A 71,154-nucleotide genomic window follows, 5' to 3' on the forward strand; every position below is an offset into this window, starting at 1 on the left:
AGTGCCTCACATGTGCAAGGCAAGTGTTCTGCCACTGAGCTCCACTCAGCCTGGAAATATATTTTTTAAGCAGGGGAAAGAGGTGAATTGGAGATTCCTTTGCTCTGAAAAGTACACCCTGTTTCTCAAAATGTAAACATGATTGAATTAAAATATCTGAAATACTTGTTTAATTGCCGGTTCCCGAACCAACCCCAGATCTACTGAAAGGGAATTTTTAAGAGTGGGTTCTGGATTGCCACATTTTAAACCAGCTCCCTGGTGATTATTAACTAAATTTTAAGAACAATTAATGTACAGCATCCTAACATACCAGCTCTCAGGATTTGCACTTCTAATTATTATCAAGGATTTGGGCAGTGGTTGGACTGAGAAGGGCAAACGTTTCTACTTTCTCAGAGGGATCACAGAATTCTTACTCCCATTCCTTTACATTCTTCCAGAGAAAGCTCTCTTTGCATCTTGTACCATTCTTCCTAGTCAGTTTCCACACTGGCTCTGTGGATTCCCTCCTAAACAAGTTTCTGTCTTTGCACCTGCATATTCTGACCAACGACAGCTCTACTTTTAAAAAAGTTAGCATTTTTAAAACTGAGGTTATGTAATGTGTTAGCTTGTAGGTAAAAGTTCTATTTTGACATTTTCAAAGAAGATGCTGAAACTGTCATTCAAATTTTAATAGCTTTTAAAACATTAAACATCAAAAGGTTTTTCCCATTTATGTCTCCCTTTGACCCTCACTGTTTTCCCTGCATATCAGACAGGTAATGTGCCAAACTAAGCAATAAGGTCTGAAGGAAGCACATGTCACACCATGATGTGAAAACCTAATCATCATACTATGAACCACAGAAGGATCTGACTCTTATTTTATTCCTCCCGGCAGCTAGTCTACACCCAAGAATAAAAACAAACAAACAAAACAAAACAACAAAAACTCAGCATAGAAGTCTTTACTTGAGACTCAGATTTTCAAAATTCAGAAATGTGTTAGCTTCTCAGTAGATGAGTAAAGTGAAAATAAATTTAATCAATTAATTATTTTTTAGTTATAGATGGACACAATACCTTTATTTAATTCATTTATTTCTATGTGGTGCTGAAGATTGAACCCAGTTCCTCATACATGCTAGGCAAGTGCTCTACCCCAGAGCAACAACCCTGGCCCTGAAAATGAATTTTCTCAGCAGCAGAAATTTCATTCTAGTTTGCATGATGTGACATCGTTTGGGGGACAGTGTTCACAGGCCTAGCCAATCCTGTGGCCCATATCCTACTGTGGGTTGTCTCTTTTCCAACTGCTTACCCACTTCATATTCCTCTGACACAGCCTCAAAAAGGACAGAGCGAAAAGAGTATTTTCAACAGATGCTGAGTCTATATGATGACATACATAGTGATATTCAACACCCAGGGATTCACACACACCTGCCAATCCAAAGCCAATTTTTCTTCATAATGGCAAACTTTTCAGATATCCAAAGGTTTCATAGTGATTATCAGACAATTCAACACAAAAGCTGCTCCTGTCCTTTGCTGCATCCCTATTGGGCTTTCCATTCATCCAGAATGACAAGGCCATCATAGTGCTTTACAACCAATTTTAAGATTTCTCTTGAACATAAAAGTCACAGTTGGAATCAGGTGACATTGCAAAACCTGTTTTGAAAGTCATTACTCCCATCCCACCCCACCCTGTCAGAATGACAGGGGTTACATTCAGAATACAGACCAACAGAGTAAGTGGGAAGTTGAACTTGTAGGATTTGATTTGGTCACATGATAATTTCAACAAATCTTGACTTTGGGAATGAGAGACAGCCATATGCAATTTGATAGACTGCCAATCTCAGACACATTATGCATTATACCATATGTCACTGACTTCAAGGATGATTTTTGAACCAGTTCATTTTGAATGCCACTTATGAAAGATCACATCTTTGGCATTTGATATGACTGATGATTAGTCTCTGAGCTATAAAGGATTCCATTCCAGAGAAAGAAGTGTATAGTGAAATAAAAATGTTTCCCCTGAAGAACTCTGCTTGGTTCTATTTTTCCTTTTCCATCTTTTCATGATATTTTTAGTGTCCCAGATATGCTTATTCTGACACAGTCTTGATTGACATAGACTTTCACCCGAGGTTCTATCTAATCTGCAAATAAATTCTCCAGAATCAAAGGACATATTTCTATCTACAGTGAAAAGTAAAGCAAACCCAATTTTCCAGACCTGTCTGTACAAACCGTGTAGTTACTCACTTCCAGGGATGAGAATACAGGGATATCTCTGCTGGGAGAAAATTATGTATTAGTATCTGGCAAGCAGGACATATATTTTGATGGGCCCCGTTTTATTTGCAATTCAAAACTGGCAAATGTTATTTCGAATATTAGCTCTGATGACTTGAAAAAAAAGACGTCGGAATTTTTTAAAAAGATACCAGAAGCTGTGGGCCCTCCCTCCCCTAGTTTGAGTGTCAATCAGAAAAGAACTTTCTCCCAAAATATAAATTGCTCTAAGTTACTGTGCTGTTTTAATTACAAATGATTATAAACCATCATTATAATATTTTGTATTTTCTAGGGAGAGACAAATTGATTAAATTTTCTTTGGCATAGCCATACCTGTGTGATTAATTTTCATGAAGAAATAGGGAAAGAGACGTGTGGTCTATCATTGCCTATTTTAATGTGGTGGACCTTTGAACTTATGGAAAATGTGGAATCATTTCAAATGAGTGCTTTACATGGACAGCACCCAGTGACAGTATTTATACCAGGCCACCTGGTGTAGGCATAAATTGCAACAGAGAGGTAGAAGAAATAACACTGTAATATTTGGGGGTTAATTTCAAACACAGGAAATAATTGTTTCCTTGTCACAAGAACTCCAATAATGTTTCTGGGATATTTTTGCTAGAGGGATATCAAAGATATTTAATTCAACAGTGAAATTTTATTGAGAGGAGACAGGCTGAGAGAAGTTATACAACTACTTATGATTTATTGATGGCAATGCTGGAGTGAGAAGCCAGATTCCTAGGGTTAGGCCAACATTTTCCCAACTGGCAGCTCTGAATAATTGGATTCCTCTACTGGAATCTGGCTTCACAGCTCTTAGGCGGGAAGAAAGGGAAAAATATGGTTCCCTTAGGTTGTGTCCCAAAGATTGTATCCCATTCCATACATATGGTCAGAGGTGTGTGATTATGTAGTTACTCAAGACCATGTTTCTCTTGCAGCGGGCTGGAAGATGGGTTGACATTTCACCTGACTGGCTGGATATGCAGGCATCTGTACTGAAGATTCAGCTTTCTAATAGTTTGGTTACTTGGAAAAGGTGTGCGCAGGGTGCTGGAATCAGAATCAAAGGACATCCTCTCATGAATTTCTCAGAACCCTTTCTTATGGCTATTTAAGAAGGGACATTTTAGCTGTCATTAGGATGAAAAGTGGAAAAGAAATTTAGCAAGGTTGAAATTTGCTGTGGGAAGAAATAAACAGCTCCCATGGCCTCTGAGAGTCCCATAGTTGGAGGGTTTTCTTGAGAACTTTATTTACAACTCTCAGATGTTAAAACCAGCTGCTTACAAATATCTTTCATATCTTTCTCTACTCTCAAGGAACATGATCTAAATATGAATCATCACAGGCACCGAGATCTTGGCTAGAAAAGTCTTCCTAGTGACACAGTATCCTATTCCTTGAGAAGTGCCAGAGGAATTCTTTCCATTGCTTCTTCCTCAGAAGAGAGGCAATGGGGTGGAGTGGAAAAAGCACAGGTTTTGGCGATAATTAGACTTGAGTTTTAATTTTGACTCAGCTGCTTAGTGATTGACCTGACAAAAGTAAATTAAACTCTCTGAGTCACAGTTTTCTCATCTAAAAATGGAGATAATGTTACCTACTTCAGAAGGTAGTGGCAAAAGCAGAAAACGTGTTTATAAAAATATATGTGAAGGGTTGAGGTTGTGGCTCAGTGGTAGAGTGCCTAGCACCTGTAAGGCACTGGGTTCGATCTTCAGTACCACATAAAAAATAAATAAATAAAATAAAGGTATTGTATCCATCCACAACTAAAATAAAAAATAAAAATATGTGTGAAGTACCCAAACAGTAGATTCTGAATAAAGCATAACTTGCAACTATGATTTTTTTTTTTTAAGGTTAGGCGTGGCTAACTAGAGCAGAGCACTGACTTCCTGTATCACAAAAGCTTTTGAGAGTTTATTGCCCTATGAATTCCTAACACTTGCCAGTGTTGGTATGTGTTGGGGGTGGAGGGCTGGATGAGAGCAGACAAAGCAAGACACTGGTTCTTATCTTTTTTACTAAAATTTTAGTACTTTGTAAAACCTTTTTTCTTTCTCATTCCTTTGTTTCTCATTTGCCTTTTAATAGTATTTACTTTTCAAATAAAAATAATACATTAATACATTCTTGTTAGGAAATGTGAACAGAAGCACCCCTGTCATTCCTTTTTTCTGACTAGGGGTGAATCAAAATAGCTGCTGCTATAGAGATGAAATGCTAGCAAGTAAACAGTCAAGGCTGGCTCTTCCTGTGAGAAGTCAAAATTGTCTTAAGTATTCTTGTGGGTTCATTTTTCCATATGAAGGTTAGAAGCAGTTTTTCAAGTTTTGTCAAAAGTCCTTTGGGATTTTGATTTGAGTTACATCGAATTATAAGTTGATTTTAAGAGAATTAGCACCATTAAAATGTTGAATATTTTCCATTATAAGCAGAGTTTTTCTCCAAATTTTCTAGTTTGTTTTTATTAAAAAAGGTCTTCAGTAATTTTTGGGGGTTTAATTTAAAAATTAAAATTAAATGTGAATATACATAAAGACCATGAGATTTTTTCCTATGTACTTTGTAATTCTTTTACTATTAGAAGTGGAATCATTATCTATTAATTTATAAATAAGATATTTTAAAAACAGCAAAATTAATTTTGATATTAACAGCATATTTTTATAATAGTATGTTTACTTTTTAATCCAGCCACAATACTAAATTCTTTGTTAGTTCCAATAGTTTTACGGTTGTTGCTTAGGAATTTCTAGGTGGGCAAACACATTGGGCAAATGGGGCAGATTATTTCTTCCATTCAAAATTGTATACCTTGTGTCTTCTTTTGTTGTGGTTCCTGTTGCATTGGCCAGATTTTCCAGTAGTAGGTTGATGAACAGTGATATAGATCCTTCTTACTTTATTATTCTTTTTTTAAGAGAGAGAGAGAGAGAGAGAATTTTTAATATTTATTTTTCAGTGGACACAACATCTTTAGTTTATTTTTATGTGGTGCTGAGGATTGAACCCAGCGCCCTGGGCATGCCAGGCGAGCACGCTACCGCTTGAGCCACATCCCCAGCCCAATTATTATTCTTAGTTTATTATTCAGTAATTCTTCCTTATTTTAGTGAGAATGCTTTTGTTTTTTCCCCCGATAGGTATGATTTCGACATAAATTTCTAGTAGATAATTTTTATGTGATAAGAAAAGTTTTCTTCTGTTCTGAATTTGTGAATTTAAAAAAATCAGAATGTGCTTTTACCTTTATTAAATGTTCTCCCAGCATCTATTGAGATCGCCAAGAATTGTCCTCATTTGACCTGGTAACCATCCTACTTACATTCATGGGATATATCCCACTTGATTACACTATATTCTGTGTACTATCAGAGTCAACTAATATCTTATTTTGTTCCCATCCCCAAGATATCTATTATATATTTGTGAATATTCCAAAATCTGAAAAATCCCAAATCTAAAACTTTGGGATATAATTCACCTTCTACTTAGGGCTATTTGACAACTCAAATGAGAAATAAAGGGAGGCCCCTTTATCCTCCTTTCTTTACATTTGCATTGTTGTATGTATTTTTCATCTATATAATTAACACCACCACAGGCAAGGTAATGGTTTTTCTTTCCATAGTCACACATGTTTTCAGCAACGTAAGAGAAAAAAATAGTCTACTTACCTAGATATTTATGTTCTTTATTCATCCACACATTCCCTTGGTGTGTGTCATTTTCCTTCCACCTGAAGAATTTCATTTAGTATTATTTAAAGATAGGTAGGCTACCAACAACTTCCCTTGGTTTGCTGTCTCAAAATGTCTTTATTTGCCTTCATCCTCAAAAGGTGTTTTCATGAAATATGGAATTCTGGGTAGTCTATCGTTTTCTCCCAGCACTTTATTCATCTGTCTTGTACCCTATATCTAAAGTGTTATCTGTCTCTGGCTGATCGCAAGCTGTATTTATCGAGCTTGCTCCTTTTCATGATTTCCCTGACATTCTCTGACTCTCAGGGGCCCCCTTTTTGTGGTCTTTTGATAGAAAGCTGGTGTGTTAGCCTCTCTATGTTGTTACATATTTCTCATAACTGGGTCTGCCTCAGCAGAAGAGGGTAGAGAGAAAAGGGAAAGAAAACAAGTAAGAGAGATTCCCCAATACTCTCCAGAGCACAGGGACTCCCTTTCAATTCCTCTGGTAATGAAGGAGTTTCTCGGAGTGCAGGGGCCTGCAAACTCACCACTGCTGCTGCTGTTGAAGTTTCATGACTTGCCATCAGGTAAGGCCAGGGGCTTAATGAAAGAAAGAGAAAAGGTACATTTAAGATCCTGCAGGGCTCCCCACCTGGTCCTTTGGCTAGAAGAAGATAGCCTGTCTGGAGCTTTTCTGTTCCCTCCTGCTGTGCAGTTCCAGGATTTGGGCTGCCCTAGAGTCTAGGTTAGGAGTTACATGTAGAAAAATAAGAAACAGGAAACTCACTCTTGTACTGACTGTTCTATGAGTTTTGAGGAAGAGATAGAATGGAAGAATTTTACTCATTTTAGTCAAAGCCAGAATTCTGTGAGATCAAAATTTGAATAATCTAAGTCCCTGATTACATATGGTGATAAAAGATTGCTAGTGCCACCGAAGCTTGCCAAAGCATATGAAAACTCTTGGAGAAAGGTAACAGAAGTCTAGGCTCAACTTACTAAATTTTTCATTTATAATATCTGGTACTGAATAAAATATAATCAGACATAGTTCCAGAATCCACAGAGCACTGTCTATTGTCTGTAAATTTTATTCTTTGAATTTAGTAGACAAGGTTGGAAAGAAGTTGGCGGGGAGCTGCTGGGGTCTCTGCAACACTGGAGGGCATAGCCTGCCCTGAAGAGCTGCCACACACCACTCGATAGTAATGGAGAAGAATCTGGCTTTGCCAGCTGTGACTTTTAAAAGTTGAGGCTGGCAGGCCTCCCCAGCTTGATTAACTGCTAACGCCAAAACAGTCTTTCTTAGCTTGAGAGGCCTGAAGCTTACGTATTCCCCGCTTGCCAGAAGAAGTGTAGAAACTGATTTCAGCATCTGCTAATATAGAAAATTTCGTACCTTTTCAGGCAAGTATATTATTTTAAATAATTTGGTAAAAGATTAATTTTTTAATATTTTTGCAATATTTTCTGTCTGCTGTTTAAGTATTTTCTTTTTAGTAAAATGAATAATCACATCATATAATCTGATTTATAAAAAATGTAACTACTATAATCTGTAAATTTCTTTACTCCCTAAATTGAGAGACATCTATATTTAGATTCCTGTAGATAAAACTTCAAGTGATGGACATGTGCCATGTATGTAGTTGCTTCCTCCTCAAGGGGACTTGTGCTTCATCTACTTTACCATCTCTATTTCTTACTACTTTATTACTTATAGAGGGCTTATTTATTATCTAAACAAGAGAAAAGCCTGAGACAAAATATTTTATTTATTCAATAAACAACACAGGTAGTTGCCGCTATAAAGTAAACCTGCCACAATTATAGCACTAGAGAGGGGTACAGTACTCTTCAGTTAAGGTTATGGATCGTTTGCGTGGAATGAACCCTTCTGTGAACTTTTTTTAGAGCTCCCTTAGGAGTTGCTCTTCATACACAAATGTGTGATCAGACACACACACAGTAGAGGGCGCCGCAGCATAACACAAGAGCCCTGGGGCCTCCAAATAGCTCCGTGATTATTGGGCCTTTGCTCAATTCTTACCCTTATGGTTTTCTTTCTTTCTTTTGTACCAGGGATTGAACTCAGGGGCACTTGACCACTGAGCCATATCCCCAGCTCTATTTTTTGTATTTTATTTAGAGACACTGAGTTGCTTAGCACCTCGATGTTGCCGATGCTGGCTTTGAACTCGAAATCCTCCTGTCTCAGCCTCCTGAGCCTCTGGGATTACAGGTGTGCACCACTGAACCTGGCACACTTATGATTTCTTGACAAGCATCTGGAGAATGTTTATAATGCACAAAGCATATTGAGATGCAAAGATGAATTTGACTCAGTTCCTGCTTGAAAGAAGCTTATCTGCAGTCAAGTAGAGGAGATGAATGTGTACGTTAACTAACTAAAATAACAACAGCTTACTTTCCACAATGTTTTGGGCACCATGCTTAGGGCTTGGCCTTTATTATCTCAACTCTTCAAACTAAGAGTGCTTCTAATTAGGTATTATTGATAAGTCTAGCATCATATCGAGACATGCAATAGTAGAAGAATGAGAATGCTTGGGAAGAAATAAGAATCTACCTAAGGAAGTTAATAGAAAGGAAGAGGGAGGTGGCATTAACTATTTACCTGTCTGCTTTTTCCTCATCTGTGAGCTAGTGGGGTGCACATACTATCTTGTTCAGTTTCAAACCTCAGTGCCCAGCCTCAATAAATACCTGATAGATAGATAAACAATGTTTGATCTGGATCTTCAATGGTGAGTAGATTTTCATGAGACAGAAAACAAAACAAAACAAGACAAACAGACAAAAATATCACCCCCTCCCTCAGGCCTACTAAGCAGAGGGTGCATCATAACAAAGCCATTGAGATAGGATGTGAGAGTCAGAGAATATCAAGTAGTTTGAATTAAATAGATTGAATGAAGTGGGGGAAGAAGCTGGTTGGTTTCTCAGCAATCGCATAACAAATATCCTAAATGGAGTGGCTTAAACAACAAGCACTTAAAATTGCTTATGAGTGGGCTGTGGATGTGGCTCAAGCGGTAGCGCGCTTGCCTGGCATGCGTGCGGCCCGGGTTCGATTCTCAGCACCACATACAAACAAAGATGTTGTGTCCGCCGATAACTGAATAAAATATTAAAATTCTCTCTCTCTCACTCTCTCACTCTCTCTTTAAAAAAAAAATTGCTTATGAGTGTACAGGATAGCTGGGGGTGAGGGTTCTACTGATCTGGGGCAGACCTGATTTTAGCTGGACTTGGTCATAGATATGCAGTGATGTGGTGGGAAGTGTGGGGTTGGTTTGCTTAGGATGTGTGGTGGTTGACTGATGTTGGCTGGGTGGATAGAAGCAATTGGGCCGTGTGTCTTTCATCATTGAATATGACAGCCCTGGCTTGTTCATGTGGCAGTGCAAGGGTTCCACAGAGGTGGGTAGATATGGGCAAGGCCTCTTGAGATGTGGCTTGGACATGGTACTTTCTCTTTCTGCCACATTCTACTAGCCAAGGAAAGTCACAACCTGGCTTAAATTCAAGGTTGGGGGGATGGACTACATCCCTTGATATGAGGAGCTACAAAGTCAAATTGTAAACATGGAGTGCAGGGCGGGGAGCAGGCTTGGAGACATGTTTGGTTTCAAGCTATTTTAGTTGAGGTCGCATACGGTTATGGTTTGGATCTGAAATATCCCTCAAAGTCTTATGTATTGAAGGCTTGGTCCCCGATGCAACAATATTCAGAGGTGGGGCTTTTAGGAAATGATCATATCATGAGGGCTTTGACCAGTGATCAATCAATTCAATGGATTAATAATTTGAATGGACTAGTAGGAGGTTATAGAAACTATAGGCAGGTGGTGTATAGGTCAGAGGGTTGTGGATGTAGATATAGATCAGTGGTAGAATGCTTGCCCTTGGGGACTGTATCTTATTCTTGGTCTCTTCCTCCTGGCTGCCAGGAGTTAAGAAGCTTTCCTCCACTAGATCCTTCCACCATGATGTTTCTGCTTCAGAGACAGTTGACCATTGACTGACCCTCTGAAACCATAAGCCAAGATAAATCTTTCCTCCTCTAAGTTATTTTTGTCAGGCATTTTGATCACAGCAACAGAAAGTTGACTAACACGGATGCCAGAGGGTTATCACCATCTGAATGCCAAGTATGCACTTTATTTTGTAGGAATTAGAAGCTCTCAAAGGCCTGACATAGGTTTGCATTTTCAAAAGATCTCTCTGGCAGTGGCATGATAAAAAGTTCAGAGGGAGAAAGCTCGAAGGCAAAGTTCCTTTGAGGAACCTAATGCAACTGTACAAGATAATATGGGTTTGAACAGCATTCATGACGTTAATTTATTCCATCTAGTCTGTTGAGTTAGATCAAGATCATCTCCTCTATTCTCTGCCTCCACTAATTCATTTCACACAGAGATTTACAGAAGTGAGTTTAAACATGTGGGTCTAGAAATTAATTTAGATGGTCTCTAAGTTTTTTCCCTATGTTATATTTTCATCATTCTGAGAATCAGAAACTTGTCTATGGTTGTTTCAAATGCTTTCAGCATGAAAACTCTCTTAAAGTCATTATTTTACATGAAAGAATAGTTTGTGGAGAATCAAGAAAGTTTTTTGAGCTAGAGAAAAATGTGATCAGAGCTGCTACCTTTGGTAAGTTAAATTTCACACTGGAATAGGATGTATTAATTGGGGAAGTTGTATTGGGGGACCTATTTTGAGACTGCTTTGGTTTGGATCTGGAATGTCTTTCAAGGGCCTGTGTGTTAAAGGCTTGGCTCCCGGTCTGTGGTGCTGTTGGGAGGTGGTGAAATTTTGGGGGAGGCTGGGCCTAGTGGAAGGAAGTTGGGTCACTGCGGGCATGCCGCTGAAGGGGATATTGGGACTCTAGCCTCTACCCCTCCAGCCCCTTTGCTTCCTGGCCACCATGAGCTATGAAATCTTACCTGCCACTTACTCATACTATGACATATTGTGCTACCACAGACCCAAAACAACATGGCCTGAAACATCTGAAACTGTGAGCCAAAGAAACTCTTCTTCCTTCTAAATTGACTATCTCAAGTATGTTGTCATAATGATGGAAAGATGGTGAATACAGAGACCAAAAGAATAGTTCATATATAAATTCATAAGGACCTGAATAAGACAGGGAGTGGTCAGTGGAGGGTGAGCGGTAAGAGTGGGAAAGGAGGAATGGTCTGCATAGTAGATCTAGTAAGATTGAATACTAGGGTAAACTGTGGTTGACAACAATTATTTGCATGTTTCAAAATAGTAAAGATGATTTTCAATGTTCCCAACACAAACAAATAATAAAGGTTTGAGGTGATGGATATGTCAAATAGCCTGATCTGATTATTATACATTGTATCCATGTATTAAAATATCATTCCACACTCCATAAATATGTGCAGTTGTTCCGTGTTTTATTCAGATTATACTCCAAGCACTGATTCTCAGCAGGTGAATTACACGGTTAAAAGTTCAAACATTCTTTTGGGCTTCGTGGCCTTGTGATCTGACTTTCTTGTTTGGCTGTCCATATAAATTAAGCAAATAATCGTGAGTCTCCACTGGGTGATCTGAACCTAGGAGACTCAAGCCTGGCTCTAGGCCAAGCAGAGGTGATAACATTCACTTTCAACGTTCTTTTCATCCCTTTCTCTTTCTTCATTCCTTGATGAATCTGCAGAGAATGTGCTATGCAGGCACTGTTCTGGCACTACCTGAACAAAGAAAGCCAGATTCCTGGCCTGGAGGAGCTTCAAGTCTGGGGAACAATTACAATTTGGTGACACTGTTTGTAAAGGACAGGCGCTGAGCTGAGCCCAGGGAATAACAGAGAGCTTCCTCAACCAAGACTTGGAGGTTCAAGGATTTTCAGAGGAGCTAAAATTTGAGTTAAGGCAAGCAGAGGAATTAGACACTGGCATGAAATTGGCTTCGCCATTGCTATGTGCTAGATGTAAGACCTAAAGCAAGTTTTGAGCTTCACTGAACCACAGTTCTCTCATACATAAAATAGGGATGATTACACCTACTCCACAAATTGTTGTGGAGGGCACAGAGAATGCTTGTCAAGTATTTGGTACATAATGATAATAGTAAACAATTGTGTAGTATTTACCTGTACCAACCATTATTCTTATTCAACAGTTATTTGAATTTCTCAGGTAGTTATTCTCAGGCAAGTAAGATCATCAAATCCTTATAAAAACCCTCGGATGTGGATGCTTCTTTTCTTCTCATTTTATAAATGAAGACACTGGAGCCAAAGGTGTTAAATAAGCAGCTATCTTTTTCACCACTCATAAGTGGTTAGACTAGAATTTTTAACCTATGCTTTTAATTGCTATCCTATAGAGTCTCCATAAAAAGTGCAAAAATAAGGGGTTATTAGTAAGAAGAAAAAACACACAAAGCAGAGGAAACAGTATGTTCTAGCACAGGAAGTAAAATATAACACTGTGGCTTATCAATAAGACTGGTTCTGGTGGGATATTACTGGACTCAGTTAGGATTTTCATTAGCCAGATAAGGAAACCAACTCAAAACAGCTTAAGATAAAAGAGAATTTGTTAATAATGTCAGGGGCTCACCTGATGGATAGGAGATTGAAGAAGCAGGCTTTAGAAATATTTAGGATCCACGGAAGCCTATGGATACCAATAGGCATTGTGGGAAGGGAAGAGTTTAATGAGCAGCACCTAGAAAGAACAACACCCACCCTAGCCCAGCTGGCTCAAGTTCAAAGCCCTTGGAAAATGCCCTAATGGTGGAGCTTATTAATGTGTTCTAAGGATGGGGGAAGGAAGATCTGAGCTTCTCATCTTCTACTAAGGGAAATGGTTTCCAAGAATTATCCTCTCTCCAAAACACGCAGTGAAGAGTTATCTCCCACCAGAAAACTGGGTGGTATTGGCATGGACTATTAGGTTGGGATGGATATCAAAAGCTCGGTAATGACCTGGAGAAGTACGTGTATTCAGATTAGTGATAGTTGATAGAAGTGTCATTCCTGATGTCATCGAATAAGTATTTATTTGAACTCTGAGGCTTTGAGTTCCCAGAAGAGACATTTGATCATTTTTTCTCACAGTCATAAAAGTCGACATGGCCTCATTACTCTTAGGGGATTTGAAACATTTCTGGAAAAAAGATAATACCCAAAAGATTATTCTTTTTATCATATTTGAAGCCTAATATGTATAGCTCCCTCATCCTCAGCTTTGAAATGACAGTTTTTTGGCTTTTTCTCTCTTCTTACAGCTCCCTGGTAAAGAGCCGATTCTTTAACTAAAATTAAGGTAGATGAAATATCCCAGAAATTACATGTTCTGTTTTATGGCTGTGTTCTTTAATACAGAGTGAGAGAATTTTTAGAAGTGGAGGAAATGTTAGAAATTGCCTAATCTCTTCATTTTCTGGATGAGGAAACTAAGCTCCAAAGTCTTTTGTGGCCAGCCCAAGGTCAAACAGAAACAAAACTCAGGTTGTTGATTTTAACTCCCTACTTTTTCCATTCTGATTCAGATTCTTCACTAAACTGCCTGAGCTTCAAATTTTTCAGGGATTATATTTTCTCTGGGGATTATAAAACGGCTTCTCTCCATTTTTCTTGCATCCCAACATTGTCTCTTTTTAGTTTCTACCTCATTTAGCTCTTGCGTCTGGCCAGTGAGTATTTGATCATATCGGAAGGATCATTATGTTCTCTACACTCTGAGTATTAGTTTCTTCTCCTCTGCTCCTTTATTTTTTGCCCAGATACCCTGTGCCACATAACACTATTTCAATACATGTGTGAATGGAAATTTGTAGATTGACTAGTTTGATTTCCCAATCACTCCCCACCTCCCCCCGAAATTTCTGTACTTCAAGCCTCAGGCTGCCCGCATGCCTTCTATGGCAACCTACTTAGGCTACAGCCATGTGTTCATCTCTTTCCTACTCTGTTTCTAACCAACAAAATGAACCCACTATCTTGGGCTTAGTTACCCTTATTAACTTTGATAACCTCATTATTAGGCATAAATGGAGAATGTCAGTTTTAGATACCTACAGCTGCATCATAAACCGCCATGGAAATTAGTGGCTGATAAACCCAATCATTTATTATTTCTCATGAGTCTATGTTTGGATGCTTCTGCTGCTGTGGTAGAGCCTGGTTAATCTTGGCTTGTTCAAGCATCTGCCGTTGACAGACCAACCGGGGACGGGTTGATCTAGGATCACTTTGATAAAAACAGCGTGGCTTTTGCCACCTGGTCTTTGGCCTTCTGGAAGGCTAACCTAAACTTGTTTTCATGGTAGTGGCCAAGCTCAAATAGAGAAGCAGTGGAAAATTCAAAGGTTCATTTTCAAGCCTCTGCCTGTGTCATGTTGATACTATTGGTGAAAGGAATGCACAAGACAAGCCAGTAGTCAGTGGGGGAGAGTAGACAGATTAAATCCAGCAAATTGTGAAAATCGGGATGGTCTAGTACAACATCCAAATTGAATTAAACATCAAATTTTGTGTGTGTGTGTGTGTGTGTGTGTGTGTGTGCGCGCTCGCGCCCGTGCTCTGTTTTAGTGCAAGATAATAATAGTAATCAGTGGAGCGTACTTTAGTTGTTGCTTTGGCCCTCTGATCATTTCTACTATTTCATTTCTACTATTTCTTGCAAAAGTAGCTGTTTTCCTCAGTGACTCCTCCTCTTCGTGGTGTATGTAGTTTGGGAGAGCGACACATGACCACATTTCATCAATCAGAATACCACCTCCCCCTAGCCACAGTGTTGTTCAGGGATGGGCTAGTAAGGATCTGTATTCAAGATCTTTATTTGAAGCAGCCTTTCCCGACAAACTCCTTGTCAGGGCACAAAGCTAAAAGTATCAAGCTTTGTTGCTTTAGTTACTGATGCTGTGAAGCCAAGAGATGGAGACAAACTCAATTCAGTGGTGTTTTTTGAACCACTAGATGTATCTGTATCTGAAGCTAGATGTATGACTTATTTTTTCAGTCACAAATGTAACCGAAAAAATGCCAACCCTAACCTCATTTTTCAATCATGTGAATTAACAAGTCTTTCCTTTTTATCTAGATGAGTTCAAAGGTTAAAAACACATAAGTAATTAGATCATTTATTGCAATAATAAGTACTTGATATGTGTTATTGCTTGTTTATACCAATTTGAGTTGGGTTTTCTGTTGTTTGCAGCACAAAGAATCCTAACTGATGCAACTAATGAGAAAGTAAGATGTCAAAAGGATCCATTTACAAAAGCAACAGGAAAAAAACTTAAAAACCAAAGCTATAGGGATTAATCTACTGAGAAATAAGAGAGACAAAGGTGAAGGCAATGACAACACTTTATTTAGGGACCAGAATAAGACTTAAGTATTTGGCCTGGGAATGTGGCTCAGTATTAGAGTGCTTACCTGGTATACATATGGCTCTGGGTTTGATTCCCAGCATCACAATAAATAAATAAATAAATCTGAATATTTGAAAAGAAGCAACCAGAGCCTGAATAGGAAATTCCTCATTTTAAATAGATCAAATTTCCATAAAATAATCTACAAAAAATTTTCTTTATTGGCCCCTTCTTCCTTTCCTATACCCTGATCCACCTACCCCAACTCTTTAAACAGAAACTCTTCTCCTTCTGTAATCATGGACTAATTCCTTCTGATTTACTCTTTCAAACATTTTCTGAGTCTGTTTCTTCTTTTGCATGCCTGCCCCAAACTTCCAGTTTGGGTCCCTATAAACTGTCACCCATAGTGCAATATTAACTTCCCAACAATCTTGCAGACACTTATTTTTCTGGTTCTTTTAGTTGTACATAATGTTAGGATTCTTTTTGACATAATTATAAAAGCATGGAATATAATTTGCTCTAATTCAGTCACCGGTACTTCCCTTTCTCCTCCCCGCCCCTCTCCCTGTTCCCTTCTCTCTACTCTACAGATCTTTCTTGCAGACTTATTTTTGATGCTTCAAATTCACCCTCTAGTCCCAGTTCTTTAACAAAGCATTGAAGACCGTCATCATCATCATCGTTGTCATTCTTACCCCATACTCCCTGTTGTCTGACAGCACTCAGTGGCTTGCAATGCTCTGCCTAGACTCTGCTCTTCCTTCCCTTCATCCCTCAGTTCATGTTGTCCCTGAGAGTGGCTTCTCCCACGGCACCCAATGTTCAGCAACAGACATTCCAGTTGCCTCCCTAAAGGGCAATGACCTGTTTGTGTTTACCTCCCAGCTTAGCTTGCAGGTAAAGAGTGTCTATCATTCATTTTGGTATCCTGGTGCCTAGTACAAGACCTGGTATGTAGCACGCCTTCCATAAAGACTTGCTAATGAGTAGATGAAAGAATGTATCTACTCACTGGCTATCCAGCTCTCTGATTGCACAAGAGCAGGAGAAGTGACTATTTCTTTGATGGATTTTCCAACTATATAATAGGACCATAAGGAAGCCTCCTTCAGGCTGTGAGTGGGAGGAAACAAAGAATATTCAGGGTTGAGCAGTGAGTTGGAAAATGAATGTGGTCACTTGTGCTGAAACTGTCATTCCGTGCAGGAGCAGCAATAACAAAACATAAATATTCATGTTCATTATACACAGAGTTATGAAGTGTTGGCAGGGGACGTGCTGTCTGGAATTTTTGCTTCAGTATCTGAAGTTATTACTGATTAAAAACAAAAACAAAACAAAACCTAAACCTAAACCCAGTGGCTTCTGAGAGCCAGCAAGGTGATGAGAAACTCTCCCAGTAATGGCTGAGCAAAAGGAGGTTCCTGGTGAGCACCAGCCCAGAGGGCTCCTGCCTGCCAAGACTTTTATTGAGAATATCATTAGGGTCAGCCTCAACTCCTGGTGGAAACCCGAGCCTGATTGTTTAAGACAGTTACTTCTTGTCTACCAAAGAACATGCATACATGTTGGCTCCTAAAGCTTTCTTTCTTTCTTTCTCAGAGAGTATTATTTTATTATTTAAATGAAAATTTTTTTTAAATATTATAGGCACTATATATACTCATGGAAGAAAATGTGGAAAAAATAAGATGTATAAGATAAAAGTAACCACTAATCCTTCTACTCAAAAGATTACTATTTTAGCATATTTTCTTTCCGTTATTTTTCTAAAAAATACAGAATTTAACTGCTGAACTGGTGGGATCTGGTTGTATCCGGAGAGGGTTAAAAAAGCTGGTTTTGCAACATATTCTTGCCAGTTGCTGGCTGAAAAACTGTGATTGGGGCTGTTCCCATTATCATTATTTTTGATAACTTAAGTCATCTAGTGTCAGAAGTCATCCCATACTCCTCCCTATATTGCATCACTACAACCAAGAGTTAGCAAATTCTATTGTCTCACATAGTTTGTACTACTCAGATAAATTTCCTCCTCTTTGAGGGACACAATCTTATTCCCTCAATCTCTTTGGTGCAGGCCCTTGAACCAAACCTTGACCTAATACTTGACCTCATAATCAATGCAAAAATTAGCTCAGAATGTATCACATATTTAAATGTAGAGTATGAAACTATAAAACTTTTAAAAAATAAATGAAAAATATTCAGGTCTCAGGGCTAAATAAAGAATTCTTAGGCTTAGCCAGGCAGAAAATGCACACCTATAATTCCAGCTTCTCAAGAGGCTGAGGATTGAAATTTTGAGGCTAGCCTGGGCAACTTAGCAAGACCTTGCCGAAAGAAAGAAAGAAAGAAAGAGGGAAAGAAAGAAAGAAAAGAAAAGAGGTATATAGCTCAGTGACAGAGTTCTTGCCTAGCTAGCTTATGCTAGGACCCTGTGTGTGATCTTTAATAACACACACACACACACAAAAAAAAAAAAAAAAAACAACAACAACAACAACAACAAAAAACCTTACACTTGACACCAAAACCATGATTCATTAGAGGTACATTGATATATTGGGCCTCACCAAATTTAAAATATTCTGTTTTGAGAAAGACTTCCTTAAGAGGATGAAAAGAAACTACAGACTGGGACAAAGTATTTGCAAACTGAATACCTACCTGACAAAGAATTAGTATCTCATATATACATAAAGAAATCTTAAAATTAACCAAACAATCCACTTAGAAAATGGGCAAAATCATGAACAGACATTTTACTACAGAGGATATAAAATGGCAAATAAACACATGAAAAAAGATTTAAAATCCTTTGTCATTAGGTAAGTGCAAATCAAAACCACAATGACACATCCCTGTACCCCTATCAAGGGATTGGAGATTGAACCCAAGAGTGTTCTACCACTGAACTACACCCCCATCTCCCCTTAAATTTTTTTTTTTTTTTTGTAACAGGGTCTTTTTTAGTGGTCTCAAATTTGTGATTCTCCTGTTTCAGTCTCCTGTCTCAATTTTCTGAGTTACTGGGATTACAGGAATGTGCCACCTACCCAACTTCCTTCTATAACATTCTTGAATTGATCAAACAATAACAATGGAGTGGTTTCCAGGGCTTAGAAACAGGGATTGAAAAGGAAAATACATACAGCTATAAAAGGGCAGTGCAAAGCATTCATATGGTATTGGGACCATTCTAAATATTGACTGTGATGGTGATTGTACGATTTTTTTTCCTACAAACATGAAAAAATACACAAACACAAACACACACTTCCAAATTAGTACATGTAAATCTGGTAAAATCTGAACAAGACAAATGGTTTGCTATTGATGTCAATTTTCTGGTTGTTATATTGTAATACAACTATGCAAGACATCATTGGGGAAAACAGAACAAAGAGTAGATGAGATCACTTTATATTATTACTTATAATTGAATATTGTATGAAATACAATTCTTAAGAAGTTTAATAAAACATGCTTTCAAAAGTCGGAAAACACCTACTTAATGTGATTAAAAATGTTAATCCATAAAAACAAATAAACCCACAGAAAATCAGTGGCATTTTAGATAGATCCTGTTTAGATGGTCCATGTATACATACTTTTGTGTAAATGGAGGTCATTTTTAAAGAGAGGACCCTTCACATTTATGTAGTTTATTCATTCATGTTAATTCAGTTTATATTTTAAAAGGGTCAGGATTTAAATGGGTAAGAATGAGCAGGGAAAAGACATCAAGCCAAGAAATTAGCTATGTGGCTTATAATAAGGATACATATAACCTCAAATCTACAGCTTCATAAGGATGTTTAAGTAGCTTTCTTGTAATTGACATGTGTTTAATATTGTTTTAAGTTCATCATCTTTATTCTAGATCATGAAAAAATGTTCAGATTATTGTTATTCTGTGTGATACTCTTTGGTTTATTTAAGAATGGACTCTACCTTCTTCTGCAAATGTTTTGTTCCTCTCTTAAAATAAGGTCGGAACAGTTGAACCCTCAGAATTGCATTATTTGGGTTGTATTGTTGCTTTTAAAATTCCTGGGTTCATTCAAGGAAGCACAAGGCTTTTGAAATAACTTCCACGAATAGTCACTTTTATTGACTGAGTTAAGCCCCAATATCCAATAAAGATGTATTAAAAATAGTTATTTAGAGCAAATTAAGAAAAAATGAAGTCATAAAGGTGAGGCCCTAATCTAATAGGATTGGTGACCTCATAAGAAAAGATCTCTTTCTCTCTCCTCCTGTCTCCATATGCATGCAGCAAAGAAAGGCCATGTGAGCACATGGTGAGAGGTTGGCCATCTGCAAGCCAGGAAAAAGGCCTTCACCAGGACTTGACCATGCTGGTACCCTAATCTCAGACTTTCAGCTTCCAGAATTGTTAGAATGTTGTTTGAGCCACCCAATGTATGGTATGTTGTTGTGGTACCCTGGGCAGACTAATACAGTTGTCATGGTACACCTAGGTAGTTCTGTTCACCGAGAGGAAAACTTTGACTAACAAGAGTTTGTTTTCTCCAGCATCTAGGAGGCTGGCCATCCTGACAGACATCTTGAGAGAAGGAAACTCTTTGAGAAAGGCCATCAGTGGGAATCTGTACCTGGGGAAGCAGCAGGTTTGGCTATTATAGAAAGGTTCCTAAGAAACATTTGAGGTGGGGAGGCAGCCCATCCTCCAAGGCTGGTGTCCAGGGTGATGGCCATCCTCCTCCATGCTAACTTGTTTGCACCTCCAGAGATGAAAATAGAATGCACAGTGCTTCTTTGTTAGAGGTAGGCACAGGGTCAAGTCACACTAACAGTAACATTAGGGAAAACAAACGGTATGTTTCATTCATTTCTAAGTCATTAACAGCTAAGGCCAAACCTTGTCAGGTTTCAGTGGAGAGCAACCAGATCAATATTCTCTAAAGCAGTGCTTCTCAATTTAATGTGCACATAAATCACCTGGTGAGGATGTTAAAATGAAGATTCTCAATTCAGTTGGTTTGAGGAGGGGCATGAGGTTATTAATTTCTAACAATGCTCATACTGAGGGGACAAAGACTAGATTTTGAGAAGACCCTAGACTATGAGGTCCCTGAGAACAAGGCCAATATCTTGTTTCTAATTTGATCCCCAGACTGGGCACGATGCCTGGCGTGAAAATAAATTTTTGATAAATATTTGCTGAATTGAATTAGTGGGGACACTGGCTATAAGGACAAATTTTACAGATTAATTTTCTGTTAGAATAAGCTCCTAGCTAAAAATCAAATGGACAAAAACCAAACCATAATTAAACATATATTTATTACTTTGGAGTTTCCCAAGCACTTTAATTAATAATACCTTATTTTATTTTTGCTGTTACCACAATCCTTTGAAGAGCAGCAGTCATTATTATTTTATTATGGATGGTGAAGCAAAGCCAGAGAGGTTAAGTCAGTGACTTAAGGAAGGCCAGAGCACATACACTGACCAGCACATGTTTTTTTGCTGTTGTACTCTGCAGAAAAGATAAAACTTGACCAAACATGACCCAAAAAAGATACTCTTGGTATCCTACAGTTTGAGTCCACATCTGTATTTTTCTATATGCTATACACTTGGCGCAGAAGAGCTAACATGTCAAAAATGTAGTATGGTGTGAGGAGATTTGTCAAAAACAGCCAATGTGCTCTCTGGGCTACTTGGACAAACCAGCTGCCACTGAAGCCTCCTTTCTCCCAGCAGAGTTTGCACCCAGACTTGGCTTCCCCTAAAACCAAAGAATTTCTTCCCAAGGGCAACATCCCACAGACCGCAAGTGTTGGGAGCCAATCTGGACAGGAGCTATGTATACACCTTTAAGTCCTGAGTGGTACTGAACTGGTATTGCACTCATTGCAATGCAATTGGACCTTTCCTCCACTTGGATAAAAGAGGTGCAGCTCCAGGAGTGGGCGTCACCTGATGGAGTTGGATTACATCCACATGCTCATTGTAACCCTACCCCTTGCCTCATTTGAATGGCTTCTCCCTAATAAAACCCAGTGTGCTCTTTCTCTTTCTTGCCTGCCTTGTCCCCCTCATGGGAGCTGTGGCTGAGGAGTAGTCACTGAACCCAAAGAAAAGGTACTTTCTGTGTCTGCGTCTTTATTTAGTCAGCCCAAATTCACTTGGAGTGACCCTGATTGGTTTAGTTGCGTGTCCCCCAACCAAGGACTCCAGGTGCTGGGCTCCACCTGGTTTCCAACCAGCTGGAGGTAGGTCCAGCTTGCCTGGCTCATCACTCCTCTGACACAGCTGCTTTTCTGCTTACCATAAAAGAAAGACAAGTGTGATATGTCTCTATATACCTGAATTCATATCTACTGTTAGAGTTTGGATACGAGGTGTCCCAGAAAGCTCCCGTGTTAATGCAGGAGGTGAAGTGATTAGATTAGGAGAGCTGCAACATAATCAGTCCATCTTAGTTTGAATGAACTAACTGTAAGCAGGGAGTGGTTGAAGGAGACGTCTCACTAGGGATGTGCCCCGGAAGGGTTTAATTTCCCTGCAGCCCCTTCGCCTCTAACTCTGCTTCCTGGCCACCATGAGGTGAACAGCCCATCTCCGCCACCACCCTTTCACCATGATGTTCTGCCTCATCTTGGGACCAACGTGATAGGGTCAGCTGACCTTGAACTGAGACTTCTGAAATCATGATCCCCAAATAAATATTTCCTCCTCTAAATTGGTCTTTTTAAAAATATTTTTTTAGTTGTTGATGGACCTTTATTTTATTGATTCATTTAAATGTGATGCTGAGAATCAAACACAGTGCCTCACACAAGCTAGGCAAATGCTCTACCATTGAGCCACAACTTCAGCTTCTAAATTGGTCTTTGTCTGGCTTTTTGGTCACAGTGATTTAAAGACAATACCTACAGTGTGTCTGGTACAGTACCTGTCAAGCCCTGGGGCAATGGAATGCACTCATACTTTCCTCTCTTGCTGATTCTGACTTCAGAAATTTCCCTAAAAAAGCCTGTTTCAAACCCGGAGCCCCGTGATGCTGCAGAATGCATCTGAACCCATGTGTGCTAGGCAATCAGAAAGGGACCCCTTACCTGGCACTGCACAGGGAGGGAGAGGGGGGTTAATTATAGTTTTACAAATTTAATTTGTTTTCCCTTCTCTTTGACACACTTTCCTAATTGCCATAAACTTGTCTTCTATGTCCCAAAGCATAGCACAGTCCTAGGTAACAGATAAAAATAGCCAACATTTCAGTCTTGTAACCTTGCCCTGACCCTTATCTTTACCATCTCTGCTGAGTTTCCATGAAATATCTCAGGGAATTAAGGACAACACCATTTCTGTTAGTTTTTCTGATTAGCAGCATTCTGGAGGTTATCTTAGGTCGATAGGTCACTAGGGAGATTTTCTTTTTGAAGGGTGCACCTGCCCAAAGTCCCTTGTATTTCTCTTCCCACAGAAATGCCCTACAGCATCTGGCCTGAGGATGCCCTCGGCCAGGCTCCACAAACCCAGCTTGATGAGGTTTCCCTCCAGGGAGCAGGAATGAAATATGCAGCACTATACCACCTGCCTGGGAAGGCAAGGATCAGAAGAAAGAGCTTAAAATATTGTCAAAACTGTCGTGTATCAAAGGGAGGAAATTCTGATTAAAAAAAAAAATGTGGGAAGTCCTGAGGAACAGTGAGGCAGCATTTGTGATCTGCAGGTTTGAATTCATCTTGCAGATATCTGAGCAAGAAATATTTATTAACACACATATTGCTTGGGGCAGTATGGTGTGTGTGTGTGTGTGTGTGTGTGTGTGTGTGTGTATAAGCACACACATGAGTGGGTCTGAGCATCGTAGGTGTTTATAATCCACCAGTCACCTGGAATAGTAGAGAAGAATTCTAGTTAGATAGATAGCAAAGCATAATGATTAGATGTCTGGGCATAAGGCCATTTGTCTAAAGGTCTAGCTTTTCCCTTTACCTTTCTCTTGAGACCCTTAGCAATAAGTCAAGAAAAGAAATTAAGAGTGCACACCCACAATCCCAAAGACTCAAAAGCTGAGGCAGGAGGATCTCAAGTTTGAAGTCAGCCTGGGCAATTTGGTGAGGCCCAGTCTCAAAATAAAAAAAATGGAGCTCAGTAGTAGAGTGCTCCTGAGTTCAATTCCCAGTACTAAGAAAGAAAGAAAAGAAAGCAAACAAAAACCATTTGATTTCATAGATTGTCAGGAGATGACACAGTCCTGGGACATGGCATAAGAGCTCATTAAATCTTAGCTCTTGAAATGGAATCCAAGCCAGCATCTTTTCCTTCTTCTAGGACTTCATATTATCTCTGTTATGCTTTCCTGCCTTTTGTCTCTAGATTAGGGCAATTATCTCTGTTACTTCCTGGAGAGTTAGAGGCTTGGCTTTGATAGAGTACTTGCCACTATGGCTCAATTTCCCACATGTGGATGTGGGCTCACTGTGCTGAGAATTTTAACTTTTCTTTTTGTCTGTCCCTTTCTCTTCTCTCTATCATCCCCCATCCCCTGTCCTCACGCTGTACCAACTCTGGTCCAGTCCTCACTCCCAATTTGAGTCTTGTCCCTTATGTTTTATGGGTCAATGTAATCTGTAGCCATGAAGTTGGAGTGCCAAGTTTTATTTCCCCATTAATAATTTTGGCACAGTTTTTGAAGTTGAAATTCTCAGCACAGTCTAAGCCCATACCTTTTGAAAGGTCTCTATGATTTGGGGTAGAACCCTATGATATACTTCTCTTGCCAGAGATCAGAAAGTTAAAAAAAAAAAAAAAAAAAAAAAGGTTGTATTTGCCTAACAGAGTTGAGTGGACAATTCTTACTTACATTTATCTCTTGGTCTACTGTGGTCACCTAACATCACAGTTTCTTAAACTTCCCAGTTTACCTTGATGTACTAAAGAAATTAAGAGCATCTTCTTTATCTCTCAAAAGTGACCTGGCTTGGAAGATATGCTATAAAATTCACTCTGTCTTTAGGAGTTGGTGTATAGTTAAGTTTCTTTTCAAATATAGGAGAAATGAAGACTTTTTTCCCCCCATTACATTAAAATAACAAGAAGTGTGAGAAGGAAAGTCAGGTTGAAGTCTCAAGTTCCAGAAATGGTGTTCAAAAAACATTTTTTTTTCTTTTCCTATAGTCCAAGCTGGAATATATTTTAATCATAGCAAGCAGTGTTTGAAAAACATTTGCAAGAAGCTTGCTACACAATTTACATTTTACGTGGTCAATCCTTGTTCAATGGAATAAATATAAGCAAGCTAAAAATACTCTGGGGAAACACATGCGCGCGCACTCACACACACACACACACACACACACACCACATTTCTGGAGCTTTTGGAAGCTTCTCTTTCTCACCTTACTTTGTGTTACTGGGTAGCAGGCATCTTCCAGAAAGAGGTGTGAATGAGAAATCTAATAATATTCAGAACTAGGAGGAGTTGGCAGAGCTTTTTCAAAATTGTGCAGCCATGTTAAGATACATCAGACAGACAGCATTAAAGGAGCTGAGAGGGGAAACTCTTAGCTTTGTTAATGTCAACTATCTCTACCTGAACAGAGGAGACATGAGCTGGTGTAAGTGCCACACACTATCAAGCCATGGCAGTGACAGGGGACCACAGTGGATAGAAAGAGACAGTGCCCACATGTGGCTGACAGAGGCTGAGCTGCATATAGAATAATGCCTTCATCTCCAGCAGCTGCAGCTGCACTGGCAATTGAGCATTCTCAAGACAGGCGCTTACCAGGCTTGCTGTTTCTCACTTCCCTGGAGAGGAACACACATTCTTGTCATTACTCATGATATGCATCACATGTTAACCAACTCCTTCTCCTCTGCATTCTAAGAAAGGGCAGGGATTCTAACAGAGGCAATGCAAGATGCTGCCACCAGGTACAGGATCAAAAAAAGGCAGAGGATGAATCACACAGTCCTGGAGGAACTAGATTAGGTGAGGAAACAATAGGTAGTATGTGTTTTCCTCAGCTATCTAGCAGTGGCCATGCCAGATGGTATAGGAAATAAGGAAGAAAAAGCTGGATCTTATTCTTTCATTAAAGCACCATAAGACCTTGAAAATAAAGAAGTTTTTCAGTCATAATTCATGCTAACTCACACCCAGTTAATCTGAAAGATGGCATGATTTACAATCAGCTTCAGGTCATCTGTCTTTGACATTCTACCCGATCACATATTTGCATATTCAGAAGCTGTACGAGCACAAAAATTATTAATATGAAATCCACTCTCCGTTACAGTAGAATGGCATGTAATTTATTCATATATCTGACAGTTAGGCAGTACTCAAAATTCATTTAAATAAGCAAGTGATTACACAAACATCTAATAATACTAAAATTGATAGTCTGAAAGTATAAAATACCATGGGTATGAAATGCCATGGTAAATACTATTCAACAGACTACAATCATAATTCCAAACTAAATCACATTTTTTGAAATGATTTTTAGCAGTTTTGGAATGATTTCACTTTACTTTTTCCAAGCAATTTACTTCTTCCACTGATAAGATCATTATTTTCAAGAAATATTGCAGAATGCCATAGTTTTGGTTTCTCTCTTGCAATACATTTTCTTGCAAATTGTTTTTTAATATTGCCCATTGACATAGAAAACAAACCAGTCAGCACTCAGTTCCCCAAGCGAAGATGCTTGGCTCAGAACAGAGCTGGGGGATAACTCTGAGTTCAGCAAGAAGAGGCGGGTAGTGAAAAACCTTTTGCAGCTTTTGAAATAGTCTTACTTCTCTTCTGAGGCTCCAAGCATCATGAACATATTTAGACATCCAAGCCAGTGAAATGATAAGAATAAAAAAATCATTTGATCACCAGATGACCATGACACAATTGCAACTGGGGTTAAGTTACAAAATAATTCTGCAGAACTTCACACAAAAACAGCTCCTACCTAAAGTTACTTCTTGTAAGCCTCATTACATTTTTGTGAAGCACAGCTATGTTTGCAGGAAGAGTTTGGCTTATCATGTGTCTGTCTGTATTATGTTAAAGTCTTATACTTTATCAGAAATGAGGTCCAAGCATGAACCTGGCTTGAAAAGCTAGCAGCAGTAGTCATGAAACATATCAATAAATTAAAAGGCTGTCACAGAACAAGATTCAGCTAAACCTCTTACATACAAAATACAGCTAGTGAAATACAAGTCTTTAATGTTGAGTTATGAGGGGGAGGAAAAAAATTTAAAAAAATAGAAAACTCTTTCCATACCTGGGTGTCAAGGCAAGATGTAACACTGCATAATGCCATAATATGAGCAGTCACTGGAGGACAGATAGTCCAGAATAGTGATATTTGGGGATCTTGGAATTATGACCAAGAGATGAAAATACTGTATCAAAAGGCATGCATATAATCACTGTGTGCATTCAGTGTGTGAGCTGTGACCTAAGCAGAGACCTAACACGACAATGAGGCAGTGTTCCAGGGTATCCATTAAAATCAGCGTGGGCGACTACATGTTGATTAAACCTTCAGAGGCAGCAAAATGCGGGCACAGCGCCATGTCTGGATTTTGCAGCTGTTTTATGATCCTCTTGCGGAATTTCTCCCTCACACGATTAAATTCCATTATGTCCATGGGATCTTCTTCAATCCAAAACTTGTGAAATTCATGCATCAAATAGCCTGTTAGAGATAAGGCAGAGATAAGAATACAAGAGATAAAGGTTCTTAAACATATTAAACAACCATCCTGAATGAGTTAGACCAAAATCACAGAACCCATGGAGCCTCAAAGAAACTCAAAATTTAGCAAATAAGACTATTTAAGATTATTTTGGGGTTGGAGGGTAGCTTGGTGTTAGAGTCATTTGCTTAGTATGCTTGAGGATGTGGGGTTTGATAATCAGCACATCAAAAAAAATTCTTTATTCTTTAAGACCAGTGAAGCAGAAGCTAGCAATTGGTTAAGATTTTTGCAGTTGGTCTTAGAATTATTCTCAATTTCAGGAAGCAGGAAGACAAATCAGTTCTGCCATCTCTTGAATATGGATCACATGGGGAATATATTCTGAAAGGCCAACAGTGACTACTTCATCCTTCTCCTCCTAATTAAATTAATATAATGGTTCAATTTTTCAAAATTACTCTGCTCCACCTTTTCTGTTTTGACTTTTGATTTAATTGCATTTTAAATTACCCTGACAAATCAAACAAATGCATTTTGACAATCTATTATGAGACAATAAGAATGGTAAATCAACTCTGAACAACACAGACTGGTCATTAAACTATGTGAAATTGATAATAAGACTTCCTTGCTCTGAAACATAATTTCATATTCAAATCAAAAATGTTATCTATGAATGATCTGGAGTGGGAAAATTTTGGAAAAAATGTGAAGTCCTTGATACAAGAATCTATTTATTGTGTCTGTTTCCCATAGAGCCCCCTCCCCTCCACCACATTTAAAATTGAAATGTGTATTTTTTTTAAAGACAATTATAGGTATTTGTATGTAATAAATTCATTGCAAACTCTATCTTAGAAAAGATAGAAATCTATTTTAGAAAAGAGTATTTAAGGAAATAATCCTATCAAAACAAACATCACACAAGCTTTTTTGTTTGTTAACTTTAGAAAGTATTTGAAAACAGGAGCCAAGACTGGAGCAAGACCCCTGGTTTAAATATCAGCTCTTCTACCTCTTTATGTGAACAGAAATGAAGAATCATTTTAGAAAGAATATACTCAGTTTGAATATTAAAAAATTAACAACTTTTGTTTTTCTGGTAACTAGCAATGTATGGGAATCCTTTTGATAAAATTCCATAAACAGATTTTAAAAATCCTTATTCATATATATAGTACAAATTAGAAGTAACCTCCCCCCAACATATATGGCCAGGTGTTGACCCACTTGTACTCTTGTTCCTCCCATCATATTCTTCTCATTATTTTTGTTAGGTATGCTCAGACATCCATGAGTACACAGTCTCTACACAAATATAGGACAGGGAAAGAGAGTATTTATTTTATGCTTCTTTTGGGTTCACTGTTCCATTTCTTTTAGGACTAGTCTGTCTTTGGGCTCTTCACATGCAGTAATTGACATGACTGCTTTTAACATTTCTGATAAGAGACACAATCCACCCTCACCCAACTGGCCCCGTGGTTACACACACTAGGGCTGACTATCAGAAAATACTCAGGTCAGCAGTATTAGTCACCTGGGAACCATCTTCTCTGTCTGTGTTCATCTGATGCCTGGATTCCCCAAGGCAGCCCAAGGTGGCATCAGGCTTGATGGTTCCATGGATGAGAAGCTTGTCTCTTAAAATGGTTCTCACATGGAGCCTAAAGCTTTAGGTTTTATGGAGCAAATTCAATCCTCAGTCAGATCCTTCAGATCCAAGTATCTGACGTGTGCTTTATGCCCAATGCTTATCTCATCTCCCTATTTCTCCTCACCATTTCTCACATACCCTGTTGGGCTTTATTTATCAGCCTGGTTGTTTTGGTGCACACCAAAGAGAAACTTGTTTCCTCTAACCTCAGTCTTATCCAATGAAAAGAAGTCAATCATCTGCCCATTTCAGTGACTGAACAAATTCTTGAAATATCCCAGGAATGATTTGGGGTACCTGTTAAAAATGCAGGTCCTTCCAGATTTAACCAAACTTGCAATTCATTAATAATCCTGTGTTACTAAAGTTTGAGAACCTATGGTCATTAAAAAGATGACATCTTTTTAAGTTTCCTTGGCTTCCTTCTAAATATTAAGATTTCTATGGTTCTAAAAGAAATCTATGATGATGTATAATTTCTTCTCTTTTCTTAGTATATAAAATACACATAATTTTCCTGACTGGTTTTTGAGCTCAAATAAGCATACCTGAGCTATTTTGCATGGAAAGTCAAGTTTCTAATACTATGAATTAAAAATGTCCATGATATATCTCATTAGTATCTTATGAGTGACAGCATCTTTACTCCTGTTGACAATGATAAATACGTACTGTGAAATGTCATCTTTTAAAAATTTTATTTTTAATTGCAGTATTTATAGGGTACAATGCAATAATTTGATACATGTATACAATGTGGAATGATCAAATTAGTGTACATAGCATTTCCATCTCAAATGTCTATCATCATTTAATAACTCATTTTTCTGCAACATACATAAAAATGTTCATTCTTCTATAATGTGTAGATATATTTGGCAAATACTCTAAAGATGATGTAATGTGGCACAGAGTTCTAAAATAATGCAGTTCCATTTAGTTTTTTTAATAATGCTTTCATTTACAGTATCTTTTATATATTATATTTTTAAGTTGTCGTTGGACCATTTATTTTATTTATATGCAGTGCTGAGAAATGAACTCAGTGCCTCACACAGGCCAGGCAAGCACTCTACCGCTGAGCTATAACCCCAGCCCAGTTCCATTTAGTTTCCCCTGTTTTTTACCTTATGCACAATTACAGAACATCATCTTGGAAGTTTTAAAAAAATGGCCAGGTGAAGTGGTTCATATCTGATACCATTCTCATGATACCTCCTCTTAAGGCTACAAATTCAAACTATAGAGCTTGTAGACAGATTCCCTGGGATTCTCTCTATCCATTAGGAAAGCAATTAGAGATCATAACATGATTGTAATAAAAATGCAGAAATAGTGGCCCAGAATCCCAGGTACATATTACAGTCATAAAATTCTTCTCATTTTATATAACGTGGGGTGTTCAAAAATTCATTTGGCCAATTGGTCAGGTAATCATCCTCTAATTACAAATATGTAACAGATACAACATTAGGTACTGAGGATGAAGAGAAAGGTTGAGTTCTGTGTTTCCTAATTTCTCAGTCTCCTGGAGAGAGGGAGATAGGTATGCAATTTCAGCTGATGATCTGTTAGCTCAGGAAACTAACAAAGCAGTGTGGAAAGCAGGAGAAAACAGAGGCCAAGCTATGGCTAACAGTCTCTCACTTAATTCTTACAACAGATTTTTGGGGTAGGCAATGGAGATTTTATATCTCTGTTTTACACCAGAGGACACTGGGCTTAGATAAGATTCTTGAATGGTGCATAGTTACACAATGACAGCAGGAAATCAAGACCACAAACCAGTTGATTTCCCACAGCTGCAACAGCCAGCTTTTCCTGTGCATTCTGTTCCTCTGGTTCTTATTCTTATTGAATAGTTCTTCTTCTGAAGGTCAAAGAAAAGAAAAGACAATTCCTTTTCCTCCTCCAGCCATTGTGTGTTCCTTTGTTCACTAGCCTAACCTCACTCCATTTCAGTGGGGCTGTGTGTTCAGTAGAGCTTTAGATTGAATGCAGTTTTTGTAACATAGTCCCTTGGCAGTGCAGTATTCACCGAATAATGCTGTGAAGTCACAATGATGGAGCCATTATGTTCTTATATTCTTCCACCTAGATGAAATACTTATTTTGAATACTAATTTGGCTTTCCATCTCAAGTCTGCAGCAAATTTATTGCTGCTTCAATGTGTCTTGGTTTTGCTTCACTGCATTGGGTTAGTAGAGAGCAGAGATGTGTGCAAGGATGCAGGTAACTGCAAAAATATTACAGAGGAGACGTGCAGAACTGATCCTAGTTGGTGAAGGAATAATGAAGCTAGGGCACAGTTTGCTTCCTCTAAAGACTCCCCAGTTCCTCTGCCTATGAGCCAATCCACAGGGAACTGCTGCTGTTTCCAAAACCTGAGGAGTGCCTTGGGAAATAAGTAATCCTATGGCATGCTTACTCATCTGCTCTGGGACTCTCAGAAACATTTCAATTCAGGACAAGGCTAAAATTTTCCAGACCATATAGTGTCCCCTTCCCCCTATAAAAAACATTGCCCAATATTGTAGCTTCCTTTCCATTCACCCATCCATTCATCCATGCATCCAATAAATAGTTACTCAGTGTTTTCTCTGCACGAGGTTCTGTGCTGAGAGTATGGCAGTGGACAAAACAGAAATGCTATTTCCCTATAATTTTAACTTTGATTATTTTCCCGGGAAATGCCCTTCACTGTGTGGCACTGATTTTCTTCCTCAATGCTGATGAATTTCAAATCTGTAGCTTGTGCCATTCAGATTCTTCAGAGCTCCAGAGCCTTATATTAGAATGTCCATTCTGTGGCTCTACATGGATTTCACTCTGCTTGTCTAAAATTAAACTCATTTTATTTTCCCTCAGAATTTCCCTTATTTCCATAAAGAGCATGGAAAACACAGAATAGGCTAAGTGTAATGGACTAAGGAAATGTAGCATGAGGTTTTATTTGGCTACATGTTCATGCTCTTTAATGTGGCCTTCAAAGCTCTTTGGGATCTGGCCCCATTCTACTCTAATATTCCCAGTATCACCTCTAGTCACACTCTGTCTCCTCCCCGACACTCTCTGCTCTACTACTTGATTCCACTTTCTTCTGTTTTGTGACCTTTGCCCTGCCACTTCCTCTGGCCCAACCACTATTGTAGCTACTATTGCTTTATTTTCTGCCACTCATCCCTCGTCCTTCAGGTCTCATTGAAAGTGGCAGTTGCTTCAGGAAGCTTTCCTTAATTCCCAGACTTAGTGAACTAGGAAAGCCATAGGTGTTTGCAATTTTTAAAAACTAGCTTTACTTCCTCAATCACAAAAGTCTTCCCATAATGTTTTACTTCCTTGTTTAGATGTCTGCCTTCTTCATCCCAGAACCTGACCTGCAGTAAAATCTCAATATTTGTTAGAGATGGTCAGAGTTATTACAGGAGTAAATATAATCATCCAATTGTCAAAATAGGAGCTGTAATGACATTATATGTGGGACTCACATTGACAAGTTATAAAGTATATGCATCTTTAAATTTCCTTTTAGTTTCTAATCTAAGTTACACATGCATATTGTTCAGAGTCAAATAGTTTAACAAGTCTAGTTTCAAAAAAAGAGAAGAAAACAAAACAAAAATATTCCAGTCTCACTTGCCCTAATTCTTGCATTTCAACTCTTTGAGCTGATTATTTTGACTACTGACCTCTATAGTTCTAAATAACAAGGTTTCCATTGCTTGATATTTTTTAAACTCTCTTTTATAAGAGATGAAGACTTTGCTCCCTTTCACCCACCTAGACATATGATCATTTATTTTCTCATCTCTTCTTAGATTTTTTTTAACTGACTTGTTTCTTATTTGCTTAGTTTTCCACTTTAACCTTAAACCATCTCTAAAGTACGCCAATGTCCTCTTAATGTGCTTGAACGTGACAGATACTATAATTTTTATGGTATTGGGAATGGAACCCAGTGGTGCTTTACCATTAAGCCACATCCCCACTCCTTTTAATTTTTTATTTTGAGAAAGGGTATCAATAAATTGGTAAGGCTAGTCTCAAACTTGAAATCCTCCTTCCTCAGCCTCCAAATTGCTGGGATTACAGGTGTATGTCACCATGCCCAAACAAAAAATGGTAGATAGTCTATCAGTTTTATATTCTGCAAAGAGTCTACCAGAGCCTTCTGTACCTGCTAAAATACAAATTTCTTTGAGCCTATTGCACAGACTTTATCTTGGGCTTTTTCTTCACATTACCCTAAAAAATCCCCTTCACTTCTCTCATGGGATAAATCCTGTCTTCTGGATCCATTTATTCATTTTAAGATTATTCTCAGGGCTGGGGATATAGCTTAGTTGGTAGAGGGTTTGCCTCCCATGCATAAGGCCCTGGTTTCAATCCCCAACACCACACACACACACACAAATATTCTCTTATTATGTGGAATTACATCTATTAGGAACTTCCTGATAAAAGTACCAGAAAGTAAACTGTTCAAGATCTTGCATTTAAATATTTCAGTATTTAACTGGTAAGTTAGACCGGGACTAGAATTATAAACTGGAAATCATATTCCCCTTATGTTTTCTTAAATATTTGCAGACATTATCCCATTGTCTTCTAGACTACAAGGTTGCTATTGAGAAGTCCAATGTCATCTCTAGTCCAAATTCTTCATATGACAACTTTGGAAGATTTCAAGATCATATCTTTCCAGTGTCATGATATTTCACAGTGGTATTTTGGTGTGGGTCTATTTTCATCCACTATGTTGGTGCTTAGTAGTTTAAATATGAAATTCCATCCTTCAGTTCAGAAAATTTTTCTGAGCTATTTCTTTGGTTCCCTTTCCTTTGTTTTCCTTTTTTCCAGGACTCCTGTTTTTCATCAATGCCTTTGTTTTGTTTCATTTCTGGGCAAGGTTTTCAACCTTGTCTTGTAATCTTGGAGATTTCATTTCTGCTAAAACATAGATCTGGCAGTCAACTCAGGCTGTGTAGAGAGCTGTACTCTTGAGTTCTATGCCATGTGGGATCAGAGGGAGAGAGGCACTTGCAACTTCTTTAAGTCAGAGCAGAAGCTGACACATTGAATATCATGCAAAGCTGGAAAGAGTAAAATTCATGAAGCCTAAAAATATTAGTGTAGTTTCTGAGTGAGAAAATAATCTGTTTTAGCCAGATTTTTTTTTTTTTTTTTTTTTTTTTTTTTTTTTTTTTTTGGTCACTGTGACCAAAAGACCTGACAAGAACGACACAGAGGAGGAAAAGTTTATTTTGGCTCATGGTTTCAGATGTTCAGTCCATGATTGGCTAACTTCACAGCTCATCATAACAGAAGGGTGTTGCACAGGCAAGCAGCTTAGGTTATGGCAACAGGGTAGCAGAGAGAGAGAACTCTGTTCACCAGGAACAAAATATAAACCCCAAGGTCATGCCCCCAATAATCTACTTCTTCTAGTCACACCCTGTCTGCCTATAGTTACCACCCAGTTAACCCACATCAGAAGATTGATCCATTTGATTAGGTTGCAGTTCTCATGATACAATGAGTCATCTCTGAGTATTCCTGCCATGAGTGGGGGATATCAAATAAAAAATTCACAACCAAATAAAAAATTCAAAACCAAAGGAAGGAGTTCAAAGGGCCCAAAGCAGCACAAAGATTTCTCAGGTTTCATCCTTTTCTGGAGTGCTCTATAGACATTTGTATTGATAATTAAATGACAGAACACTTACAGAACGTTTGTTGGAAGTGAGACAATGTTGGAGCTTCTGGAGCGATGTTGTAGAAGTGGGTTTTTAGTGCTCCACTGACCAATAGATTATATGCCAGATCAGTTATGTTGATGCCCACAATTGCAAATGAGTACCTGTGAGGTGAAAACCACAAAACCAATAGTGTTGCATATATGGGAAATAAGCATTTCAATGATAACCTGGGTTTTCAATTCTATTACATTATCAGAGAGGCAAATTGCTCTTTCTTCTCCACCCTATCAAAACCTTGACTTTTATAATTGATCATAAGGTTTAAATAATGCATACCCAAAGAGTTGAGAGTTCATATGGTTTGACTTGGTAATTTCACTTCCAAAATATCCAAAGTGGCCTGGCATGGTGGCACACACCTGTAATTCCAGTGTCTCAGGAGGCTGAGACAGGAGGATCACGAGTTCAAAGCCAGCCTCAGCAATAGCAAGGTTCTAAGCAACTCAGCAAGATAATAAAATACAAAATTGGGCTGGGGATGTGGCTCAGGGGTTTAGTGCCCCTGAGTTCAATCCCTGGTACCCTCCCAAAATAAATAAATAAAAATTTAAAAAGCCCAAAATATACAAAGTGGGCAAATCTTTATACACAAAGATATTAACCATAGCATTATTTATAATAGCAAGATGTGGAAACTATTCAAATATCCTAAAAAAAGATGACTAGAGAAATAGATTATAGTAATCTCATATACCATATTACAGCTGACAAATAGTATTTAAAAATATAGTTTTAAAGCAGATTATAAAACTTTATGGTTTGAACAAGTCAAGTTTAAAATATATACAAATGTGCATGAAAAAAAAGGCTAGAATGAAATGCCACAGAATATTAATATGGGTACACAAGAATAATAAGAACAGGGTGATATTTTGGTTTACTTTCTATGCTTCAGAATAAATCATATATCATTTAAGTGAGAAAAATTTAAATAAGCATATTATCACAAAATATATTTTATAGTCCCTTTTCTACATGCCTATTTAAAATGAAAGGAGAAATAAGTTTTAAATCCTCTTTCTTATTACAAACCTGCAAAAAATATTTTTGGATGAAATGGGCATTTTAAAAAAGCTTCTAAAGTAAAATTTTATCTAATAAGTTCAATACTTGGTAAAAATCCTTCAAAGAAAGCTACCAAATCAAATTCTAAGTGGTGATTTCTGAAAATCCCTCCCATACAGTTATAACTATCTAAACCTCATCAGTTGGTTCCAAAGTGGTATAATGAAGTCATAGAAATAAATCCCAACACATATAAATGGTCCTTTTTAAAATTCAACAGGCTTACATATTTCCATCAGGACAAGTGGAATTCCATCCTTGTCACCTTTCACAGCACTCTTGGGGCACTTTTGCTCTGTTTGTGGTTTAGTCTGTCATTCTTTGTGTATGAAATTCTGTACTCACCCAATTGCTTTATCCATCCTTTTCTTCTCCCATTCTGTTTTGCTGAATTTGCTGAATGAATGAACGAATAAATAACATTTAATCCTTTATGGGTACTTGCTCTCTTTTACTGCTTATGTTAAAGTTGTTAACTGTATGCAGAGAAGTCTAGAACTTGAATCAATTTGAGTATTGTCAACTTCTAAAACAACAGTGAAAGACAGCCTTAAAGGCCAAACATTAAGTACTCCTTTATGCCCTATCATTACTTATCAAGTACTCCTCCTCCGAAAGTTTGCCTGGCATCTCCTTTCCCCTAAACAGAGGTTGCCTTACACACTCATGTTTCCCCACTGAATTTTGTTGGGTTTTCATCTCATGGTATTCATCCTGTCCAGCCCTATATGTGATGCCTGGTTCACAGTAGGTGCCAAATAAATGTTAGTAAGTAAATGATTGAGTTAGGAAAAGAAGGAAAGAAGAACGGTGGGGGGAAGGGAGAAGAAGAAGGGGAAGAGGGAGCAAAGACAGCAGATAAGTTTTAAAAAATTCTGTTCTCCAAGTGAGATGATACTTCTTCTGGTTGAGCTTCATTTTAATCTATTTTATAATTTGAGATCCTGAATATGACTGTTTGAAGAATCTTCTGAAAATCCTCCCTTACATTCTATTATTTTGCATACTGTGTATCTGCCCCTTCCCAACAACATCTTGTAGGCCCAACAATGTTCCACTCTTCTTCATAAATGATGTAACCTTCATTCAGTGTTTTATGCTGAAAACTGACATTAGCACTGGAATGAAATAAAATGTAAAAGCTAAAGACATGAATACTTAGCTTCTGTCTAAGCAAAAGCAAGGAGAGTTCTCTCAAATACATGGCAAAACATGCAGATAATACACACAGCACACAACCACAAAAACATTAGGCAAAACTGATATTTAACTCTGTATGCTTTCTGGCTATGTAAATGACTGACTATAATTAAAAATGCTTTTAATTCATTTAAATATGCCATCTGTTTTCAAACCAGTTAACAGAGAGGCTTTAGAAGATTCTTCCTTATAATACTCATATATAGCTGTGCAAGGTGGCATACACCTGTAATCCCAGTGACTCAGGAGCCTGAGGCAGGAGGATTGTAAGTTTGAGGCCAGCCTCAGTAACTTAAAGACCCTGTCTCAAAATAAAATTTAAAAAAGGGCTGGGGATGTAGTTGCATGGTAAAAACACCCCTGGGTTCAATACCTAGTAACAAAACAAACAAGCAAACAAACAGAAAAAAAAAAAAACTCATTCAAATTAAAAAGAATTTTGTGTGAAATTTTAAAAAATTGTATGAGAATTTATAAGCATCATTTCCTCTTTAACAAAGTCTTTTTAGCACGTAGTGTCTCTGTTTGTTAAATTAAATCTTTATTTGCACTGGAAAGTATTGAAAAGGCCAATATCTTCCAATTATTTGATTATAGAATACAATCCTACAACCAACAACAAATGGGATCATTTTCTTCAGAAAAAATAAATCAACATAAAAGTTCACAATTATAATTCTCCTTATAAACTGATTTACTTGTATCCCTCAAGTTCTTTCTAGACTCTAAAGGTAGATATTTGGGACAGCAGTAATATATCATGCTTGCTGAAAGACAGGGAAAGAACTTTCCCTAGTGTGTATGTTGACTTTTCACTGTTAAGCACCTGAAATATTCAGGGTCTGACAGAACCCACTTTGATATCATAATTAACTTCTTTCAGACATCTCTGAAGAAGAATAGGAATATTTTCAACACATTTTGATTTGTATCCAGTGACATTTACCATCAATCTGAAACAATAAATACACAAGCTTCATCTATTCAATTGTATTGTAACTTGAGGGATAAAACATGGTAATTTTACAAATAATTTTTTTTAAAAAAATTATAATTTTATCTTATGCGTAGCAAGCACAGGACACACTCACTAGTCTCTTCTTAAATGAGAGTAGTCACATAAACCTGCAAGTAATTCCTCTCTGATGGTGGATACAAGTGTTAACAACTATCAAAACTATTTTTTGAGAATGGTTAACAGACAAAATCTCTTTCCAGTGGCTAATCAGAAATATTTTAAGCTTGACATGAGTCAACACAGAGGATGGGTGGTGCAGTTGGCACAAGCTCTTTTAAACAGATGTATGAATGCTGCTATAAAAGATGTAGGTGTTCAACCTGAAGACATATCCTATGTCAACACACATGCTACTTCCACACCATTGGGAGATGCTGCTGTAAACAAAGCCATCAAACATCTCTTTAAAGACCATGCATAGGCCCTTGCAGTTTCTTCAATGAAGGCAGTCACATGACATCTTCTGGGAGCTGCCGAGGCAGTTAAGGCAGCTTTTGTTGCATCAGCTTGTAATTATCAAAATCTATCACCTACTTTAAACCTGGATCGCACAGAACCAGAATTTGATCTCAATTATGTTCTGCTAAAGGCACAGCATAGAAAACTGATAAACGATGTATTGGACCCATCAATTCCTTTGGTTTGGGGGGTACTAATGCAACACTTTGTATTGCTGGCATGTAGTCATTTTTAATTAAACATTGGTTTTTAAAAATATTTTAAGCTTATTGTTACTTTCCAGACCACGAAGGGTTCATGTCTTCTGGCTCATACTTCTCTGGCACCAGAGAGCACACACAGCCTCTCAGCCAATTTTAATTACAGAAATATCAATTCAGATGAAGTTACAACAGCTTGATTTTAACTATCTAACTAATCAAGAAAAAACAAAGAAATTTAAGTGTTTTCTTAAAATAAATAAAAGTAAGTCTCTCATTCTTGAGCTAACCCACATTCCACCTGGAGTGTTGTGCCTACCTTCACTTTTCACTTTCTAATAAAACGCTTCCTTCTTTTGCTAAATAAATGAAGCAAATGAATTTTCAGTCTTATAAAAGATTATAAATATAAACCTAGGAAAGTGTAATGTAATTTCATGAACCTTTACCAAATGGAACCGTAATGAATATAATAAGGAGTGGGAGTCTAAGTCACCCTCTCCTGAGTTTTGAGAGAGTTATGATAAAATTTTAGATTTGTTTAACCAACATGAACACTAACAACTAACCTGCCATCATGCTGAGGAAAAAAAAAGTGATACAAAATCATGACTGCAAAATAGTGGAACTACTTATAAGAAGAGCAACTAATAACACACACAGACACACACATTAGCTGTTATATACAATCAAATCAGATACATAGAACAGAACGGAAGATTTGCTCTATGTAATGAAATTCCCACATGAAATGTCCTTCCTGGGGTCAAGTGTTACCCCTCGAGGTAAAGGGTTCAAAACTTCCTGAAACCGGGTACAGTCATGGCTATCAAAAGGCACTTTGATATTTTCCATCAGATTTATTTAATCAGATTTTCAGCTCATTAAGACACAGCCCCCAAATAATTAATTGCAACAGATAATAAGTTGAAAAATGTTTGCTTTTTGAACATTTTTTATAAATTTATATTTCCTTTAAAAAGTCTTACCACTAATCATTCTCAAATAAATAAAAGCAATAAAACATGAAAGCAAAGGGAAAAATACCTTATTTCTTCCTTAGTGATATCTCTTCATGTAACGAATTAAAGAAAAACATTTAGAAAGGTAAATTAAAATGCAAATAAGTTAGAACCCTAAAATTTACAAAAAAAAAAAAAAAATTAAAAAGCTTCAATAATTCCAGACTTCCTCAGTTGGTTTCTTACTTCATGACTTCTATTCCTTCTTTCTCCCACCACACTTGCTTGTTTCTCTGAATTCTTTCTCCCAACCCCAAACTTCTTCCTTGCCTACCTCTCAATCTTCCTGGACCCAGTGACATTATCAGTCTCTTTCACTATATATCTTGCTTTTCCATCCTAAATCCTGGAACAGTACCTGAAGTTTTGCTCCTCCTATTCAGCATTTGTCAAAAGGGCTTGTTTGAGAGAACTTTAAATCTCATTCCTGGTGGGCTGACTCTCCTGATAATCTTTATCTACAGATCGATGTAAGAGGTCATCTTTACCTAATTCATAAAGCCTAATCCATCTTTTATTTTCAACAGTTACCTGCATTTTGGATGAAGAGAGTCAGAGAGGACCTGCTGAGCTGCTGTCGAATCCCTTTCTGCAAAATACCTGCAGTTGAAGAAAAACAAAACAAAAGCCATAATTCTGTACTGGCAGAATAAATTCACTTTTATCCAGTTTTAGGATATTTTGAACTCAGAGATGGGTACTAGCATAAGATTATTACTAGTTTCAGCTCCTTTAGAGAACAGTTTTTTATAATAGCTGCCCCCCCCCATCTGACATGGCAGGGTGGTTGTGAAAGCCACAGTTTCTATGTGTCAACTAAGGCAATGTAAATTGCTGTGGGATTTAATTTGCAGAAAACATCTTTTAAAAAAGTATAAGAGGTTGAGGTTCATTGGGATTTTCAGAGAAAAGGAAAAAGGAAGCTTGCCCTGATGATTAAGACCCCACTCAGCCAGGTGCAGTGGTGCATGCCTGCTGAGGCAGGAGGATTTCGAGTTCAAAGCCAGCCTTAGCAACAGCAAGGCACTAAGCAACTCAATGAGACCCTGTCTCTAAATAAAATACAAAATAGGGCTTGGGGATGTGGCTCAGTGGTTGAGTGTCCCTGAGTTAAACCCCTGGGGCCCTCTCCCCACCTCCCCAAAAGACCCCATTCAGCATGTACTTTTCTGCTCTGCTCCTCCTTCCCCTCCCTATAAAAGTCCAATATGTTCCTGGGTCCCCCAAGATGAAGCTGTGAGGATAAAGCCCCTCCATCTTCTTCTGAGCTGGCCCTTGAATAAACCTGATTCCTTCCTGCCAACTCTGGTTTCCTGAGTATTGGCCTTTGAGCAGCAGCAGCACAGACCTTGTCCTGGTTACACTGTTCATATTTCTTTATCTAGTGTATCAAACCAATTCTCAAATAATAAGACAAACAACCTCACAGAAAATAATGGGCTGAATGGACCCTTCATCATTTATGTGAGTGCCAATCTTGTCTCATTTCACTTTCTTTTTTAAAAATGTTTTTATTTATTTTTTGTTCTTTTTAGATATACATTACAGTAGACTGTTCATTTCACTTTCTTTAAAAAAAAAAACATTTATTTTTTAGAAGTAGTTGGACATAATACCTTTATTTTATTTATTTATTTTTATGTGGTGCTGAGGATCAAACCCAGGGCCTTGCATGTGCAAGACCAGTGCTCAACCCCTCATTTCACTTTCTTTATGGTGGCTTGGCTCACAAAAATAATCAGTTTTAATATGTGAAAATTTTTAATCTTTTTTTCAGTCAATACTTTTTTTTTGTCTGTCTGTAAGAGATCCCACCTTACTCATATATCTTAAAGATTTCCTCCAAAGGTTAAAAAATCTTGTTTTTACTTTCAATTTTTAAATTGAGATGAGGCAGAGATTTAGCTTTTATTTTTTCTAAATGGAAGGCGAATTGTCCCAGTTCCACTTGTTCAAAAACTCAGCCTTTAACAGTGGTTTGTGACATCACCTTTGTCATTAAGGTCTGCTTTCTGTTCAGTCACTTTACATGATAATGTAGCATTTCAAACATTTTATAAGAGAATAGGTGATGATTAAACTTCCTAAATTTAAATCAAAGGGAAGGATCTAGGGAGAAAATGGGATGACACAAAAAGTGACTAAGGTTTCATTCCTTTTAAAAGTATATTACTCCCTCTCCTCACTAATAGGGTTGTGTCAAAAGACAGAAGAACTTATTCAAAAGGACTCTCTTTGTCTTGAAAAATAATGACTAGTGATAGCTGAATTTAATCATAAAAAATATTAAGTACAATTAGTCGGATCACAGTAAACATATAAAAGCACAGAGTTAAGAAGCAATATTCTAAAAATAGAGAAAGGAAAAAAAATGTCAACCACTAACAAGGGAATGAAGACACCAACTTCCCACCTGAGAATTGGCAACTAAATAGAAAAATCAACCATCTCTCCACCTGTATTTTAGAGAAACCAAATAGCTATAGTTAATAAGAAAAACTTCTTACAGAATTCCAGGCAACAATTGTGGGAAGAATAGCAGTAGAAAGGCTTTTTTTTTTTTTTTTTTTGGTTCAGCAAAAACCATGGAAGGAGGAAAGGCTGATGGGGGATATACAATACAGCCATCAGGCCATGATCCATCCCAGCAAGGGCTGAGAGTGCTGCGATGACACAGACCTCCTGCTGTGATGTCAACCTAAATCTCTTCAAGCTTTTCTGAATACCTCCAATTTTCAGGAAATTCAGGGATGGTTACAAATGCAAGCAGACAAATCTGGACCATGGGACATTTTACAGGACAATTGACCTGAAATCTTCTCCAAGTTAATGACAGAGGAGAAGAGGTGAAAGAGGGAACAGTGGAGAAGAGACTATTAATTTATAAAGACCCAAGGGACATATTCACTAAGTGCAATGCATAGGTCTTATATGGGACTGCATTTGAACAAAAACCGCTGTAAAAGACATTTTTTTTTGAGCTGGGCGTAGTGGTGCATGCTTGTAATCCCAGTGGCTCTGGAGGCTGCGCAGGAGGATCAGCAAGTTCAAAGTCAGCCTCAGCAACAGCTAAGCCCTAAACAACTCAGTGAGACCCTGTCTCTAAATAAAATACAAAATAAGGCTGTGGATGTGGCTCAGTGGTCAAGTGCCCCTGAGTTCAATCCCCATACCAAAAAATTTTAGAGAATTGGGCAATTTAAATATGGACTAGATATACATTGTTAGCAGTGATAATGGTATTTTTGTTAATGGAATGCTGACACTTTTTAGAACTACCTATGGAAATACTGAATAAGATTGGATAGGTAATGGTCCCCAATTAGGGAATTTTTCAAATGTAAAGACCATTCCATGAAAATGATCAGAAAAAATTCCAAATATTCCAATCAAACCTTTGTCCTGAGGTGGAGGTAGGAGGGTGGGAGCGCACAGAAGGGAGAAGGAACCTGAATGGAGGTTACAGGAAAGTTCAAACTCAAGGTCTATAAATGCACAGCCAATTAGAAGGTCATGGGCAGAACCAATACCATTGGTACTTTTCCAATACTTGTTTTACAAAGATTTTGACCATTAGCTTTTTGTACTTTTCCAAGACTTGATTGGCATAGATATAGATCAATACCCCTACCCAGTAGCTGTATCAACTCCTAGCCTAGTATGCTTAAGTGGCAACCCCTACTGGGTCCCCTCTCCCCCTGCAGAAGTGCTCTCTCTCTCTCTCTCTCTTTTTCCGGTATGGGGATTGAAATCAGAGGCACTCAACCACTCTGAGCCACATCCCCAGTCCTATTTTGAATTTTATTTAGAGACAGGGTCTCACTGAGTTGCTTAGCACCTAGCTGTTGCTGAGCCTGGCTTTGAACTCTGTGATCCTCCTCCCAAGCCGCTGGACTTACAGGCCTGCACCACTTGCACCCCGCTTTTTTCCTTTTTACTTGAATAAATCCTACTCTTTTTCCTTACTCTTCCTTGTCTGTGGATTTCATTCTTTGAATTCAAGATACAAGAACCCAGAAAGATGCCACTGGCAGGTGGTTGGGATCTGCTGCAACACTACAGCAGCAGAGGCTGAAAATCCAGTTTCAATATGAGGAGTGAAATGACAAACAGTATAGGATTTTCATTGACATACTTCTGTTAGAAAAACAGAATTGCAAGTATTTCAAACCTTGACAATTAATGAATCTGAGTGGTCAACATAAGATGTTATAACATCTTCCTTATTTTTTGCATATGCTTAGAGTTTTCATAATAAGAAAATAAAAAATATATTTGACAACATTTTTAAAAATATGTGAAGTCTGCTGAATTAGAAGAAGATGCTGGTAACTTTTTAAATTTTATCAATGTGAATTACCTTTGAGAGAACTTGAATGTTTTCTTGGACTTTTTGGGAAGTGACTTTTATAAACAGTAACTCCACTTTGTCATTTCAAAACATCACTCTAACATTCAACTATTTTTCATTTTACTTACTGCAAATTGTATAGTCCCAGAAGTCCCATTCCTCGAAAATCTGTCTTAGGATCGTCACCTTGGAAACCTATTTCACACCACTGCTTAGAAATTCGAGATTCCAGTGGAGTATTAGGCTTCAAGAATTTCCATAACTGAAGACAAAAGAAAAGAGAATTTCCCTGTTGATATGCACATGTAAATACCCTTTCCTATTAGTTTAGATCATGTAAACTACATTATGAGAAAGGAATTTTCAAAGCTGAATATGTGCAAATATATTATAATTAAAGATATGACCATCTTTCAGTTATCTGTATTAGCAGTTCTCAAAGTATGGTAAAGTAAAGACTCCTTGGAGGTACCAAAGACCTTTTTTAGCATAGGTAGTATAAAACCAAAACCAAAACCACTATTCCCTAATAAAAGTAAGAGGTTAGTTACCTTTTCACCCTCATCTCAGGAGTGCTCTGAAGGCAATAGAATGTGTACTTGTGTATTTTAGCATTTTAAACCCTCCTGATTTGATTTCTTAATGGAAATTAGGTAGGTGACAATCTCCCACAAAAAAAGCTCTTTGGAGTTCTCTAAAATATTCAAGAGTATAAATGGAAAGGGGAAAATTTGAAGCCATTTATTATTCAACTCCTCAGAAAACACATTTCTAACATTAAATTAAGACATTTAGCTACATTGTTAACAAAAAGAAAAGTGAAATTACTTGAGTTTCATTTATTAAGTTTTGCCTATAACAGGAGTGAGTTATGTATTATTGTCTAGCTGAACAAAGGAATACCGGTGAAGTTCATGATTAAATCTCAAAGGATATTGACATGTTTAAGAGTTACCCAAAAGAATATCAATTAAAATCGATTATATTCTAATGGAAAACATAAATTATAAACATTTTCTACTCTTCACTGCTTACTAAACTAGTTTTATTTTTCTAAGTTTTCTATAGAAAACCAGATTTAGCACATATCATTATGAGAGAGGGAGGGAGTGAGGGGGAGGTAAAGAGAGAGATTGAGACTTACAGTTATATAAACATATAATACTTAAATTATTTTTTATTTAGGGAACAGTAATACAAAATTACCTTGCTTTACAGTGAATTGTGCCATGTCACACAGTATAAACCATAATATTCAATGACAGAAAGTATGAACAAATAGAAATTTGCAGTTCGTTTTCCTTTTTTTAAAAACTCATTTAAAATGGATTCACGACTTTATTCTATCATCTTCTCTATTTTTGTGTATGCTGAACATTTTCCACAATAAAAAGTTTTTAAAAATTACATAGGTGTAGGTTGAAAGAACATTTAACGCCAGAACTTTTTGCTTATAATTGTAACTTAGTACCCACTGATCAACCTTTCCTCATCCTTCCCTCTCTTCCCCAGCCTCTAGTAGTCCCCAGTCTATTCTCAACTTATGTCAGATCAATGTTTGCAGGTTCCACATATGAATGACACCATGCAGTACTTGTCTTTCTATGTCATGTTTATTTACTTAACATAATGATCTCCATTTCTGTCCATGTTGTTGCTGATGACAAAATTTCATTCTTTTTTATGGCTTAACAGTATTTCATTGGATATATGTCCCCCACACTCTTTTATTTCTTCATCAGTTGATGGACACTTTAGTTGTTTCCACTTCTTGGCTATTGTGAATAGTCAGTGAACATGAGAATGCAGATGTCTCTTTGATTTCATTTTCTTTGGATTTATACATACTAGTGGGATTGCTGGATTATATGGTGGTTCTATTTTAACTTTTCGAAGAATCTCCATACGTTTTTTTCACATGGCTGTACCAATTTGCATTTCCATCAACAGAGCATAAGTATTTCCTTTTTTTCCAGGTTTATGCCAGAACTTGTGCTTTAGTCTTTTTAAAAAATTTTTTTAAAAATTCTAATCTGCTATATATGACAGTGGAATGCATTACAATTCATATTACACATATCATATCTCTGGTTGTATACAAAGTATATTCACACCATTTGTGTCTTTATACATGTACTTAGGGTAATGATGTCCATCTCATTCCAACATGTTTCTTACCCCCATGCCCCTTCTTTTACTCTCCCACCCCTTTGCCCTATCTAGAGTTCATCTATTCCTCCCATGCTCCCCCTCCCTACCCCACTATGAATCAGCCTTGTTATATCAGAGAAAATATTTGGTATTTGTTTTTTTGGGATTGGCTAACTTCACTTAGCATTATATTCTCCAACTCCATCCATTTACCTGCAAATGCCATTATTTTATTCTCTTTTATTGCTGAGTAATATTCCATTGTGTATGTATACCACTTTTTTTTATCCATTAATTTACTGAAAGGCATATAGATTGGTTCCACAATTTAGCTATTGTGAATTGTGCTGCTACAAACATTGATATGACTGTGTCCCTGTAGTATGTTGTTTTTAAGTTCTTTGGGTATAGACTGAGGAGAGGGATAGCTGGGTCAAATGGTGGTTCCATTCCCAGTTTTCCAAGGAATCTCCATACTGCTTTCCATATTGGCTGCAGCAATTTGTAGTCCCATTAGCAATGTATGTGTGTGTCTTTCCCCCCACATCCTCGCCAACATTTATTGTTTGTATTCTTAATAGCTGCCATTCTGACTGGAGTGAGATGAAATCTTAGAGTAGTTTTGATTTGCATTTCTCGATTTGCTAGAGATGATGAATATTTTTTCACGTATTTGTTGATTGATTGTATATCCTCTTCTGAGAAGTGTCTTTGCAGGTCCTTGGCCCATTTATTGATTGGGTTATTTGCTTTTTTTTGGTGTTTAGCTTTTTGAGTTCTTTATATACCCTAGAGATTAGTGCTCTATCTGATATGTGAGGGGTAAAGATTTGCTCCCCAAATGTAGGCTTTCTATTCACCTCACAGATTGTTTCTTTTTCTGAGAAGAAACTTTTTAGTGTGAATACATCCCATTTATTGATTCTTGATTTTAATTCTTATGCTACAGGAGTCTTTTAAGGAAATTGGGGCCTAATCCTACATGATAGAGATTAGGGCCTACTTTTTCTTTTATTAGACACAGTGTTTCTGGTTTAATTCCTAGGTCCTTGATCCACTTTGAGTTGAATTTTGTGCATGGTGAGAGATAGGGGTTTAATTTCATTTTGTTACATATGGATTTCCAGTTTTCCCAGCACCATTTGTTGGAGAAACTATCTTATCTCCAATGTATTTTTTGGTGCCTTTGTCTGACATAAGATAATTGTAATTTTGTGCGTTAGTCTCTGTGTTCTCTATTCTGTACCATTGGTCTACCTGTCTATTTTGGTGCCAATACCATGGTGGTTTTGTTACTATTTCTCTGTAGTATAGTTTAAGGTCTGGTATAGTGACGCCACCTGCTTCACCCTTCTAGCTAAGGATTGCTTTAGCTGTTCTGGGTCTCTTAGTTTTCCAGATGAATTTCATGACTGCTTTTTTTTTATTTCTATGAGGAATGACATTGGGATTTTGACTGGAATTGCATTAAATCTGTATAGTGCTTTTGGAAGTATGGTCATTTTGATAATATTAATTCTGCCCCTCCAAGAGCAAGGTAGATCTTTCCAACTTCTAAGGTCTTCTTTGATTTCTTACTTCAGTTTTCATTGTATAGGTCTTTCACCTCTTTCATTAAGTTGATTCCTAAGTATTTTATTTTATTTTTTTGAGGCTATTTTAAATGGGGTAGTTTTCCTCATTTCCCTTTCAGAGGATTTGTCATTGATATACAGAAATGCCTTTGATTTATGGGTGTTTTATATTTTATATCTTGCTACTTTGCTGAATTCACTTACTAGTTATAGAAATTTTCTGGTGGAACTTTTTGGGTCTTCTAGGTATAGAATCATATCATCTGCAAATAGTGCTAATTTGAGTTCTTCTTTTCCTACCCATATCCCTTTAATTTCTTTTGTCTAATTGCTCTGGCCAGTGTTTCAAGAACTATGTTAAATAGAGTGGTGAAAGAGGGCATCTCTATCTTGTTCCAGTTTTTAGAGGGAATGCCTTCAATTTTTCTCCATTTAGAATGATGTTGGCCTGGGGCTTAGCATAGATAGCCTTTATGATGTTGAGATATGTTCCTGTTATCCCTAATTTTTCTAGTGTTTTGAACATGAAGGGGTACTATATTTTGTTGAATGATTTTTCTGCATCTATTGAGATGATCATATAATTCTTATCTTTAATTAATCTATTTATGTGATGAATTACATTTATTGATTTCCATATGTTGAACCAACCTTGCATCACTGGGATGAACCCCAATTGATCATGGTGCACAATCCTTTTGATATATTTTTGTATTCGATTTGCCAGAATTTTAATTGAGAATTTTTGTATGTATGTTCATTAGAGATATTGGTCTGAAGTTTTCTTTCTTTGATGTGTCTTTGCCTGGTTTGGGAATCAGGGTGGTATTGATCTCATAGAATGAGTTTGGAAGTGCTGCCTCTTTTTCTATTTCCTGAAATAAATTGAAGAGTATTGGCATTAGTTTTTCTTTAAAGTTCTTGCTCTTAAAGAACTTGGCTGTGTATCCATGAGGTCTTGGGCTTTTCTTGGTTGGTAGGCTTCTGATGGCATCTTCTATTTTATTGTTTGATATTGGTCTGTTTAAAATGTGTATATCATCCTGATTCAATTTGGGCAAATCATATGACTCAAGAAATTTGTTGAAGCCTTTGATATTTTCTATTTTATTGGAGTACAAGTTTTCAAAATAATTTCTAATTATCTTCTGTATTTCTGTAGTGTCTGTTGTGATATTTCCTTTCTCATCACATATGTTAGTGATTTGGGTTTTCTCTCTCCTTCTCTTCGTTAGCATGGCTAAAGGTCTGTCAATTTTATTTATTTTTTCAAAGAAAGAACTTTTTGTTTTGTCAATTTTTTTCAATTGTTTCTTTTGTTTCAATTCATTGATTTCAGCTCTAATTTTAATTATTTCCTGTCTTCCACTGCTTTTGGTGTTGATTTTTTTCTTCTTTTTCTAGGGCTTTCAGATATAATGTTAGGTCATTTATTTATTGACTTTTCCTTCTTTAAGGAATGAACTCCATGCAATGAACATTCCTCTTAGTACTGCCTTCATAGTTTTCCAGAGATTTTGATATGTTGTGTCAGTGTTCTCATTTACCTCTAAGAAAAATTTTTAATCTTCTCCTTGATATAGTTTGCAACCCATTGTTCATTCACTAGCATATTATTTAGTCTCCAGATGTTGGAGTAATTTTTGTATTATTCAGACGTCCCAGTCCTCAAAATCCTAATTCATGCAAAGTACTTGGTTTCACATGTGTTGGGGATGTGAGGGTGGGAGAATGGATGGGGAGAAGAAAAAGAGAAAGAATAAAAATATCAAAGGAAGAAACCAGGATTGTTAATTGTTTTGGTTGGAGATCAGTATTTTTTCTGCTTCCCTTTTCATCCAATAAGTGGGGTTGTGCTGTTGTTAGCTGGTATCTCCACACTCAGGATGGTGAAGGTAACCAGGGTGAGAAGGCTGGTCCTGGTACAGGGCACCTGGAAGTGAGGTGTGGCACCTGCCAGTCCCTGAAGGGAGACTGTACCTCAAGGGTCTGTTTTTGGATCTGCTCCTATGACTTAAGCAACAGGTCCTATCTCCCTATCTTGCCTGAAGATTCCCAATTCCTGGTCTTTCTGTTAGTCTCCAAAATGTTGCACTCTCTCCTTTTCCCTTACTAGTTCCCAATTAAGGGACCTCTCTCACTGGGGCTCCCATGGGTGGTGGCCTGGTTGCACTGCGCACCATCCCACTGAGAGCTGTTTTGTGTTGGGATGTCCCCAGGTGCAGGCAGACTACCACACATAGGGGACTATAGTAGTAGCTGCCAAGTTGCAAGATGGAGGCACCTGAGGAATCCTTGGTTGATAGATAGATAGGGGTCCACAGGGGAGTGGCAGCCGGAGTTCCTGTGGGTGGGTAGCGGCTGAGTGTCCTGCGTGGGAGTGGAGCGGAGTCTGGGATTTCTGCACTGGTGCTGAGGCAGTGATCCTGCTGAGGCACTCGGGAGCTGGGTGTCAGGAGCCAGGAGTCCTGCTCCAACGCTAAGGCCTGGAACCCTGCGCAGGGGGCACAGCACTGGTGATTTCTGCGCGGGATCAGCTGTGTAGAGGTCTTCTATCACTCTCAGAGAAGTAGTATTCCCACTAGTTGAGATCCGGGTCATGGAGCGACACAGAATGCTGCGTCCCTCTGGCCTACCATCTTGTATTCCCCTCATTTTCTTTTATTACGGTTATTTTAGACATTAAACAAAATTACTTACTATTCATATTATTCAATATTTTATGTTAGTGCCACAATAGGTAATTTTATCCAAAGGGTGAAAGAAAAACCTTAGAATAAACTTATCATGCCTGAAAACAAAATTCAAACATAATGTACAAAATGTACTTATATAATCCATGTAAGAATTTTCCAGTGCTCTGCATTCATCAAAACAGAATGTTTGAGTTTATTAGAAGACACCAAATAATGAAAGACCAGGTAATGACCCTAAGAGAAAGATCTCTTTAAAAAAATTCTTCAGGAACTGATTTGGTTACTACCATAATTGGAAGTCAGTGGGGGAGAAAACGAAACTATATGGAAATAACATTAATTTGAATAATAATTTGAAGCAATTTCAGGGTCCTACCCTGTTAAAAAAAATATGGGGTTTCATCCAGTGAGTGAAGTAAAATGGTAAAAGGAAGCATTTCATTTCGTAAGTAGGATACAATCCTCATCTATCAGGTAAATGCTAAGTTTGAGAGAGTTAAATTTTAAATAATAAAATGCTTTAAAAAGAAATGTCATTTTCATAGTTTATTGCTTTACTAGCAAAGAAGAAACATAGAAACTTCTTTCTCAGAGGCTGAGATTCCTCTCATCAGGGGAAACAGGGGGGGTTATTTTGGTTTTATTTTTTGTTTTTTAAAAAGAGGTGATCCGGAGGAATCCTGTTTCCTCAATTACAGAGGGGAGCCTCAGGGAGGAGAGAGCTTTAGAGAGGAGAGGATCAGCAAGGAGAAGGTCAGGGAGAAGGCTGGAAAGAAGAAAGGAGGGATACAGTTAAAGTACAAAGCGAATCACTGTAATAATGGCAGACTAGACTAGTGGCTAAAATGTCTTCTTGAATAAATTGTGAATCCTATTTGCTTTGGTGAGGGTCACTTTCTTGGAAGATGAAAGCCAGTTATGTTGAAATACTTAGATGACGTATCTCTCTATGCATTTGTATATTTTTGTAAGAAACCTTGAGCTTTTTCTCTTCTAATAGGCTCTTCCCTGAAAAAGTAAGGGTAGGAGGCAGAGCACTCTTACAGGGTGAGCTCATTTCTTGCACTAGGAAGCCAACTTTACACTCGAACTCAGGTGATAGGCCTTTTCTATGGGGGCCCTGAGGAGTCCAGTCATCTAAGACTGCGCTACTTGAAGTTGAGTTATTACAGAACCACCTGCCAAGTGCAGGAGACCAGGGGCTAGAAACAGTGACGCTCACAGCAGATGACAAGCTACAGATGTGGAGGCTGCCCTCTGAGTCAGACTATCAGGCAGCATGGGCTGTCCTCTCTGTTGATTCCCCTTCTCTTTGAATGGAGCCCTTACACAGGCTTATTTGGACACTTCAGTTGTCTCTCATCTGCTGCAGAACAGAAAGGATGAGGTGGTTCTTCCACCCTGGAGCCAGAGTATTCAAAGAGAAGCAGCTTTTCATGGAGGCCACCATGGGACTATCTCTTCCCATTAGTAAAGGGCTTTTTAATTCTGGCTTGTATGTTTTCTAGTACATGCATGAATCCACCTAAATTTCTGCCTTTATTCTTAACTTGGTAGAAAACTTTAAATAGAAACACATCTGCTTGAATAATTCATAAGGGCAGTGGTGTACGAATATAACAATATTATTCAATTTAATTCCAGTCTGTGTTCAAATGATCATAAAATCTAGAATTTTTGTACTTAAGGACTCTAAGTAGCAACATTGATAATTCTTACCTGTTCTTATAAAGCAAAGCACTTGAACAATGTGGCAATATATTACCTGAGCTTATAAATCAAGGGGTCACCAAATTTTGGAAAGAACCAGCTGGTAGAGATTTTGGGCTTTGTGATTCATATGATCTCTGTAACAACTATTTAACTTTGCCTTTGTAGTAGGGTGGCAGACAGATACTATATTAAAACAAATGCATGTGGCTTTGCTCCAATAAAACATTACTTATAAGCATGGATGGAAATACAAACTTAGCCACAGACTCTGGTTTGCTGGCTTTTGCTCTGAATAATTTTGTGAAGTAGGTAGCAAGGGTATTCTTATCCATCTTGAAGATAAAGAAGCCAAACTTTGGGCCATTAAACACAAGCCATTGGTCAGCCCCCAGGAAACAAAAATGGATAAAACATGGTTTCTCTCCCAAGGACTAGTGCAGTACTACAGTTAATAACCCTTTCTAAACATGTGAGTTTGCACAGTCACTCAGCACTCAGCCTCAGTTTCCTCATCTGAAAAATGGGGAAAGTACCAGTTATATCAACAAAGTTTGTTGTGACAACTAAGTAAAAATGCTATAATATTAGGCTGAGGATATATCTCAGTTGGTGGAGTGCCTGCCTTGCATACACAAGGCCCTAGGTTCAATCCCCAGCATTCCCCCCGCCAAAATGCTATATATTTGGTCCATACCAAACACTCAATGAATGTTTTATTTTCACTGCATAAAGATCCCACTCCTATGTTTGCTTAGAGAACTAGAAAAGGTCTCCAAATTCGGGGAATGAGGATTTAAAAAACAAGCTGGCTTCTGCTGTGAGAATAATGGGTAGCAAAGGGAACAGCATGAACAAGTTCATTGGCATATGGGATGGCACATCCTATTCTAGGTCATGGTGACTGACAGAGCATGGCAGAAATGCACTGTCTGTAGTGGAGATGCATAAGATGTCGCTAAGGAAAATATAGTGGAAAGGGGCCAAATGCCAGGCTAAGGTTTCATGGGGTTTCTACTATAAAACACGGGAAAACTGAAGGGTTCGATGTAGATAATCATATGACTAGATCTGTATTTTAGAAAAATCCCTCCAGCAGTATTTTAGAAGATGAAAGGGAAGAATATAATGGTTAGTGACATAATTAAAAGGCTATAACACTCCACGTTGGAGATGATGGCTACAACAAGACAGCGGGAATAGAAAACATTTGAGAGATTTTTGGGGATGCTCTATGGAAAAGACTGGGGTATTTTTGTAGATGCAGAATATATCCCAATTAGCCTGCAAGTCATTGAAAGGCAGAAAAGAAGCCTTTCCTCAAAGTGCCTAACTCAGTGCTGGACATCACTGCTTTATCATTTATTAAATATGTGAATTAGAACCTGGACTAAAACACTTATAGTTTTCTCATCCCCAAAATAAAGATAACAATCATTCTACTGCTTACCTAGCTATAACAACCAAAATAACACATACATAATAAAATTATAACCACTAATAAAAGTCATGTCATAAAAATTTTTGACATGAACTAGAATACCTCATTCACCTTTATTTGTTAAAAACCTACTAGATGTGAGCCCACATGCAATAGATCACTAAAGATGCTGCATAGCAGGCGCCTACACCAGAATTTATTAATTCTGAGGCTGTCTTAGCCTTTTTAATGTATTTTGTTCAGGCACTTGTGACCAGTCTGCTAATTATACCACCTCTTCTTTTTACTTTAATTCACCTGTTAATTCCCACTGTTAGATCCTTTCTTTGAACTTGACTACCTGAATCAGAAAATGGTCAGGGAAAAGAAGGCAATAAAATAAGATGGAATTCATCCAGTGAGTTAGCTAAAATTAAGCAGCAAAAAAAAAAAAGGAAGAAGAAAAACCATTGCCAAGAATGAGACTTCTTCAATTTTTAATGATTCACATTAGATACTGCACTAATTAGTAAAGACAAATGTATCATTTGCTTAAGTACTTATATACACAAAAACATACACTCCTTCACACAAAACACAACAGAATACATTTTTAAAATTATGTCTTCTATTGACATATCTATATCTATAATATATATAGGTATAATATCTATATAATATAATATCTATAATATATATAGGTATACATCACCATGCCCAGCAAAAATTCAGTGTGTTGAGGAAAAGTTTTATTAACGTTTCATAATGCACCATTGGGGGATGAAGTTTAATGGTAGAGTGCTTTTCTAGTATGTTGAGGCTTTAATCCCCAGTACCAAAACAAAACAATACATCATGAGATTCTCTAAGATTTTTAAGGTTTTCTTTGACAGCCAGGAATAGTTATTACTCCATATTATTTTCCAACAGTTTTAATATGCCAAATATAAACCTTTACCTCCTCTTTGAACACTCTCCAAGTTACATGAATAAATAATCAGCATTAAGATCTTGGGTAATTTCCCCAGAGAGCTGTTGCTGAAGCAGAAATCAACTTCATCTTGTTTGATGTGTATTAAAAGTCATAAGTGAAAATCTCAGGACACTCTTTGATAAATGTTATTTCTCCTATTGACTTTCAACACACGTGAAATGATCTAAACTTGAGCCAAACATGAGAGCCACAGAAATCACCTTTGATGCTTTCTCAGATTACAAAGTAAACTGGCTTTAAAGGCAACTTATATGACTTTTCTGACAGGAAATTTACCTCCAACCTCTGACCCAGAAAGAGAACTCGGTCTTACCAGTCAGTCACTGTGCCCATGTCTTACTCATCCCCATATCCCCAAAGCCCAGAGCAATACGTAGCACATAACAGGTGCTTGGCCAACGTTAGCTGACTTACGTGACAGGCTGAAGTGTGTTCAAAGACTAACCTTCAAAAGCATTTCTTCATGTTGGGGATTATCAGAATCATAAGGTTCCCTGCGCAGTTTTTCCACATCTGCGATAAGGTTTCTGTAACCAACGATTTGAAGAAGGCAAGCCTGAAGAGAGATTCCCAACCTAAGGTGTTCAAAAAGAGAGGAAACACCCGTGAGGAAGAAATCAGACACGTACTTTGGCTTTTGCTCACATGACATATATATAATAGAACTTTTCATGTAAATAGAATATTCAGGAAATTGTTCAAATATAAACTATTTAATAAAATCACAGTATTTATTTGAAACTTCACACATAAGTAACTTAGAATATGGCTAAAATTTGTCTCCCATTCTGGCTTTTTCTTAAGCTACACTATGACAGTTTGGCTTAAATACAAGGGCACTCTTTATGAAGGTGACTTGAAAGTATGTAGAAAATATAGGTAATGATAATGTAGGTAATAGTGGGTCCTTAGGGATCATGTAGACCCCCTAGGTGAGTATATCAGAATCACTTGAGAAGGATGTATATGACAGGGTGAGGGAAAAGGTAAGGGGGAGAGAGAGTGAGAGAGAGAGAGAGAGCGCCCCCCACAGGGGCTTTGGAGCAAGAAGATTCAAAATGAAACAGAAGGAAACAACACTAGCACCACTGCCATCTCTGGGGAGTACACCCAACAGATGAGCCAGTGACAAGAGAAGTCACAGCTTTACAAGATTTCCCAGCACATTCAAACCACTCTTCTTGTCTGAACACACAATCTGCTTTGCTCATTATCAAGTAGTTCAAATTCTGTCCTCTGAGTAGATTCATTTCTACCATTCCCCTGCTCTACCTTCTTATTTTCAAATAGTTTCTTCTAATCTCATTTCCAGGACTCAAAACAATTCCCTATTCCTTCAATTTTCTCTCACGGGCCATAGTTTTTAGATGCCCTTTCATCTTGCTGAGCCTGCTCAGAATGAACACTACTTGGTTAACAGTTCCTCGAGCCATATCACTGAAACAGGAAGCAATCTGGCAACACAGAGGACCATCACTTCCACCCATCAGAGCACCCCTTCCCTCTTCCTATAACATACGAGGTAAAACAGGATCTTTCTAAGCAGTCACATAATACTATAAGTTCATTAAACAGGTGACTGACTAAGCACCAAGATCTGTTTTACATAAAACTACCATCATCCTATGCAGCCTGTTCTCATTTGTGACATTTTAAAATCTGAGGGTAAAACTTCACATTTATTTATTCTTTTTCCTTTCTTCCTTCCTTCCTTCCTTCCTTCCTTTCTTTCTTTCTTTTTTTTTTTTTTTTTTTTGGTACTGGAGATTGAACCCAGGGACACTTTATCACTGAGCCATATCCCGAACACTTTTTTAATATTTTATTTAGAGACAGGGTCTAAACTGAGTTGCTTAGGGCCTCACTAAATTGCTGAGGCTGGTTTAGAACTTTTGATCCTCCTGCCTCAGCCTCCTGAGCTGCTGGGATTACAGGGGTGCACTACTACGGTCAACTTCTTTATTTATTCTTTCTAAATTCTTTTTTACTTTTATTTCTTTCTAAATATTTTTTTAGTTGCAGATGGACACAATACCTTTATTTTATTTGTTTGTTTATTTATTTTATGTGGTGCTGGGGATCGAACCCAGTGCCTCATGCATGTTAGGCAAGCACTTTACCATTGAGTCACAACCCCAGACCCCTCTTTCTAAATACTTTAGTCATGTATTTTTTTTGTGGTTCAAAAATGACTGAATGTTGGTAATTTAATCTGATGCTGTCCAATATATTCTTGCTCCTACTTTACTCACTCTGAATATTTTTGTCATAATAGAGGTGGTCATTTTAATCACAGTGATGGTGACACTATCATCATCATTTGGGGGGGGGATAAATGAGATGCATAGAATTAAGTCTAAAATTGGGGCAAAGGGTCTACTTCTTCAAATATAGAGGAATAGAGGGTATGTTAGAAAATCCAGAAACACTAAGCTCAAAATTATGTGTTCAATTAAATGGCCTTCATCATGGCACTTATTACCATACTAACAAAGACTAAAAAAAAAAAAAAAAAAAAAATCAAATCCCTGGGCACTTTACCCCTGAACTCTATCTCAAGCTCTTTATATTTTTAATTTTGAAATGGCCTCACTAAATTGCTGAGGCTGGCCTTAAACTTGCAATCCTCCTGCCTCAATCTCCAGAGTCACTGGGACTTCTGGCCAATGACACATTACCTGTCAAGATATTTAAATTTAGGAAAGGGCACAGTAGCATTGTCATTCAGAAAATCAGTGTAGGACTGAGAAGAGAGTTGCTTTTGAGGGAAAGAAGAGGATGAAAAAAATGAAAGAGGCAGGAACAAGGTTAAATTTTTTGTAGTAATTTTTAGTACTACTGTGAGCAGCACTTAAAAAGAACGTAAATAAAACAAAGTGAGATTAACAGTAGTAAATCTTTGTGATTTAAAAATGTTTTCCCCAACTCTAACCATCTATTTCTTTATTTGCTTGGAAGAATATTTAATTTTTTATATCCAGTTCTGTCAATAATAGTACAGGAGAAAAGAAAAGGTTCTGGAAACCACATTGAGACATGAAAACAAACAAGGAAACAAACCATAATGAAAAATGCCTAATGCCTATTCCTTTGTCTAAAGGACATGAAAAGAACAGATGCAAAGAATGTTTTCCAATGTAACTTATGTAACTTTCACAGGACAGATAAAGAAAAGACTTGCTATTCAATGTAATCCAATCTGTAAATATGATTAGAGGACTAATATATCCCTTATGCCCAGTTGTAGTCTTAAATTTTTGGTTCAATCTCATTTAGAATGAACTGCCTTTTTATCACCTTCCCAAAGGAATAAAATACATGTCAGAAGGCTTAAAATACATTTATTGCCCAATTAAGTCAACCTTAATGGCTGAATAAGGGAATGGCAGTTAATAAGGTGAAGTGGCTACAGAAGAATGCTACGGAGAACAGGTAGAAATGGAATTTTTGTGATGAGCCCCTGGACAGCTAGTATCTAGAATCCTTACAAGAGGTGGACCTGTGCCAAGCACGCTCTGACACTCCCTTCAACTCTAGCTCCCTGTCTTTGGTAATTAAAAGCCTTTCCCAGAGGTAACATCTAAAGTTCTCATGTACATAGATCTAAAAGACAGTTTGATTGTTACCCACCTAAAACTGTCTCTAAATATATCTGAATTTGAAATTTATTCTAACCAATGTCCTAAGCCCCAAATTTTACTGAAAAATTGCTGTTCCCCGTGGAAAATATAAAACTAATTTTAAATGTCACGAACACTGCCAAATGCATTTTAATACTTCCAAGATGAGAGGAATAAATTATAAAGTTCTGAAGTCTTCATACAAAAACCATCTCTTCCGCCCACACATGCCTGTCTTCTTGATGAGCAGGTAGGAACTGTCTCCAAGAATATCAGTCTGTTGTGAAGGAATATTCATGAGGGACCTGAAGGAATATTCTAGCAGAATCAGCTTAGGTATAGTTATGATTTGAACGTTTACTGTTAATGTGAAACAGGCATTGAATAGAGCGGATGTCAATGAATGGGCTTCCTTTGTCTCACAGTCCCACGCCAGGAGTATCCCCCGCCTCATTCTCACATTCATTGTATCTCAGAAGCTAAGCATACACCATAACAGAATTGTCAAGTTCCTGCCAGTTACAAACATGAAAAGGCACCTTTTTTTTTTTCTTTATTTTCATCTGAAAGTTGACATGCTGCAGATGATTACTTTAGGATGAGAGGGAAGGACAGGGGAGTGGGAAAGAGGGAAGAAGAGAGACAAACAGGTGGCCACATGATTCGTGTTCCAATTTTCTAACATACGAAACATATTCTTACTGTGGATTTATGTCTGGATTAATTTTTTTCAGTTCCATGATGTCGTCTATAGTTTTTTCAATGGCATCAGAGTGAACACTCACTGAAGTCTGCAACAGCTGGAAAATACACTTTGATCAGTTCCCTTTTGGTTAATGCCAATGGCTTGAACAGGGTCTACTGGGATAAGGGCTTCAAGTGCTAGTTCAAGCTTTTGTATGAAGGTGTAAGCTATAAGCAAATACTGATTTAACCTACTTGAATTCTAACAAATTTGAACTTTTCATGATAAGGTTAGTGCCATTTTCCTGAAAAAGGTAATTGATGTAAAGCAGAAATATATAAGACTTTTGTTTTGTTTTTACTATTGTCATCAGTTTCAATGTTGTATTTTCTTTTCCTCCCTCGATAAAGTCCCCACTGTTAATGAGAATTCTATGACTAAACAGGGAAGAACATGGGAAGAAGTTCTTAAGAATGCAAAAATTAAATATTAAGATAAAATAACCAAACAACTTGAAAAAAAGCTTTTTTTTTCTGTTATGTGGATGCTCAACTATGTGCCATAAAGGCTAATGAAGTGACTTCTTTAATTTTACTGGGAGACCTTAAAGTTAGTATAAAGTTAAATCATTTGAATAGTGAGGAAATCCTAGAGAGTTAATATTGTTCCTATATTCAAGAAATATTTCACAATGTGAGAAGACATATAAAAAAGGGTTCATTCAACAATGAAACTATAAGTGCCTCACAACTCTGCCTAGAAATTCAAATGTAGAAAGTACAGTGGTTTGTGATGGGCAAATGATTCTTTCTTTTTAACTTGCATTAGTTTTCAATCAATTGTATAATTTTGTTTCTTAAAATTTTTACCTTTTATGATAAGCCTCCTATGCACAGTTGTTGAAAAATAAGGAAACAATTTTACTTACCTTACTTTTAGAATCCCTCAGGGATGTTTCTGTTAAAAAATAACAAAAAGTCACTCAAAAATTACCCTTTACAAAAGGCTTAAAATTACTATAACGAAATTAACATTGTGTCCTCACTCCCGTCAACTCTGCATGTTTCTTTTTTTGGCTTACCAATCTTCATGGTTCTAGAAGCTCCAGGTTTGGTATTGTAACAGATCCGTTGCAGTTCACATCTTCCAGTTAGCTTCCTCATTACAAACTTCAGGCAGCGCCACAAAAACTTACAGTAAAAATACAGGCACACTTGGATCAACATTCTGTAAAAAACAAAAGAGAGCACCCTTCCAATAGAACTCTGGAAGAGAACAGAAAGCAGCCACCACCAGCAAGAAAAGCAGCCACCACCAGCAAGAAAAGCGGCCCACAAGAAAATCAGCCATTAGATGTAGGGGTTTGCAAGTGTACATCTGTGACTTTATTTGCAGGAACTACACTTTCTGTATGAAACTCCAGAATCCCCCTTTCTAGAAAGTTTGATATTCCAACAAACTGAGGATGAAGCATTGGAATACTTTGTCCCTCCCTCTGCCTAAAATGTTTTGGAAATAACTAAGTGCCTTGCAAACAGAATTCTTCAATATTTTTATGCTAATGCTGTATCTAATGTTAGAGCCTTTGCCTTTCCCCTGAGTGAACAGCCTCTCAGCTCACCCTTGTTCTTTTCTAGCCCTTCCTCATGGCATTTATGTATTTAGCCACTACCTGTATTTGTTTCTTCCCCCACTTTCACTCTTTCTTCCTTCATCCTGTTCTCCATTAGGCACTCCTGTCCTCCCTGAAGACTTGGCTGTATGGCCACCTTTTTCTGCCAACCAATCCCAGCATTCCTTGCACTTGTAGGAAGATTTCCCTATCAAGTCACTGAATGAGCATTGCTGACCTTCAATTCTCTTCAGAAGTGACAACATTCCTTGATTAAACTTTTCAGAAACTATTTAAAAAAAAAGTCTGTTCTTGGCTCTTATTATGTGAATTTGTCTTTCATGCTGACTTTTCGTTTTAAAAATGTAAGCGCCTACTACTTTATGGAGACGACTGGTCAGAGCCTCAAGTGACTCAAAGTTTTAGAAATAAAGAGGGCTTGTCACTCAGGACCTTACATTCAACCCATCTTCCCTTTATATTATTCATTCCTGGGAGGCAGAAATATTTCTATTACTTCCTGTCAGTGTCATTTCTAAAAGATTTTTTTTCCCCTCAAATGCTCACTGAATTCTACCTTCGATCACTGCCCTGCCTGGGTTCTGAAATAAGGTGATCCAAGGCCAGTTAGATTAGTTAGAGTAGTTAATTAATAGCCTTGACAGTGTGATCCATCCCCCCAAATGAGCCAATTCCTTGGTTACTCAAATTGTTCTGGTTCCAATATCTTTAATAGCCTTGTGTTAAAAATAAAAATTCCAACAGTCTTATTTGTACAAAAGCACAGGGTTTATATCTTAAAGTGAATGCAAAGAAATATATGACCAAGCTGATACATTAAAATAACAATGCAGGCAATAACAGTGTCCTAGAATGTCTAATAACATGAAAATGTGCAGGATATGTTTCTCAAGTAGAAAAAAGTTAGAAAGAAATATGTATAGAATGATCTTTTTTTTTTTAAAAAAAAAGCAAAACAAAAAAGTTTTAATAGTGATATATAAATACAGGGGGAGAGAAGGGCAGGATACCCATCAAAACTGTTAACAGTGGTATCACTGGGTAATGGTATTCTCAGTAATTTTTATTTCCTTTTTTTGATTAAGTATATTTTCTTTTTTATATAACATATATATTATTTTATTGAAGAAAAAAATGAAAGTTATAACAAAATTTAGAATGCATAAAATGATCACCCAACACCATTACAATAGTGCATATGAAATTTCTATGTGTAGTCAGTTACTATAAAATCAGTTGGATTCTGCTCAGACAAAAAATGAATTTACTATGTTATAAAGCCTAACATTCAATTTCTCAAGTCAAATATGTTTTAAGATCTGTTAGGATTTAGGTTAACAGCTTAAAAAAAAAGTAACACTAAAAATAAATTTCGTGGAACATTTTAATTAGACAAGTGAGAAGATTTATAAAATCTCAACTTGTTCTCTTGGAAAATGTTCTTCATTTTTCAACTATTGGATAGCTATGCCAGAAAAAAAGATTGAGCAGTGTCTTTGTTAACTGGTCCCCTGCCAAATGACAATGATATTAATTACTAGGAGACATTATTCCTATTATTAAGTCAGGGATAAAAGCTTTCCACGATTATCTCTTTCATATGCAATTTTCAATAAAGTCAGCCTCACACATGAACCAGAAATCAAATGAAGCCATGTTTCAAGTCTGTGGATTAGAACTCTGGCACAGGTAGGATCACACGATCATCCAGTTATTGTTGTACTAATTCTTCCTAGAGGAAAGGATCCTGACAATTGTTTATGGAGTGCTACATGGATCCTAAATGTCCCTCAAAGGCCCATATGTTAAAGGTTTGTTTCTCAGGGTGTCACTATTGGAAGGTGGTGGAACCTTTCAGATGTGGGGCCTACACATGAAGGGGCTGTGGAACTCTGGCCCTCTCTTCATTCTTTTTTGCTTCCTGGTCAAGAAGGTGAGTGGTTTTTCTGTCAGGTGCTTCCACCATGATATGCTGCCTTGGTACAGGCCAAAAGCCATAGGGCCAACCAGTCATGAACTAGAACCTCCAAAACTGCCTCAGGTACTTGCTGTCGTAAGGGAAAGTTGACAAACACACAGAGCATGTTTGTATTCATCTTACTTAGGGTACAAGGCACAAACTATTTTATAGTTTAAATTAAACTATAGAAAAATTTCCCCCATGATCATTATATCAGATCTATGCAAAGATGTGTCTTGAGGCTTAGAAGTGTCATTCTTGGTGGCAGGAAGTGCCTATATGTAGAATGACCTATAATTTATCCCACTGACCTCCTTGTGTATGGGAAGAAAATGCCTGTATTGCTGTTTTGCATCAATACAGTTTGACATAAAGAAGGAAACAAATTCTGTTGGATTTTATCTTTTTCTTTTTTAACTCCTCTGAGGATGTTCATATCATGAAATGGGAAAGGTGGTGCAACCCAGTAGAAATCCAGTCAGGGTTAAGAATGCAGCATCATTTCTGAGGATTCAAACACTCTGTGAAAAGTAGGACATCCTCTCCCATAACCACATAACCATTACAAATCATGGAAGAAAAAATGCCCATTTTATTGATGAAGTGACATTTATATACTGTTACCCTTTTGTAACTTCTAGGCCAGCAGTCCTGATAATGTTATTTATTATCCAAGATTTATTTAAAATTTTTTCCTTATTTTTCTAATGGGCCAGCATGCCCACAGATATCTCATTAAAAGAATGGCTTGCCTTGCTTGGCATTGTGCTTTTTTGCTTGCTAAGTACTATACTTTTTCAATTCAGATAATTAGATTTTGACAGACATAATTTCTTTTGCGTTTAGGTCATCAGCCTGGTCGAGGAAAGACATGGTCAGAGATGGAAACACCAGGGTCACCTCTTACGTATTTTGATGACAGAAACAATATCCAATAGACTTCCTCATGAAAGGGCAAGATGAGCAAATTTGCTATATGTACAACTCAGGATGGTGCTCACCCACACTGCCAGGAGCTCGCTTATTAAATTGTTCGAACATATTTGGCTCCCTAAGTCATAAAGTTCACAGGAAAATTGTTACAGGTTGAAAGCAGAACAATAAGAACAATTAAGTATAGAAGACTAATAAACTGGTTTGGTAAGTTTACCCTGAAAAGGAAGAAACTAAGAAATAGAGTTGCAAATATTCTTGACTGGTTGGTGTTGGAAGGAAAGAAGGAGGGAAGGGAAGAAGGAAGAAAGGGAAGAAAGGAGAGAGGAAGGAGAAGGGGATGGGAGGAAGAAAAGACACGTCTCTTTGGAAGCTTCGGATTCACTGTATCCTTTCCTCCTCCTAATTTCCTTTGTTTTAATCCTGATCTTTAAAGGAGGCTTTTCAAATAGACCTTGGAGACAGACCTCCTTTGCTTTCACTTGCACAGACTCTCACCCTGTCCTGTTCCACATCCTCTCCACCTAGGCTCTGCTCCTTTCTCCTCCCAGCCTGAATCATCAGATCAATAAAGCTGAGTTTTAACTGGGGCAACTTTTGCTCTTTTTTTCTTCACAATTCTAGTCTGAGTGTTTTTAGTTCTGTTGGAGGTTTTCCACTCACTGCTGATAAGGTTAATTGTTAGGTTTCATATGAACAACAATTACACCCTCAAGTTTAGAAGGAGAAAATACTGACCACCACTTCATATTTCTAATCATTACATGCATAGGCAGTGTCTCTTTTGCATCTGTTTCTGTTTTTTTAATCACAGCTTTTTGACAGTGTTCCAAAAAGAGTTGCTGCAGCTTCCCGAGATGAATACCACACTTAAGCATTGGGAGAATCTGATTCAATAATAAGAGCTACTAAATGTCCCATTTCCAACATTTTCTGTTACTGCTGTTTATTAATATGCTACAGAGTGAAGTTTATGGCTGAATTCACACCAGCCTTTTTCCAGAAAGCAATTATGATCACGTTTATTATTTAACATCCATTCTCTAACTTGAAGCAAAATAGCTACCCAAAGTAAATTATTTAAAATGGATCATATCTCTGCCACCAAATAAAAGCGACCTCCTGTCTTGTGCTGCTTTATTAACAGAATCCATTCATCAGGGATGGCTCTGGAAAACAGGACATTCACCTAGAACCGTGTGGCTCCTTGCCTGAAGGTAAGGGGAGTGGGTACCTGTAGTGCAAACTACTCCATCATCTTAAATTTGTGATTCAGATGTCTTCTTTTGGGAAAATAAGAGAAAAGTGGCTTATTTTGAACAATTTCAATGAATGTGCTAATGAAAGTCAATTCTTGCTTGAAGAAATCCTGTAATAAATAAGAAGTATACTATTGGTGAGAAAGGAGACATACAAAAAGAAAAAAGAAAAGATCACATTTTTTAGCTCAAATCAGCTTCCCAAATGAAACACTTTTCATCTAAATTGCCAAAAAAGAAGAACAAGGTTCTCAATGTTTCCAGAATTAAATATACTTTCAAAAATGACTTTAAAAATTTTTTTTAGTTACTCCATTGAAGTTCCTTATTAGGGATAGTGGCAATTGTTGGGGAATTAATGTATCAAAACGTGTTTGGCCTACTAAATGGAGCCATCTCTAGAAAGAGCTCTAGACTGGGAAGAGATGCTTCAGAGAACTGGACACATGAACTGGAAATGTAAAATTCTATAGAGAAACATCTAAGAGCCGCTAAGTCAACAAACACTTCCCTCCCATAGAACAGGGCTGAGACACCAAGACCCTGTGCCCAGGTATATTGAAGTCCCAAAGTCTTTCCCATCCTTCTTTATCTACAGAGATCACACTGCCTTCTGATAAGCAAAAATTAACAGGGTTGAAGGGTAAATATCTATCATAAACCAATATTATTCCAATTCTATTGATATAGCAAAGGGCACTATCTTTACATTCCTGGGAAATTTTATCTGTGGGCATGGAGAGCAACAGTTGATTGTGGGATAATTAAAATAATAAGTTAATGATTTATCTTTTTCCGTTCAAGGAAAAGGAGACACAGAATAATAAATTTAATCTATTAATGACATTATTATTCAAATTAAAAATCTGATGCTTGGATATATGTATTTTACAAGATTTGTTTTTAAAAATCAGATTTTTTTTCTTTTTGGATAATATATGTAAGGGAAAGCAGCAAACACATTATACTTTCACAGTTATAAAGTATTTAAGTATAATCTCAAATGTACACTTTTATTGGTAAATAAAAAATATTTTAAAAACAACCAAAATTAAATACGTATGTAAATAAAGGGTTGTCACCAAAGGGTAACATTAATCCTTCATCATCCATTATAGGCCTCAAAATAAGGGATAAGGGGAATAGCCCTGCTATTATTATAGATTTTCTACTTAATTAAAAAAATTTAAACCACCAGCTTAGAGGAAATTAAGTTAATTTCTGTCTTAAAGACCTAAGGAAGTTGAAGGAAAGTGATTATGAATAAATTGAGGAGAAGCTGAAAGAAGATAACTGGAAGGTAGTTTACTTATTCCTTCACGGAATGGAAAAAAATCCAAAATGAAACTGGCAATGACATATAGAAGAAAAAAGAGCAGGCACTATGGCAGTGGAAAAAGGGAACAAGAGCCAAGGACTTAATTTTACTTCAAGTCATGTGATGCTGCCGTAAAGGAAAATGACAAGAAAAGCTGACGATTTGAGAGAGAGGTGGTAAAGTACCCTCCACTGAGACTGGACAGGAAGGTCAACTCTTGATTGTCCTGCAAGGAAGACCCTCCCGGAAAATCAGCATGCCTTCTCACTTCAGAACAAGAATGAAAACTGCAGTAGATACATGAATGAAATTCAAAGCAACATTTATTGAGTGCCATGGCTTTCATTGATCTTGTTAATGCTCTGCAGGAGGGGCTTAATAAACAGTTACATGGCCAAAGAGTTGCCCCTGAAAAACTGAGGGAAAGCAAAGGGCAGGAGAACTGGGATGTAGATGACAGAGCTCTAACAGCATCCCTGGCATCAGCTTAATGGCAATAAGCAGGCTCTGGGGAGGCCACCTGCAGGAAATTGCCTAGAAAGAGATTTAGGTGAATGGATTTTAATGAGTGTGAAAACAGTTTTTGTTTTGCTGCAGGGAAAATAATTTAAAGTATATATGTGTATACATATGTGTATATTTGTGTGCATATCTATATAAATGTATATACACATAGTTTGTGGGGGTGTATAAATATACACACATATAAATATAGTACATACATGTATATTATTTGTCCTAAATGAGAAAACTAACTGGTGGAAACACAGTCTATAGTGACAGATGAACTTGGGTTCACAGGCCAAAAACTTTGCCCTTTTCAGGATTCAGCTTTTACATCTCATAAACTCAGTCAATGTCTCAAGCAATGCTAATCAAAATCTGGGGCAGCTGCACAGGCATATGCCTTCTGCACTTCAAAAGCAGTGGTGCTGAACAGAAAGTATGACTAGACAGTCTAGAAATCACACTTCAGATATAGTCCCCACTTGCCACTATTGAGCTATGTGACTTTGGACAGGCGACTTTGTTTCTCTGGTGAGTTGCAGGGATTGGAATCGATTTCTGGCTCTAAGAGAAGGCTAGACATGTGTTGAAACAGAAAAAGATTCTTCGTCTGACTCTCCCTTCTCTTGGTGGTCCACTTTGAAATTGGGGTAAAAATGCTACCATACTTCAGGGCTATTTTATTCTGGTTGCAAAGGTATCTAAGAACTTGAACTCTGCAATGCATTTTCTACTCAAGTCTAAACAGAGTCTACATCCCACAAACCTAGACCACGTGTGCTGTGGCACTTAATCATACTTTCTTTGCTTTGTTCACAGTATCTTTACCTCCCATGCCCTCTATCCTTATTTTAAAATATTAAAGTTCTAAGGGGCTGTGCACGTAGCTCCCTGGTGGCCCTGGGTTTCATCCCCAGCACCAAAAAAAAAAAAAAAAAAAAAAAAAAGTGTTAATCCTCTTTATCCCTCAACGAAACCTCTACATGGACATTCCTTCACAAAATGCCTGTAACCTGCCATGGATCACACTCTGTTTTATGTCTTAGTTTTGAATGTGCACACCTCATCTCCTTACCAGACAGTGTGTTACTTTGGAGCAGAGATCATCTCATATTCATTTTTGTATCACCCACAAAGACTCCCAGTGGGCACACAGCAAGAGAGTAACATGAAGCACAATGAGAAACAGGCCTGTGTTCAAATATCTTGTGCCTTTGAGCAAGTTACTTAATTTTGCTAAGCTTCCTTGTCTTGCTCTGTAAAATGGGCTAGTAAGTCCTATTTAATTACGATTTCTATGAAGACAAAATAAAAGTAGCATAATACTGGCATTATTAGCAGCAAATGCTTACTGAGTGAATCAGAGGACCAAGATATTAGTCGAGTGTTAATGACTTATAAAATCCCATTTACAGTTATTTTTGCTAATGATATGCCTTTATTTACCTAATCATAATAGTAAAATACTTTCCTCCCTCAATTGCCAGGATGAAGGGACAAGTCTGCTGTATGGCTCAAACATTTTTCCCTACAGAGGTTTGAGCTTGACAGATGTTTTCCTTTATTTGCATCTGCCTGAGGAAGGAAAATAGGCAAAGAGGTCCTTAGTCAAGAAGTTGCGGTTACAAAGCTGGAATGGTTGGTAGCAATTATTTATATGGCATTACTTTCAAATTCCATTTATTAGAATTTTCCAAAATTAATAATGTTCTGATTATTTTTTAAAATGTATCTTGGTCTGAGGATATAGCTCAATGGTACATTGAATGTAAGTAGGAGATAATGGATAAGTACCTGATAGTCAACCTTTTGACTTTAGCCATGACCTGCATGAAAGGAAAACAAAGGATAAAATGGATAAGAAAATGTGCTTGTGGATGAGAATGGTGGCACAAGTCTGGAATTTCAGCAACTAAGAAGGCTGAGGCAGGAGGATTCCAAGTTGCTTAAACAACCCAGCAAGACTCTGTCTCAAAATTAAAAAATAAAAAGAGCTAGAGATGCAGTTCAGTGGTAGAGAGCCCCTAGGTTCAATCCCCAGTATTAGGGGGAAAAAACGAAAGAAGATCTTCAGTACGAATCTGTGACCTATCTATAAAAGTGTATCAATTTAATTAAAATTCATAAAATATACTATAAAAATTAAACTCTACCCTTAGCTCTATTTGGGGCTTAAAAAGTACCCTCTCACCACATAAAATAAAGATTAAAAAAATTCCCTCTCTTTTACTGATCACCTGTAGGCTCTTTTCCCCCTCCTCCTCTTCCTCCTTCTCTACCTTCTTCTTTTCTTCTTTCTCTTCCTTTTCCTCTCCTCTTCCTCCTCCTCCTCTTCTCCTTCTTCTTTTTTATTTTTCCAGTACTGGGGACTGAGCCCAGGGTCACATTTCCTGTGATCTACATCCCTAGTCTCTTTTATTTTTGAGGGTCTTGCTGTGTTGTCCAGGCTGGCCTCAAATTTATGATCCTCCTGCCTTATCCTCTTGTCCAGCCACAGGAACATTTTCTTATCTATTTTATCTTTTGTTTTCTTCTCATGCAGATCTGGCTAAAGTCATATTTGGGTACTTTGAGGTACTTATCCAACATCCCAGATGTACATTCAATTTAAAACACACTCTGGCCGGGCACAGTGGCCCACACCTGTAATCCCAGAGGCTCACTCAAGAGGCTGAGGTAAGAGGATCACCGAGTTCAAAGCCAGCCTCTGCAAAAGCAAGGCACTAAGCAACTCAGTGAGAAACTGTTTCTTAATAAAATACAAAATAGGGCTGGGGATATGGCTCAGTGGCTGAGTGCCTCTGAGTTCAACCCCTGGTACCTGCAAAAAATAAAAACAAAAACAGAAACAACCCACATTCTTTAAGCCAGTGTGTTGGCTCACACCTGTCATCCCAGCTACTCAGGAGGTTGAAGCAGGAGAGCAGGAGTATCACAAGTTGGAGATCAACATGAGCAGCATAATGTACTCCATCTCAAAAAACAAAGAGCCATACACTTTAGTTGAGTGTACTAAGATTGTAGTATTTACTTCTTTTATCTCAGGTAATTCTTTTCAAACACCCTAAATGTTTTCTCCATTATTTCATACTCACTAATGTATCTAATGGTGGCAGTGAGCCACCGTTGGTGAGGCTTGAATGGCCCCACCAAAACTTATATTGAAATTTCATTCCCATTGTGAGGTATTTAGAGATGGGACCTTTAAGAGACGATTAGGTCCTGAGCGCTTTGCTTTCGTGAATGGATTAATTCACTCACAGATTAATGGATTAATGGGTTATCTTGAGAGTGAGTAATCTCTGGTTGCCCCTGTTATCATCCGATACCCTGCATAGTCTTGGGACTACAGAATTCCCACCAGCCAGTAGGGCTTCACAAGATGCAGTCCTTCAACCTTGGACTCCCAGCCTCCAGAGCTGTGAGCCCAACAAACCTCTATTTATGAATTACATGATCTGAAGCATTTAGTTATAACAACAGTAAACAAACTAAAACAAGCACCACAAATTTTAAAGTGAATTAAATCTCATTCTTTCCTGCAACCTGCTTTTTTTCAGATTAGCCTAGTTTCTTCTGAGGCTGGGCATACAGCATTTCATTCTAGAACATCTCAGAAGTTGACAGATTAATTTCTCTGTGGGTTTTTAAATAATGCTGATTTCTCAGTAAAAGTCAGCTTCTCATTCTTCATAATATATTTGCTGAGTTCAGGATTATCACCTGATTTATTCAGGCCATGTTTACATAACCTTTTCCTTGGTTCAGATGAAAAGATTGCCAAGATTGTCCAACATCTGTAGGAATGGACTCTAGGGAATAAATGTCAGTCTAAATCTGATGGAGTCAGTGAAGCAGGATTATTACTTCTTGCCCTCTTATCCTTCCAAATTCCATAAACATTAACATATAGTGAAACCACACGTTATAACTTAATAAAAATACTAGATACAAAAGCTAAAGGATAGGTAATGACTGAATCTCCTTTTATTACTTTAAAAATCAATGGTCAATTAAAATCCTCAAGTTTTTTTCTTGATGCAATGTTATCCTAGCTTTTGTTTCACATAGTCAGTGCCAAATACTATTTAGAAAATGTGTGTGCCAAGTTAAAAGAGAAAATTTTGTATCAGAATACATAACTGATAGGATGTACTGGTTCTATTATCCTTGGTGCTGGTCTATGCAAAATTGTAGTGGTAGATTTTCACTATAGTAGTTATAAATCATTATATACAAATTGATTCTAAAATATAATCTCTACTAAATGTACTGTTGCCACTATTCAACAACAACAACAAAAACTAACAGAATCAAAAGCTACAATCTCCTAAAATGACTGGTTCTGAGTCCATTCAAGTTTTTCTAAAACAAATGAGACACTGAAGAAGAAATTCAAGTGCAAGGCTTGGCACAAACCTTACCACCACCATTACCTCTTAGGGCGCTCCTGACTTCTAAACTTCAGCTAACATTAAAGCTTTCTGTTAACATGCTTCTACAGTGAAAAGACCCACATTGACATTGGAGAGGCATTCATAAATACAAATTTTTCACGGATGTGTAAACAGATGGGTTAATTACCATGGCAACCAAAAACATAACAGGTCAAATACTTGGCTGGCAAATATCTTAGTGATATTTCAAGTACTATCCTTTTAACATAGCTGAGATAAACAGGCTGGAGAGTATTCTGTGCAATAAAACAAACCGATGTCTGGAAGTGGTTTCACAGTGACCTGCGGATAGGTTTGCACAATTCTAAGATCCAGTAAACACCAGCAGCCATATCAAAGCACAGTTAATCTACACAACCTGTCTGTGCCTCCAGAGACAAGGGAACCAAGATCAGTGGGAAAAATAAAATCTT

The 71,154-nt window shown here is 37.5% G+C and overlaps 1 protein-coding gene and 1 non-coding gene across 2 annotated transcripts; both read right to left on the reverse strand.

Moving 5' to 3' along the window:
• Nucleotides 1–754: 754 nt before the first annotated feature.
• On the reverse strand, nt 755–858 carry LOC143393303 (small nucleolar RNA U13). The gene has a single exon (XR_013090597.1). It is a non-coding gene; the product is annotated as a small nucleolar RNA U13 (small nucleolar RNA).
• Nucleotides 859–26,521: 25,663 nt separating this feature from the next.
• Elmod1 (ELMO domain containing 1) lies at nt 26,522–60,409 on the reverse strand. Its single transcript, XM_077108681.1, has 10 exons — nt 60,347–60,409; nt 59,756–59,901; nt 59,603–59,631; nt 58,692–58,789; nt 54,815–54,944; nt 43,953–44,086; nt 40,005–40,073; nt 35,920–35,970; nt 34,477–34,610; nt 26,522–27,088 (listed from the first exon to the last, which is right to left on the reverse strand). Exons 2-10 carry the CDS (start codon nt 59,898–59,900, stop codon nt 26,916–26,918), a joined length of 963 nt encoding a protein of 320 aa, XP_076964796.1. The 5' UTR covers nt 59,901; nt 60,347–60,409; the 3' UTR covers nt 26,522–26,915.
• Between the last annotated feature and the right edge of the window lie 10,745 nt (nt 60,410–71,154).

Source organism: Callospermophilus lateralis, chromosome 2 (genome assembly GCF_048772815.1).
Source record: "Callospermophilus lateralis isolate mCalLat2 chromosome 2, mCalLat2.hap1, whole genome shotgun sequence".
Taxonomy (NCBI): Eukaryota; Metazoa; Chordata; class Mammalia; order Rodentia; family Sciuridae; genus Callospermophilus; species Callospermophilus lateralis.

What these genes read in the sequence shown, in the direction of transcription:
- Elmod1 (XM_077108681.1), bottom strand. Translation starts at nt 59,900, where the DNA reads ATGTTGATCCAAGTGTGCCTGTATTTTTACTGTAAGTTTTTGTGGCGC. An exon ending in TTCTAGAACCATGAAGATTG is followed by an intron (nt 59,632 to 59,755) that starts GTAAGCCAAAAA and finishes ATTTTTTAACAG; the next exon opens with AAACATCCCTGAGGGATTCT. An exon ending in TCACTTCCAACAAACGTTCT is followed by an intron (nt 27,089 to 34,476) that starts GTAAGTGTTCTG and finishes TATCTCTAACAG; the next exon opens with GCTATTTGATGCATGAATTT.